At 34.3% G+C, this 55,820-nt stretch overlaps 2 protein-coding genes across 2 annotated transcripts; one reads left to right on the top strand and one right to left on the bottom strand.

The window, feature by feature from the left end:
- Nucleotides 1-11,979: 11,979 nt before the first annotated feature.
- LOC106662713 lies at nt 11,980-12,613 on the bottom strand. The gene is made up of 2 exons (XM_014386952.2): nt 12,474-12,613; nt 11,980-12,410 (listed from the first exon to the last, which is right to left on the bottom strand). The coding sequence occupies exons 1-2, from the start codon at nt 12,565-12,567 to the stop codon at nt 12,046-12,048; spliced, it is 459 nt and encodes a 152-aa protein (XP_014242438.1). The 5' UTR covers nt 12,568-12,613; the 3' UTR covers nt 11,980-12,045.
- A 1,442-nt stretch (nt 12,614-14,055) lies between these two features.
- On the top strand, nt 14,056-44,960 carry LOC106662881 (nose resistant to fluoxetine protein 6-like). The gene is made up of 13 exons (XM_014387316.2): nt 14,056-14,367; nt 19,672-19,838; nt 23,705-23,940; nt 25,422-25,507; nt 27,695-27,894; nt 27,959-28,128; nt 34,256-34,424; nt 37,042-37,235; nt 37,295-37,433; nt 37,490-37,679; nt 37,744-37,886; nt 37,943-38,060; nt 44,329-44,960. Exons 1-13 carry the CDS (start codon nt 14,100-14,102, stop codon nt 44,418-44,420), a joined length of 2,172 nt encoding a protein of 723 aa, XP_014242802.1. The 5' UTR covers nt 14,056-14,099; the 3' UTR covers nt 44,421-44,960.
- Nucleotides 44,961-55,820: the final 10,860 nt, after the last annotated feature.

The raw sequence follows: 55,820 nt of genomic DNA, 5'->3' as shown, positions 1-55,820 counted from the left end.
GAATTTCAACGGTGCTATTAGATTTTCAGAGAAATGTTTAGATTAAAAGATATCACGATTTTCCGACGCCAGGACGTGATATCTTTCAAAATCGATAAAAAGCGAAATTACTCTGAAATGGTTGAGAATCGGACCATGGACAATATGAACTTTTTTGTTCATTTTAGGGTGAAGAATCTACTGGAGAAGTTTGTAGCACGAGTAGCAATTCACCCTGTATATATATATATATATACTTTTTTTTTGGGGGGGGGATCAGCTGGTTTCCAGAGCCACTTGCAACATCATATAGTAATGTAAAACTTGTTCCAAATAACAATTAAAAACAAATAAATAAAGTAACACAATAATTACAACTATCATTTCATATAATCATAATCTTTTGTTTAGATTATTCAAGAAGTCCTCTCCTGCAGAGATCATTTCGCTAGAACAGGGGCGTATTATCTTAGAGTATCCTACCATATTTCCCATTAAGTTTTTTATAACACTTAGCATCTTTGTAGAGTGGGCACAACATGATTATATGTTCCAATGTTTCTATGCTACCACACGTGCACTTTTCGTCTCGTACCTGGTTTATCTTTTTTAAATAATATTTACACACACCGAGATTGGACTTAAGCCTCACCATCAACCTGCACGTCGCTTTTTTAAGATTGATCGTTGAAAACCAGGGTGTTGTCAAAATGGAGGAAACATTTTTTACATAGCAGCCCCTTACCACACTCACTGTATTAAGTCTGCCAACTATTCACGCCTCTCGCCTTGGCCATTGGATAACAGTCATGGTATGGTAATCTGATATTAAATAATGTTGGTTCTCTGGTTGTTTCTCTCGGTAAAGAACCCGCTTTTTCATTTCCATAAATTCCACAGTGAGCTGGAATCCAAAAAAGATGAGTTTTATTTCTTTATTTCGTCTCATTTCGACAATTATGTTCCCTAACCATCCCTTTTGCTGTTTATGTTTTATGCTTAAGCTGTTTGAAACCTGCGTTTAGGAATGTTTTGTTTATTTTTTAATTTTGCGTTCATGATAGAAATATAAGTTTATAACTTCCCCAACTGAATGTTTTTGTTAGAGAAAAACTGAAACCAAGCATGAGGGAAAATAATATCATTCGGGTCTTTATTCAAGCATGTCGTCAGGTATTTTCCCAAATTGGAAAACATTGTGACCAAATAGACGAATTTGTTGTTATTTTTCGATCATGTGAAAAAAGGCACTTATTGGACAATTGGGAAACAACACGATACATAGATCTCTGTTGAATTGGAAAGAAAAGAACTCCTTTATTATTTGACCCTTTCACAAATTTCAATCGAATCTTTTTACTTTACAGCTTTTAACTACAATTATATTCAACTCTTGAAAAGACCATCAAGAGACAGGGAGTAATATCAGAAGGAATAAGAGCATGTGACACGCCATAGCGGATCTGCCAAAGCGTCTTAGTGAAAGTCCATTAGTGGTGTGAATCTGTGACTCATGACATGAGCCCAATTTAATGAGAATAGATGTCAGAACGAATTAAATCTTATTCCACCTAAGAAATGGACTTTTTGCTTATGAAAAATTGTTAACTGTTGTCAAGATTTTCGTTTTTCTACAACCCGACGATCTCTCATTTTATCCGTCTTCCTCAGTCTCTCTATATTTTTTTAAATTTATTTATTCATTAGGCATTCTGCATAAAATCTCTACATGTATTTCGTCAACAAAAATAATACATATATTAAAATTGTAAATAAAACTGAATAATTATATATAAACATTTTCAATTGTTAACTTTAAGTCTCAATAATAAGTTAAAATAGATAAGTATTTTCGTGTTCATTAACAAATCTATAGGTATCAGTATAGTAATTGAAATAAAGGTTTTAATAAATCAGATCAAATACGATTTGCATTTAAAGTTTATTAAGGTGTAAAAATAATAATAATAATAGTTTCAGTTATAGTTATAATAGAGGCGTGTCATGCCTTGTCTCCATACAGAGAGCGTGTAGGCATGCCGCCGGATTTAAGAAGAGTCCTCGAGCATGGTAGCGAGTTTCAGAGTCTCCTTTTCCGCTTTTTATGGGAAATTGGGGTTTTTTATTGTATATAGTATGTCTTATGTGTTATGTGTCTTTATGTTTTGTCTGTGTGCATGTATTTATTAGCGTGAATGGCGAGGGGTGAGGGTGAATATAACGTCATCATCGCCCCTCGAACGATGAAAGCGAGTGTTCGGGGTCGATGGCGGAATATTTATAAAAGTACCCCATTGACCACAATCTAGTTTAGTTTAAGTGTAGGTCTGTGGAGGAATATCAAGTACTCCACCGACCAAACGGAATAAGTGTACTCTATGGATGTATTTAAGTGTATGAATGTATTTATTTGAATTAATGTTGTGTTTGAACGGGTATAGAATATAGAATATAGACTTAGTGGGGGGGGGCTGAAATGACCTAGATGTCGGAAGCCCCAGCAAAAAAAAAAAAAATAGTTTCAACTCAAAAAATGTTTACAAAACAAAACATATGCCTTAACATAAAATAACGGCATGGATAAAAACCGTCTGCCGGATTATTAAGGTCTATATATGCCACAAAGTTTTCAAATCTAAGCATTTCATCAGGCACCAAATGATTTTTATTAGTACACATACTATGGTGTCACCAAAAATCTCACAAATTCTGTCCTTTCGCATTCAAAAAGCACGTAGTCACAATTCTCTTCGGTAGTGTTGCCACACGGGTATACATTGTTGTGTATTATTTTAAACCTTTGAGGTTATAGTCTTTTCTTCCTACTTGGAAGTAGGCTATGAGGTTTTTTTAGAAGAGGTAGAAATATATTACCATTTCTAATGTCGCCGTGGTCGATTTTTTGTTAAACGGAATTACGGGGTGCTGTTCTGCATGGTGAAGGTTCTTCCTGAGATGCTTGTTTAGTTCTCATGGCTACTATTTCAATACCCGGAAACCATACGTGAGCTGTAATCCTACCAATTTAAATCATACGAAGTTCAGCTTTTGTACCTCAGTCCAAATTTGTCTTACTTCCTACACTGATGGCAGTTGTAGGTATCATTTTTTACACAATATAGTGCAATCTTACTAATCATTATAATAATGCATTTCTGTAAATGTTGTTCAACTTTATTATTTTATCTATTGCTTTATGCTATTGCAATATTGCTTTATTATTGATGTATTAATCTCCTAGTACTTTCATTCTGCCATAAATTGTCGTTGAAAATACACAAAGAAAGCACAGCCGACATGATTTTTCATATGGCTGCCAACAGTGTACTCTGCCGTACCCACGTCCTCAGTTTTTACATTATCTTCCCCCAAACATTACCCGCCCTTTGAAGGGGAAATTCCATTTATATTATCCTATGTCTATAAGGCACCGTCTTGCTATTTCCTCAGCTTTAAACATTTTCGTTATGTATTGTTTACATATATTTTTCTAATACGGAATTTTGACCCTTCTCATATAGAAGGTATTTGAAGGTTTTCAACGCTTTCAATTAATTAAGGTTTTTAGTTGAGATAAAAAAGTCAGTGTCACGAGCGGGATTCGAACCCACGACCTTCGGCTAGATACGCCGCTGCTCTACCACTTGAGCTATCGTGATCTCGATCCACTCGGACACTAACTTCCTATCTCAACCCCACCTTTTGAATTTTACCTCATTTTTGCCATTTTTCAAAATCCAAAAGGTGAGGTTGGGATGAGGAGTTGGTATCTGAGTGGATCGAAGTCAGGATAGCTAAAGTGGTACAGCAGCGGCGTATCTAGCCGAAGGTCGTGGGTTCGAATCCCGATTGTGACACTGACTTTTTTATCTCAACTAAAAACTTTAATTAATTGAAAGATGTTTATTTGTTTTTGAATATTCAGTTTTTTGTTCTTTATTCAATAATTGTTTTATTAGATTTCGGTAATAAACATTTTCTTTTTAAACGTCTTATTTTTAAAACCAAACCTATTTTTGGTATGCGAAATATATTTTTATCTCAACTAAAAACTTTAATTAATTGAAAGATATCAATTGGTCAAGCGGACCACGAAAACTAGTGAATTTAATTAGTGAAGTTTTCAACGTTGTTCTGTTTTAGACAGATTTTCTTAAATACACGGAAATTTTTATAAATATTTTGTCCTTTACGATTTTATCTAGATTTATAATCTATATAATATCGTTAACGAACCTTTCCCCAAATTTTTGTTCATAATCTCAAGTTAAAACAAAATATATATTTCATTTGTAGTGCTTAAGCAAAGGATACAGAGAAAACTGATGAACAAGATCCTCAAAAATGCTCAAATTGTTGAAAAACGAAAACAAGGTTGATTTTTTTAAACCACAGCGCATTCTCTTGCAGGATCTATAAACCTGACAACCCTTTCATTTTCAAGATAGCTAGGCAGACAGCTTTTTAAACATATCATAATCGTGTAAACCTTATTGAGAGTTTTCTTAATTTAAATAAATACACAGTGAATTTAGTTTACCACGGCCGATAAAACCTTTAAAATAATTATGATAACAGAGAAATTGCTTTCGAGACGTCAAAATAGAATAAGCAAAATTATAAATATGCCATCTCTTCTTTAGCAATACAAAAATAAAGTAACAATAAATATTTTACATTATATTGGTAATTTTTGATCGGCTGATTTTCTAACAGAGGAACTTTTTTGTAACGGTATTAATGCTTCCAACTTTTTCTTCAGCAGTTCGTCTTAAAGTAGTGAACGTATTGAGAATGAGAGAAGGAGACAGAGAGAGAGAGAGAGAGAGAGAGAGTGAGAGAGAGTGAGGGAGAGAGAAAAAAGTATAAACATAAATATACTGATGAACAAATTAACGATCCACTCAATTTATTTATTTTAAAATTAAGTCCATTATCTATCTACATAAGTTACAGGTAATTTGGAGCTATCGTAGTCAAAATAAACAGAAAATGATGCATTGTTTATTTCCTTTGTTTACTTTTTTATTGATTAATCCAATTTGCACAAAAAGTAGATTATGCCCTTTCATCCTTAAAGTTCGCTTTCAGTTAATGTTTTTCCTTCGTTGATTTCATTTGATATTATTATCATCCTTAATCTTTTTTCAATGGCTCTAGTCAGGTATTTGAGTGAGAATGACATTGAAGTTAGCAAACAGCTCAATGAAAATAGCCTCAGGACCGACTCCCGGTTTGTGGACCTCTTCTTACCACGACTCAGAAAATGACCAGACTTCGTTTCGCACGGGAACATATGCATTGGACATTGGAAGTTTGGGAACGAGTTCTCTTTACAGATGAGATGAGAGTTGGCCTCAAATCTTTAGATGGGCGTAATTTCATATGGAAAGGTCCTCCAGTAAAGCCCAATGCTGTATGGTTCCTCAGGTGGCACTCAACGGTGAGACATTGATGTCCTGGGGTGGCATTACATTGGGCGCCCGCACCGAGTTGGTTATTGTGCGAGGAACTAACTACGTAGAGGTACCTACAAGATATAATCGAAGAGCATGTAGCCCCATTTGCCCCTCCATCGATGAGAGATTTTTGCTAATGCTGGTCAATGTCAGGCCCTATAGAGCATGTATTGAGGATGACTAACTGAATGAGGTTGGAATTGAGTACTTCGTGTGGCCAGCTCGAAGTCATTCTTGAACCAAATCGAATACATTTGGTACCAACTTAACCGACGAGGACGACTGCGAAACCCAGACCCTAATACCCAAGAAGCCTTAAAAAAGGTTGCACTTGATGAATAGAAAAGAATTTCTCAGGCGTTTATCAGAAATCTTTTCCACCGAATGCAAATGGGTTTAACGTACGTGATTCGTGCCAGAAATGAAAATACTCGATATTAAGTGGGCCAAAAAAGATTTTTTTAAACATTTTTATTGGTTAAATTCACTAGTTTTCGCGGTCCGCTTGTCCAATTAATATCTTTCAATTTACGATCTCCGTGGCCATTTCATGTGTCACCGAGAATCAAATAGATTACACGACATTTGACATTTGAAAACTGGCAAAAAGGAGAGAAAATTCAAAAGGTGGGGTTGAGATAGGAAGTTAGTGTCCGAGTGGATCGAGGTCATGATAGCTCACGTGGTAGAGCAGCGGCGTATCTAGCCTAAGATCGTGGGTTCGAATCCCGCTCGTGACACTAATTTTTTTTATCTCAACTAAAAACTTTAATTAATTGAAAGATTCACTAATTTCGCGGTTCGCTTGACCAATTAATACATTAAAATTAATTAAGGTTTTTAGTTGAGATGAAAAAAAGTTAATGGCACGAGCGGGATTTGAATCCACGATCTTCGGCTAGATACGGATTTCATTTGTCGTCGAGAATCCAATCCGATTACACGACATTTGAAAAATGGCAAAAACGAGGGAAAACTCATAAGGTGGGGTTGGGATAGGAAGTTGATGTCCGAGTGGATCGAGGTCACGATAGCTCAATTGGTAGAGCAGCGGCGTATCTAGCCGAAGATCGTGAGTTCGAATCCAGCTCGTCCCATTAACTTTTTTTCATCTCAACTAAAAACCTTAATTAATTGTAATTGAAAGATGTTTATTTATTTATTTTTTTTATTTATTTATTTATTTTTTTTTTTTTTTGAATGTGCAGTTTTTTGTTCTTTATTCAATAATTGTTTTATGAGATTTCGGTAATAAACATTTTCTTTTTAAACGTCTTATTTTTACAACCAAACCTATTTTTGGTATCCGAAATATAAAAAAATTAAGTACAATAATATTTGAGGGTATTGCGTTTATATTGTCTACCAGAGTAGTTCATTAGTTTAATAATGGGTAGTGCCTGAAAAAGTAGAGGGTAGTGAAGGTGAGACAGTATATTTTATGACGGTAACCATAAGTTCAAATCATAATTTTTACTCTGTCATTTACTTTTTTATAGAAGCTATTAAGTATTCTTAATTTGATACTAAAGGGTAAATAAAATTCTCAATTGCTACAAAATTAAGGTACAAATAAAATATATATGTAATTTGCTCGTTACCCATAATTTAGGTCTGCCAATTTAAATTTTATTGACCAACTTCTGTTCGAGTGAACTTCATGCCTTAGTAATGGCATTAATTCCCAATGAAACATGAAATTTGGTTTGATTTGTCTTCGTGCACGCATCTATCTATCTTAAATGATATATTAGTATTCCTCAAAACTGGAATTTTAAAGTGTTTACTAAAATGAATTTTATGTTTTTTCCTTGTGAAAATTGTTAATGTTATTTCTCCAGGAACAAAGGTTTCTGTGATTTGGACGCTAGGGCGTGCCGATACTGTCGAAAACCGCTTTTTAATTGTCAAGCGATACCGAAAGCACACCAACTAAATGTAATTAGAGGGAGTGCAGATAGAATGGAGGTTAAGAAACTGGGGAATTGTTGGTAAGGTAAGAGCTATATGACTTTCTTTTTAAATATATCTCAAAACTGTGATTCCTTTCATAAGGAAGGAAATCACGTTACAATATTTTTTTACAAATTGATGCCAAATATTTCTTTGCTGCGTAGATTCGAGCCTAGGACTGCTAGCCTGGCAAATACGAGTCACTTAAATCTGTATTTTTTTTTAAATATGAAGCAATTTAGTAGTCACTTCCTTTTAATACTAATATTTTCAACTGATGGGCAAAAATAGTGACCACCTTTATATTTTTAATTATCTCTTAGATAATCTTTCATTGATTCTCTTTCAACTTTTGAAAGATTAGTGGTAAATAAAACTGATAAAATCTTCCATTTGTTTTAAAATTGGATTTTGTAAATAAATCTTCGAATCGTCAGTCTACTCGTTGTTGTTTTTTTCCTGTAAAGCTTCTTGCTAACATTTCCGTTGTTTAATTATTTGAAGTTGTATCATTTTTAAGTTGCAAATTTGTTTGGGTGGCGGTTTTAAGTGATACAGCTATAATCAAAATTGTTAAAATAGGAAAAAGCAAGCGTATGTGACCAGGGTGCTTAACATTCTCCGAACAACTGTCCGAAGGGTTTTTCATCGCTACCAATATACTGGAGGTTACTCAAGTAGGCATAAGTCAGATTGCCATTGTGTCATCTTAGAGGGATGGTGGCTTTATTGTTTCGAATGTACCCCGTAAGCGACATTCTACTGCTGTTGAGATCAAGCAATGACTTCAACAATGTTAATGTCTGTTAATGCACTGTAAGGCGAAGACTTTCAGAAACTGGATTACGTCGAGAAGGCCTATCACTGGTCAAGAACTTGTCACAAGGCACAGCTCGGTTAAGTTTCGGCAGAAATCACGTCAATTGGTCTGAGCAAGATTGGACTATCTCATTTTCGGATGAGTTAAGGTTTGTTTGAGGTCTTCTGATAGCCGAAAGATGGTTTGGAAAAGAACAAGATAACGATATATCCCTGCAACCTTTTCACTCTGGAGAAGCTATGGTGGTGGTGTAATGGTTTGGGCACGCAGCTCTATGGAAGTCGCCCAAACTTGATATTCATCGAGTGTCCCCTAACAGCTGCGCGATACACATTGAAGCTGTATTAAAAGAAGGTGTTCCTTATATACCACTAATTGACGATGGATTTATTTGTATGCATGAAGTTGGTGACTTGAACGGGCGTCAATTCAACGTTTGGAGTGGCCAGTCCAGACTTAAAACGCAACTATCAATTTGAGACGAGATGTCAAAAGGTCGCCCAGTGATGCCAGAGATTTTGCAGGAATTAAGAATGGCTCTGTTGGAGGAGTTTGAAAATATTCCATAACTCTACAATAAAATCGATGCCTCGTCTCATGCAAGAGGTGAACAAAGCAAGAGGAGGAAATACCCTGTACTGAATTGAATATTTCCTTCAATTTTTTCATTGCAGCATCTTTGGGAAAATTATTTTACTCAGTTGAATTTTTTTATTTAATTTTTTATATAGCTATATTTTATATTGTTCATTAAAAATATTCAGTAACCAATAAAAAATAAATATTGTAACAATTGCACGTATTTCCGTAAACAAACGAGGGTGGTCAATTTTTCTTCCCTCTCAGAGTAATTTAAAATCAATTCATACTTATCCCTCTCCTTGTGTTTTTACATTTGTTTATGCAGTTTAGTTATCTTTGGTTTTATGTGTTTCCATATATCAGCAGTTCTTATAAATATTTTATAAATTGAAATATAATATATAATAAATTGTTTCCGATTGTATTATTATTTTTTTACGAGGGTTCTCAACAGCAGAGGTTATATCAACCCTCGGGGTGCCGGTGTTTTAGGGCCGCTGGATTTGAACCCGGGACCTTTACTTTATAAAGATGAGCGCCGTGTCAACACCTAAACCGTTGCGGCCACCGACGCCCCTCTAGCTCTTATTATAATAGACATTCTTTGTTTATATTGAATTTTAGGTAAAACTAATTGAAAAGTTGAAACACGAAACAATCTAGCATAAGTGCCAAAACTTCAATGAATTGAATATAACACATTAGTAGTTAAAAGTTTACTCTATTAATTGCTGTGTATTTTACAAACACACTGAAAACATGTATTAACTGGCATAATCAAATCACTGGTGGTTTTTTAAATTTTAATTATTTTTTTAACGTTTTGAAGTTGAAGTTGAACAGAACAATCGAAGTACCATGAAAGCTTGGCGAACAGTCTAAGTAGGAACACTGTGTCATGGTCTTCTTAGTACTCTAAATAATTTTTTCTCTTGCCATCCCCAACATCCTATTTGCAAATTAAATCGTTATAAAAGCCGTTTCAGGTATATATTAAACTTTAGTTCATTTTCTTCATCATTTCGCCATTTGATACTTTCGAAGGAGAGGACATAACCAAAACACTCCCCGGGATAAAATGGTCCACAAACCTGGGGTTTGTGAATAGGTCCAAAAGGTTTATGCAGGACTCGTGAGCCGACCAGTTCCCGGACCTTTTAGGGATGGGGTACGGGCCTACCCTAGGCTTTTAACCCCTCGGGTCCTGGTCGCCCGCCCTGCGTAATATATATATATAGGTCATTTTCTTCTTCTTTGGCCATTTTGTTTTTAAATTGTGCGGCGAATGTCAGGGAAGATATATCAACACCCTTTATTCTTGTTACATTGTCCCACGAGACTAAATCGTTGTACACACTATTTATTTCGATTATTCCTTTTTAAGAATGTAGCAGGTGACACGAATTTGAGATACTTTAGTTTTGTGTAGTTTACTGGTGTTCAGAGGTGTTTGCCAACAGTTGCAAATTTTTGAAGTCAGCCTTCCGCAAACGTACTAAGATAGACGGCTGTTCATTGCGTTTCTCGTATCATTTTGCATACAGCATCCAGAATATTTTGTCTATATTTCTGAAGTGCTGGTCACAGGGTCAAGCACCTCTAAGAGCCATGCATGTCTCTCCAAACCTTCCTTAACTTTGTTCATGCTTATTGCTTCCAAATGTCATTATTTTCACGCGAATATAAAATTGTGGTCAATACACGACCACTTACTAAGAAACGCTGTTTCATCTTCTGCAGCAGTACAGAAAACATTACAAAAATCACTATAAAATGTGTGTCAAAAACATCTATTTTGACCACCACAGTTGTTATACCAAATAACATAATTTGGGAGCAATAAACATGAGCCAAAGTTACGGTAAGAAAAATTTGTTTATGGCATTTAGACGTTTGCCGACAAGCCTGGTTCTTAGACGTGCTCACCTTAGACTGTTTTAAGATTGCTGGTGATGGTACTTACAAGGTTTTTTTGTCAAAACCTTTTTTTTCTTTTTTTGGCACTTAGATGGTTTTGTTTTTCATTTTTGGAGAAAAAGTCAATAGTTTTTATTATAAACTTTATACAAATAAATAAATATTTTTGTAAATTTCAATCCAATGCACAAATCAGTGGCACTATATATTGAAAGTAAGTAGGCACCAAATTAGTGAAGTGTTTTTGGATATCGGTTTTCGTTAGTTTTAGGTGGTAGTACGAGAGTGGTGTTAGAGGGTCGATGGCTGGATATCAAATAACCACCATCTTACGTACAACAAAATATCGGGTTGTCCGGAAAATAATGCAGGATTTTAAGTTTTCATTAAAAAAAATCTATATAAAATATTCTGTTTACGTTTACAGGATTACTCATTTGTATGNTTTGATTAAAGAACATTGCTTTAAAGTAACTAGTTTCTTTTTTTTTGTTTAATACCAAAATCCTGCATTATTTTCCGGACAACCCAATACTAGTTTTGGCAAAATTCAACTCATCAAGAAAAATAAACTTGCTTATATTTAAACAAATAAAGATATAATATTTTGTGTGGTATTCCTTCGACGTAACGAATAAGAGCATCATTTTTGTTAATGACGTGTGAAATTTACAAGGAAAATCGACAGCTGTAGGTGGAACACCCTGCAAAAGTCAATATGTACCAGGATAATGGACTAGACATTTTCTCGACAACCCTCACATCGAATTACAACCCCCTTCCAATAGGCTATAATCCAGTTACTAAAATCGAATTAATCAATCTTAGCTGTGCTACACTTCCTTAATTTTGATAATCCATTTTAGTACTCGATCGCAGTATTAATGGCGACAGTATAGATAATGTGTATGTTATGAACATATTCCTGTTGTTTATTCTGCAAATAAAGCTTTTTATGGGAAGGGGGCGTAAAAGCATTTCAATATATTTTTCATTGAATAGTAGGACAAATCTGTTTTTCAGTGCAATTTCCAAATATGCTCAGATCAGTGGGCTGCGAATTACCATAATTAAGAATTATTTATAGATTTGGGACTCATTATTTTTATTGATGTACAGAGGTTATAAAGTTTAATTATATACAATATACAGATTTATTAAAAATCACTAACGATGTAGTAACCTACCTTAAAAACTTTAAAGGTTTTTTTCCCCGCTCGAACAGGAAAAATATCATCTCATGTTCGTATATTAAAGCTTTTATAAAGATTATTGCAAATATACATTTATGATAGAGTTGTTCATTTGGCTTTCAGAAGGTTTTTCTAACTTTGATCAATCCACAATAAAGTCAAAATTTGTGGAATAAATAGAAACATTGTGCTGTTTTATCATGTCGACAACTCGTTTTAATTTTTCCGGCGAGGGTGTCGATCCGAGAGCCCTGGCCAACTCTTGCGGGTCTGAAAGTTTCCCCGTGTCGTACTTCATCGCGGAGTTTCCCGACGTTCGTTTCTGCCCGTGGAATTTACGATTCTGGCCTATTTCGTCGTTTTCCTCCAGGTTTTCGCTTTCCTGGACGAGAGAATCTTCGGAATCCCCTTCGAAAACTTCGGCCTCGGCTGCTCCCATGTGACTCAGGGCTTTTAACAGCATCATCACCTCGTCCGGAGTTGCCGGTTTCTTGTCGGTTTTCACCTCTGTAACAACAAAAAATGTTGAGGATGAACGAATTATTATCATTGATGGATTTATCTACGAACCTTTTCCGATAAAACTCCCTACGAGAAAGGGAGGGTCTACGGCCAATATGGAAGGTAAAAACACTAAACACAGTACCAATTTAAAAGCTACCATTGCAAAATTAAAAGATTTCACGTTTAATTGATCATATGTTATCAAAGAATATAAGAATTTACCAAAAATTACTCTTCTAGCTATTGCTTTACAAACTGTGATACGTCAACTGTAAAATCTTCTGTTTAATGTTGTAAAAGTTATTAAATATTTGTGGGCTGTATATCGTAAAATGTCTGGCTTATTGTATTAACTTCCAAAGTGAAATAAATGAAATCCTAACATAAAACCACTCGACCGCGTAAACATGAACTATTAAAGTGCAAAAAATAATACTTTTTTTTGTTTTACAAACTGATACCTCTTTTGACGATTGTAACTTTTTTTCTAAGACGTTGAACACTTGATATCAGTTTAGTCATCCAAGTCAACTTGGGTTTTTCGCGGTGGTGTATCACTTAAATTGGATTCTAGTTTGTATAATTTTACTTAAGGTTACCAACTCGATGGGGAAAATGTATGAGTTCTGGAAGAGTGGGAATAGCGCTTGAAAGCGCTGTTTGTTTTGAAAAATTAGCGCAATGAGGGCGTTAACAATCTGAAGATGAAGGTGAGAAGGAAGAATCCAACTTCATTTCTAAATGACTCCAAAACCACTTCCGTTAACTGGTGCATGGAGCTCAAGTTGTCCTTCAGTACAGGTTGTAATTGAAAATTCGGGTGAAATGTGTAGTTGCGTGTAGGTTTATGTTGACATACCGTTTCAGAAGGGTCGTCCATGCCTGAGGATATTTTACCTCCATTCGCGGTATTAAAGAAATCGCCAGTAATTTTTGGTCCTCCGGGCCGGATCCATAGGACATTATGCCTAAAGGTCGTAAATTCAGATAACTCAGTGAATGTCACAGGGATGATCTGGAAGCAGAGCTGAAAGAACAAGCTGCAGGTATTATGCTTACATTTTCACATCTTTGAATGAAATATCGTTGGTGCAGGTAAAACTGATGAGCAGTGTAGCGGAAAAGATTAATAAAAATATTCTTTATTCGTGTTTTTTTACAAACCGATATCTACAGCCTTAATTGTAACCACGATTGATCAATTTTCTGAAAGTCATTGAACATTTGACAGTAGTTTTATCAACCCTGATCATCCTGGGATCGTCTGGTTCAGGCCATTAACCATGTTTCAATATTTAGTCAACTTTATTCGACATCCATTTTGTTAGGAGAAGAAAAAGTTCACTAATTTTGTTAATCAAAAAGAATATTGCTCTAAGAAAATTAAGTTGATGAAAGTATTATACATATACTGATTTGTAAATGATAAGTCTGATTCAGAAAAAAATATTGGTTACCTTTATGCAACCAGCATAAAAATTTGCCATGACATCAGGATTTTTGAATAAAGCTTGTACAAAGAAAATGTTTAAACACAAATAATTGCACACAAAAAATTATCGATTCATTTAAAACTCGAATACACATCTATACTTGAGTTTTTTATTTATCGCTTGGCGATAAGATAATAAATCCTTCCACTTGATCAAAACCCTTTGATCATTTTTCTGAGTGAGGCGTCAGTGCGTCAACATGTCGCGTTTGGCCGTTTTGGTGCTCGCCGGCTGTTTTTTGGCCGTGGCGTTCGCCGATGACACCGGCCTCACTCAGCACAAGAAGGCCAGGGATAACAAAAGCGTCCTTACCAGCATTCCAGGATTCATCAAATGGCTCTACGAAAAAGTGATAGAAGCTTTGCAAAATATGTCGGACACGACTGACATCGAAGTCTGGACCTGCGTCTTGGGGATAAAAGCGTACGTAAAAGGGCTAAGGAAAGGGCAAATTTGGGCTTTGTCCAGTAAGTATAAATCACTCGAAAAATATATATATTTTTTTTTAATTAAAAACGATGATCTTTCGTTCATAATGTATTTTCAAACTGTCCTTAGGGGCTTTATTTAATAATATTTTGAAAATTTGTTATGAAAATAAAAACATTTAGGGTTATGTGATCCATACACTTTTTTCTTAAATAATCCAAATATCAAAAGAATAAAATAAAAATATATATCCTATCTCTAGTTTTTTAGCATAATAAATTCACATCTATCACAGGATAAACAAAGTTTTCCAAAGCAATGTTGGTTGTTTGCATAGAACGGTAAATTTATTATTTTCAACAGTAAAAAACAATACAACATAAAACCTGGTTTCATGATTTGGTTTTGGCACCCGAGCTAGCTGTTACTGCTCAAGAGGATTATTCTTCGGACTTACTCATACGTCATCTAATCTGGCCAGTTTTTCCGAGTCATTGAACCTATCCATACTGTCTTTCTCAGGGTAGCGTTTTGACCCCCACACTATATCAGGCGTACACTGCTCAACTGCTGAAACCACAACCCTTTTGCAGAAGATAAAGCCATCGTTTCAAAGAAACTCTGTGCCTGTCGTTTCCACTCGAACCGCCAACAGCACCGCACATACTGGTGCCCTTTGTATGAAAAGAGAAGAGTAAAATCCATCCACTTATATAGAAAAAATTTGAAGATGAATCTCCACAACCGAAACGTAAGACGTTATGACTCCTTTAAATAATAAACGCTCTGGCTTATTTCAAAAAAGAAAAATACTACTTTAAAATACCCTACTGAAGCCAATCGTCTTACGACTTAAATTGGAGTCAAAATGCATTCAGCTAGGATTTCAATATCTGTCGGATGCCTAATCATAAGAAAAATCCTTGAAATTGATTCTTAAAGCAACACAACCCATGTAAATATTCTTTTTGTCCACAATTTAAACTGCTCCCGTTACCGTAAATTTCATAAAACCACAATAACAACCATAAATCATCATCAAGAAACACTCATCTAAAAGAATCCCATAAATTCTCATTGATTTTTGATCTCCTTCCTCCTAAATGTCCCATCCAGTGACAGTGATTGTAACAGTTACGAAAGTTTTATATAAACAGTTATAATGTACTGCAAATTTTAAAATATAAAATACCGTATCAAAAATTTTCAAGGCGTGTATTGACGACTTTATGTTATTTTCATAAAATTCAAACTTTCAAATATCATTTTTGGGCAATAAAAAGCTAATAAAATTTAAGCATTTTTCACAGTCACTTAATTTCAAGTACATTTTGTTTAAACTTTAACCTCTGATATAATTTTTATCCATTTCAATTTGCAATAAATCTTATAGTTTGAACTTTATTGTTAGACATTTATTTTTAAATTGCGAAATTTTTATGTTACAATTTATGTACTGTTTTAAATATTGTTTTCGTTATGGATTTCCACAGATGCTATTAAGATGCCAGCACATTTCATTTTCGAGATCTCATATTAATGAGAATTTTAATTATTTTAACTTCCTTAATCTCATATAAGAAATTTCAAGGTTATTACAAAATTATCTTCCTTTCAACAACATAGAAACATCCCAATGTCCTACTACATTTCTTTTTTTTTTTAAATCGCACATATATCACATTAATATTTATAGTATTATTTTATTATTTATTTTGTAGGTTGTTGATCAAATACTGCAACATGAAATTTTATTTATGAACATAAGTTTCGACCTCTTGACATGAGTCGTCTTCAGTGTTAATTACATTTGCCTCTTCAGTGAATTCCCCAACAATATGTGTAGGATAGACAAATGTAATTAACATTGAAGAGAACTCATATCATGAGGTCAAAAAGTTCTGCTTTATAACTAAATTCCACGCTTCAGCATTTTTTCAGTAGACTACAATACAAGTAATAAAATTATAAAACAAACTTTTAAAAAAAATTATTGTGTTATTGTATTATTCTGAGACAGCGAAACCTCTTATGTCGTTCAAAAGTTTCACATAAAATCATTAAGTTTCATGTTATTATGTGTTTGATATTTTTAACTTGTAACATATGTTTAATCCAGTTTAACCTAGTATTTGAGGTACATAATATATTATGTTAATTGATTTATTATCATCTAGAACTGTATATATATTATATACAACCAGCAGTTTCGATTTCTATACTAAAACGTCAAAACAACATAAAACAAAAATCAAATGGTATTTTATTTTATGACTGCTCATTAACAAATGTTACTGTTAAACTAGTTAATGTTTTTTTTATAATGTGTAATAAATTAAATTTGTTTTATTATACTATTCCTTTAAAAGATTGATCGTCATTTCGAAAAAAGGTGATAGGTCAATATTTTTCTTTTAACATTCTAGGATTTTTGATTATTACACTTATTCATTAGTTGTTAGTATAAAAGTAAAACCATATCTGCTTTGATAGTTTTGTTAAAAAATATACTTAAATGAAAATTTAAACGACCAAATTTTTTTTTTTTTTTTTTTTTTTTTTTTTTTTTTTTTTTTTTTTTTTTTTTTTTTTTAACAGTGTATAAATAATATCTGATTAACGTAATCATTACAATGGCCTTCCAGTGGTCAGGCACTTGTAAAATCCTGCCTGATAAGATTAAGCCAACAAGGCAGTATAAACTTGTTTCTTTTGTAAATAATCAATGGACAAAAAAATTACAATAAATACCTTCGAAAGACATTTCAATAGAATATTTTTTGAAAGGATTTATTTTCATAAATTATTGTCGAATAACAATTGAAATGGAATTAAAAGACCAGCAATGTTTTTTTCTATTCCGTGGACACTGATAAAATATTTGACTAAAGTGTAATCAATTTATTAGACCATTTATAATCTTCTTAATACAGGAAATATTCTTCAACTTTTCTGAGAAAACTAATTTAATTAAGTAGCAGACCTGAAAATAAATGGTGCTGCTAATTTTCATTAAATAATTTAAATTCTTTTCGTGGAACAATAATTGTTCCAAGCAATTATTGCTTTTTAAAATTTTATATCTGCTCTGTCATAACCAAAATACCATAATGAAAATAATATTAAACAGATGTACAATATTCATTCCCCATTAAACAAGAAAGAGAACTGTAATTCAATTCATATAGATATACAAGAACTAATCAAATTATAATAGTATGTATAGTATAAAAATGAATAATTAAACAAAGGATAATACAATTGTATAAGACAATATGTTTTAATGGAAGGAAAATGGAAAATATATTTTTTGCAGTTAACTGCTAGTAGCAGAAACTCATGTATTTATTGATACAGTCAGATTTTAAAAATTGTAAAAGATCCTTAGTTTCTGTCGTTTTTGAGTATTTTAATAATAATTAATACTAAAGAATTCAATTTTTTTCTCGACATATAGCTGTAAAATCAATTAATATCTGTGCAAAAGAAATTTCCTTGCCGTTAGATGTACATTCACACGGATTTGTTATACAGTGGCTAGGTTCTGAGAATTTTATGTTTTAAAATTGAACTTTCATTTCGCATCTATCATTAACCGATGCCTACAAGGTTAAATTAATTGATAAGGGTGGACTTTAAAGTGACAGGTCGAAGCATATTGAAGACGATAATAGCGAACCTCCAAACACGGTAGGGCTACAATACGGATTATCTTCAAATATATCGTCTGTGAACCCATTTAGTTTCGTTTCTTTAAGAAGTTAAATTCCCTATTTCTCCTAATTGTGTTATAGATCAATAGTTCAATGATAAATTTTAAATATCCATTTGTTAAAAATGAATCGTTAGCACTGCTATTGTTCTCGATAAAAACTATGATCGGCTAACTCGATCGGTAGCATAAACTATGAAACTATGAAATAGAAACCGCCAAAAAATATGCATGGAAGAATTGTACAAACGTAACTGAATTTGTTAAATTATTATTGGGAATTTTATTACACAGTTTTTGGGGCAATAAGACAACGAAAAAGAAACGGTAGGCAGCTAGAAAAGTAGATAAAACGTAGGTATTTAGAAATATATAGATAGACAAGATACATAGAAAGAAATATTCACGAAAATTCAAAATAAATAAACCAAGAAAACTGGCTGCATTATACATGTTTACATATACATAAAATTGAGTGTTATAGTTAGATACTTTTATAGCCAGAGATACAGAATGAGATAGGTAAATTTAAGAGAGAAAGTAAGAGAAAGAAAGAGAGATAGAGAGAGAGTGAAACAACAAAGAGTGTAAGAGAGAAACAGAGTAAGAAAAATGCAGAGTTAAACATAGTGAGGGAGAGAGAGAGAGAGAGAGAGAGAGAGAGAAAGTTTGAGAGAGAGGGAAAGAGAAAGTTCGAGAGAGAGGGAAAGAAAAAAGAGTGAGACACACAAAAAAGAGAGTGAGAGAGAAGCAAAGTAAGAGAAATGCAGATTTAAACATAGTGAGGGAGAGAGAGAGAAAAAGAGTGAAACACACAAAAAAGAGAGTGAGAGAGATGCAAAATAAGAGAAATGCAGATTTAAACATAGTGAGGGAGGGAGAGAGAGAAAAAAGAGTGAAACACGCAAAAAAGAGAGAGACAGAAGCAAAGTAAGAGAAATGCAGAGTTAAACATAGTGAGTAAATGCAGAGAAAGAGAAAATGAGAGAGAGAGAGAGAGAGAGAGAGATCTTTGTATAAGTATAATACATAAATGTAAAAATATGTTCTTTCATCCATGGTAATAATACGGACAAGATTTAGTAACTATTGTAGTAGGCCATCCTGCAAAATTTTGTAACTAACATTTACAAAATTTTAAGTCCATGAGCATGGATTTTAATTCGCCAGCTTAATTACCAAATAATTAAAATAATACTGTAATAGTACAATAATAAAATTTTTTGGAAATTTAATGTGCTTAACAAGATTTGTGGTTTGAACAAGAAGATCAGAAAAGTTCGTGTAGGGTCCAGTTACATTAAGTTTGCACTGCCAATTTTTCAATAAAAGTCAATCAAAAATATATAAATATAATTTAATTCCATCTTCACTTAGGAACTGTTTCGTCCAACGTCAGTCCTGTAATATTTTTTTTCTAGTTCGACTACCTTGTACATTACTTACAAATTACTTTACAACGAAATTCATTCAATTAAAAATTAAATTTATAAAAACGTATTGACACCCGAGTCCTGTATTATTTAGATCAAACTGTTGTTTCTTGATGTTATTTCTTTAGAAAATATAACTTGGATGTAAACAATTGGTTAACAGCAATTTAATTTTGTTTTTAATCCAATTTTTCCAGTGGTCGACGCTTCAGCCAAACTCCAGTCTGGCTTCCTGGTAGGAAACTTCGCCGACCTGGGCCAATTTGACCAATGCGTCGATATCGAACCTGAAGAGTACTCTTTAAAGGGGATGCACTGCCTTACGGATTTGAAAATCACACTACCGGCAAACTTCACCATTGATGTAAAGTCAAACAATCCATTTCAACTAAAAAACTAATTTATTAATTTTCTCATTTTGTCTGTGTGCATCTAGGTATGGTTGGAATTTGTAAAACTGAAAAAATCGCATTTTCCTTATAAAACGTTAGAACTTTAAACAAAATCAACGCAAAAACCAGACGAATTTAGCACAAGTGCATATGGTGACTAGTGATTGATGATTAAATCTTTATCTTTGAACTTTTCGACCAAACAACACTTAATCTATCATGTATTGACTGTTTAAATTGATTATATCTTTCCCGTTTTTTCAAAATGAACAACCCTTATCTATGGAGTGGTACCATATTCTGTTGAAAATTTGTCAGTATCCAAGCCTTAGAAAACAAAAATTTTATTATATAAAATATTAATTAACAATATTCTGCAGAAACAGTTATGCAATGCAGTAAGAAAGTTACTCCAGTTAATTGTAGACTTAATTTGCCAGTTCTACTAACTAATTAGCTAGCGTTGCTGTAAAGGTGTTTGCTGACAAAGATAATTAATAATCGCTGCAGGACATATTTATTAATGTCTAATTGCCACAAATGTTCTCGAGGCAAAAATGTTACCAAATCATTTCACAAAGAACATAATATGTAAAAATAACATAAATTATTTTAAACTAAGTTCAAATCGATATAAAAGGTGAAATAATGTAGATAGACAGTATTCGTAGCATCTTTTATATTTAGTTTGATTTATCATAACAATTTTTTGAATAACTTAACTACATTTGCTACAATTATTATTGTTAGTTTGGATTTATAAAATGTTAGATGTTTAGAGCCTATTTTGATCAAAGGAATGAATAAGATGTATTGAAAGAGCGAGGTCCAATATAGTTCCTCTCCCGAAAACCTATTTCCTTGAATGCGGTCTGTGGAACCTGGTCTTGGAAGAAAACAAAGCTTTTTCCTGCTTTGTATTCATAGGATTCCATTTCGACAAATCCTTCAAATTTTAACATGGAGGACTTTATATTTCTTGTTTTCCTTAATAATTCCGTAAAGTCGTTTGGTTCTGTGGGGATAGTCTCACTGATACTGCCCCAGAGACATCATCTGCCAATTTAAATGTCGACATCAACGAATTGTGAATTTCTATTTACGAAAATACATATTAGTAATAAACTTCATATTTAGATCTGATAATATCATATCCACATTTTGTCCAAAATGGTCAGATACGTATTAGCTAAAAATAGTATAGATTGTGAAATTCCATCTTGATGTTTCTGAGGAGATGATGTGTAAGTGTATCAAATAATAATAAATTAAAATGTAGCTTAGCAATTTCTAGTCATTCTGGTCAGATTACAAAAACAGCAAAGATAGGAAGACCAAAAGGATTAGAATCGATCAAGCTACAAATGATATTTTGATCGTTTCTGTTGACGTATTCTAGGAGTTGGACTTGTCGGTTAGTCGCTTCTGGTCATTTTGGTCTCACTGGCCAAAATAGTGAGAAATATTACTTTTTGGGCATAATATCACAAAATCTATCAGCATTTTAAAAAAGAATCGTTTTTCTATACTTTTATTTATTTTTTGATTTATTTACACCAATTTATTCAAAAATATCTTTATTTTCAAGTTTTATTTTTTTAAATTACCTTAATTGATTAATTATTAAATTATATATATATATAAAAAATGTTGTTATGTATTTGTAAAGAGATACGTATTTTTTGCTTTTTTTTATTATCGATTCTCTCGTTTCCTTGCATATCCAGATATAAATTCTTTCTTGAGATTGGAAGAGTTTTCTTTTTTCATTATTATCTTTTCAAGATTTTTTAAGAATGTTCTACAAATATATCCCATATTATAAGTGTACATAAATAATCTTCATATGAACCTCTGCATAACATTTTATTTTATTTTACTTGTCCTGCCCTTCCCTGCTTTGTATTCATAGGATTCCATTTCGACAAATCCTTCAAATTTAACATTGAGGACTTTATATTTCTTTCATTTATTAATAATTGAGTAAAGTCATTTGGTTCTGTGGGGATAGTCTCACTGATATCGCCCAGAGACATATCTGCCAATTTAAGTGTCGACGTCCACGAATTGTGAATTTCTATTTACGAAAATACATATTAGTAATAAATTTCATATTTTTTGTGCCCCTCGCGAAAATTATAATTCTCAGCCAATTAGGTTTTAGATTCATTCCTCGCTGAAATAAATACACTATGGATGTTGTTTCGAGCTGTTTTATGGTAGTAATAGCGGTTTACTTACTATTTCAAAAACAAGGTCAGAAAACGTGTTTTTTCTTGGTTCTTTAGCTGGTTAACCCACGACCTTTTTTACTGTGCGTTCAGTTTTCTACAAGATCTTGAATTTTTGACCCATGATTTGGGGTGACCACGCCGTATATATATATACCATAAAGGTATAAATTGTGATATATTTTGTTGAACTCAGCTCAGAGAATTTATACGACTTGTAGCCTAAGCTACAACTAATTGTTTCTGGTTATTTTGTGGTCTGTCCGACCAAAATAGCACATACTAGAGTGCAAAACGATAAAAAAAAAGACCTATGTGCAAATATATGAATTGTCAGATTTTTTTCTATTGAGCGAAGATGGACCTGTCACCTTCATATCCGTTGATTTTAGCCTGATCCAGAAACAGCGAGTATGAGGTGAAGACATGAATGTACCTTGGTAGTTTTCGTTCATTTTGGACAGCTGGACAACTATAAATAGTAGAAATTTTGAGATTTCTTCTTGAGATTTATAGAGGTAAAAACTGTAGGTTTTTCATTTCCGATAATATTGACCTGACCAACCAAAACTTTAATGATGGCAAAATTAAAACTATCCAACGAAGCTATATGTTATAGAAATTGTGCGATTCCTTTTTGAAGTTTGAGGGTAGATGAATCTTCAGCTTGGTCATTTTCGATCTTTTTGCCTGCCAATTTTTAATGTTTTTGACTAATACTGGACTATCTAAAAATAGTACAAATTGTGAGATGTACCTTAAGATCATAGGATAGATCGAACTTTACGTAAGTCGTTTCCTAAAATTTTGATCTGGCCGATTAAAAAAGGAAAGATATAAAGATCGTTTCGATCAAGCTATAAATTATGTAAACTATTAGATTTTTTTGGAAGTCGGGCGAAGATAAACAAACCTACAACGTGTTGCTTCTGGTTATTTTGGTCTGGTAACAAAACAGGGAATATAGGAAGATCAAAACGATCGAAACTACCTATTACAAATGGCTAGAGTAATGAAATTTCTCCTAGTGGTCTGTGGGGACATGAACCTCTTGCTTGAACGTTTCCGTTCATTTTAGTCTTTCTGGCCAAGAAGCCTCCAGCTACAGGAGACGAATAAAATAAAAAACGATCGAGCTACAAGGGGTATAAATTGTAAGCTTTCTTTGAGGTTTGTGCTGAGGGAGCCTAGTCGAGACGGGTCATTTTGGTGTGGCAGTCGAAAACAGTATTCTCGCTGACTGACTAAACTCCAAAGTTCATATACCTACAAACCTCCAAAAGAAAGTTTACAATTTATTAATTTTTTATAGGTCTCTTGTACTCTCTATTTTGGCCAGAAACTGGTACAAATGACAGAAATAATGTTTATAGATTTTTTGGGAGATGAACCTATTGCTTGGTCATATTCAACCATCTTTCTGCCTATTCTCACTTTCTTAGACAGCTACGAATCTGATATGTATTCGTAGAGATGAATGAAACAGTGTGTTTGTCGTTTCAGGTAATTCTGGTCTAACAAACAACAAAATAAAAACACTTAGACCAAAATGTTAGGAAACGACCAAACTGCAAATGGTTTAAATGTTATACTAAATCTTTTTGTAGATAGACGGATTAACCGTGCCCATAAGCGCTCTGCTCGGTTCGAACACGCTCACATTGACCATGGGGCAATGTTTTCCGTCTTCGTGTGAACCGTGGATTTTAGAACGTTCTTTCAACACCATCCTCCAAGGAGCGAACATGTTGATGACCGGGACGAAAATGGAAGTGGCCATTGATCCAAACGATTGCCACCTGAAGGAAAGAGGAAACTACTCCACAACAGAATGGGTTGTTATGTAAGTGAGAAATGTTTCCTGTTGGTCATAATATCACAAAATCTATCGGCATTTTAAAAAAGAGTCGTTTTTCTGTACTTTTATCTATTTATTTTTTTTACACCAATTTAGCTCAAGAATCTCTTAATTTTCAAGTGTTGTTTTTTTAAATTACCTATAATATATGCATATATTACCGCATCTCACGATCTCCGAATAACCACCGACTAACAGTCACTAATATAAATTCTTTCCTAAGATTTGAAGATGTTTGTTTTTTGTGATTATTATTTTTTTAAGAATGTTCTACAAATATATCCCATATTATTTGTGTACATAAGTAATCTTCATATGAGAAATCCTCTGCATTTTATTTTATTTTATTTCATTCAAAGGTTTACAACTAAAAACATGCACTGAACAACAAAAATATTCGAAAATTATTATTGTTATTATATTCAGTTTTTCATTTGAGTTAATAAAGAAAATAGTCAAATTTACAAACAAAAATAAAAATTGCGCTAGGTGTTCGAGGTACATGAATTTTGGAAAGGAAAAAACAGATATTAAATTAAAGCCACGTCGGTCGTGACAGCACCTCTTTATTTAAAAATTTCCTCAACGTTATGAGATTTCGGATGATCCGAGCCACTTTAAAAATAATAATAAACTTCTAGCTACGTGAAAATGCCACTGAAAATTACGCAATACTGGAATGACAACAATTTCATGAACAAAAATGTGGGCGGATGTTATTATTAACGATAAAATTGGAACGTCTCACGTTATTAATCACAGCTCCTTATCTGCCATTGAGATAATTTACCTTTTGGTAAATAATATTTGAGGAGTGAAATGGATAACAAAGAGAAACTTTTGTGATTACGAATGACCTAAATTTTCCCCCAAATTTTCACTAAATCAAGCTATTTAAGACATTAATTTTGGCATAGTAACTTTAATATATTTATATAAAAGAAGCTAGATAAATTAGTAACATTCCTTATTAACAACAATACATTACATTTGTTAATCCTAAAATCTGGTTTTAAAAAATTATAAACTGTCAGCAAAAAATATAGAAATTTCGTTTTTTTTTAAACTATAAATTATATTTATATTGGAATACAGAGAAACCCTTACAATCAAAAAGTTAATTAAAAATCCTTATGTTTCAAAGAACTTTAATAAACATCCTTGAAGAAATCAAAGAACTTACTTTTTAAAGTATAATTTATAATTCTTTTTTAGAAAAGTATAATTTTTAAGAGTTGTTTCGACAATAAATTCTGTGTAATTGTGCAATTAACCAACCACAGACAAACATTGGACATTGTCACACAAAAAGTTTAAAAACAACTTATACATTTGTAACTGGATAATCTCTTACGACTTCTCTTAACGCCAAAGCTGGACCTCACAAAATACATACTTTGTTATTTTTAAGACGATGAAAGCTTTTTAATAATTTTCGAGTAATTGTTTCTTTTGTCTTGTTTTAGGATATTCATTTTATTTTTCGTTTTCATAACTTCGATATGCACGACAGCAGATTTCTTCAGCCTAAAGAACAGGATCAAGAACAGGCGTAGGTATCTATCTGCAATAGTTTAAAACGTTAATTATTTTAATTTGTTTAAGTAACAATCATTGTTTAGAAGTGTAACCTATTCAAATTTAATTTTAATACACAAATATATTTTTGTTATTCACTCATACATAAAAAAGTAGTACACTTGTATTTAATCGTTTATTCACCATAATAACTAGGTATCAAGATTAATAGTTGATTTAAAACACAACATTAAAAACTTGTTAATTCGCCTCTGTACACAACAATAGGAGTATTCACGAACTTTGTGTTTACTCTGTTAGGTCCTGTTATATCGAGAAAAATGATGACGTAGACTTGCAAGAATCGGCTAGTTAACATTGCTCGATCTAACAGGCCAGGGCCATTGTTGTTTGTTAGGTCGAAAATGTAGTCACATTGCTATCCGTTAGGGCGTAGGTAACCAACATGGCAGCCATGAATTTAACAGCTGCTTTTTGTTTACACGTATTTTTATTCTTAAATAAGCGTTAATTAAATCAGGCCAATACAACTCTTTTGTCAATTTCTGACCTGTCCTTATACTTTCATTCATAATAGATACATCCCTTATCCTATCAAGTTGTAGACTGTTAGACGTTAGGATACAAAGTCGTATGTCGGCACGAATTGAAGTTTCTTAGAAACATCGTGAATATCCCTAATGTGTGTAATCCTTATGAACTCTTTAGATTAAAAATAAAATAAAAACATTTCAATTTTATCCTTTCTTGAGCCAACTTGTCAAGTGGTAATTAACTTGTATTTTAAATTGTTTTCTTTGATGAAACAATAAATTTGAGTAATTTCTTTCTTAATAGAGTGATTTTAAGTCTAGGCAGATGCTTTGGACAACGAAGGCCCATTGCATAGCCCAAATCCTGGTGTACCGCGCTCCACCACCCACGATGGTTTTCAGAGATTTAGAGCCGCCACCGGAAGTTTCGATCGAAGAGAAGAAGGTAGTGGTCGACCGTGATGCACTACTGCCATAGACCATTACTATGGAGCCGTCCTATAACGGCTTCTTTGATAATAGGTAATCAACACCCCAACGTTCCGTACTGTAAGGGTGAGGTCTAAAACAGACACCAAGGGCTTCGTGAGAATAGCCTAGTCTTTAGACGTCTCGCATCCGGTTCTATGCTATTGGAGAAGCATCGAGTAGAAAGGCGACTATTCGCAAATCGCCATCTCGCTTGGACACATGAACAATGGGGCTGTTCTCTTCGGACAAAAGTGCGGGTTTAGTCTGTGGCAATCAGAAGGCCGGGACCGTGTGTGGAGAAGAGTGGATAACGCTTTGCTTCATATGCCCTGAGTCAGGTCCCGTACCGAAATGTTTATCATAAAAAATGGATCTTTGCCAGCATTGAGGTACATTGATCCAACTCTTCTGGAAGCAGAAGTCCCATTCTCTCCATTTATTGAGACAAATTCGTTTTAATGCATGATAATGCTCGACCGCATAATGCTCATTGTAGCTCACATAAAAATAAATACATAACATTACAGTTTATGAAAATCAAATTCACAAAATTCATTGACAGACATAAAAGGCGATAACAGTATATTAAAAACATTTTTTAAACGTGTTAAATGACTAGTACTTGAAAGTTTTGCGCGAAAATTTGCAGTTTTAACATTTAGTAATTTGTACAATTTTCTGACTGTTCTAGTGGAATTTATAATTTTAAAGCGAATTAATATATAATTTTAATTATAATATAAAATTATATATATGGAATATATTATTTAAAGCGTAAGTAGAATATTTATTTACAGTGTCAAATTTATCTCTAAATAAATACTTCCTATCACATAATAAGGCTAATTCTACCTAATGAGTATCAAGAACAAGCGTTCGAAATATTTTATTATATATTTTTTAAATTATTCTCAATTAAAATTCTACGGGCTATGATGGGATTCGAACCCAGAACCGCTGGCGTGCCTGAAACGAGTTGATTCCCTAACCACTCGCCCTCCGCAGTTCACAATACATACCTACATATTTTTATGGTGATATAATTTTTTAAAATAGAAATCTTCCTTTCTTTATTCTTTCAAAAATATAGTTAAAATTTCTTTATACGATTTACTTGTAGTTTTGGTTTGGAAAAGAAACTACATAGTGATAAACAAGAAATATATAATAATTCTATTCCTGTTTTTTTACTTTAGAACCGTATCCTGGTGAGCACATGATACTCGCTTTTTCTGCCTATACCAACCTGAACAAGTTGATATCAACGAAAACCTCCCCAGACTCCATAACTTGCATCAACGGTCTCAAGGCGCTTTCCATTAGCTGGGTCGTCCTTGGGCATAAGTATCGTTACCTAATGAATCAGCCAATTACAAATCTAGTTTCTATCCCAAAAGTAATTGTTTGATTCATGTTGACAAAAGTTCGCGTGATTTTTTTTTTTGACAAATCATTTGCAGGAAATCAAAAATTGGACCAAAATGTTCATACTCAGCGCACCTTTGTCTGTCGACACGTTCTTCATGATTTCCGGCCTGCTGAACATGTACGCCTTTTGCACTATAAGGGCAAAGAAAAGGAAATACACAATATTGGACGTTATCATTTCCTATGTTCATCGATTTATCAGGTAAATTGAATTTGTACAATTAGTATGTTATTGCGAATTTAAAAAGTTCGCTTAATGTAGTTCTGTTGTTACATATGTTACTACGTTTAAAAGCTATAATGCAGTTTGCGTACATTTTTTAGGAACTATTAAAAAGCATAATTATAAAAGTGTTCTAACGATTAATATCTAACTTGATTTCTTTAAACAATTTTAACTGCTATTATTGCTTTTATGTGATCGGTATTAGGCAACCTGTGGTCGGTCCAACGCAACAGCATCTCGTCATACTTAGACGCCATACCGTAAGTGCAACATCATATTCCTATCATATCCTACCGTCGGACCTTGTCAAAGATGTATGACATGTCGTTTTAACATTATCAAAAGGATGTTATGTAGTGGCATGGGGTAATACCTGGCATATCTGGTCGGGACTGGACTGTTTAGTGGGTCTAGTTTTACAAGCATGCCACTATTGTCTCAGAAGTTTCTTATTTTTTACGTAACGTCGGAGCGTGATATAGGACTTCATCACTTGTCTTTTTTCAATATTCTGACATGTCTGGACGTTGTAGATCTTGGGATGTTTAGAAAGGACTGTACTGTAAAGTAGTTTTAACTGGATAAGCTACCATCATTGACGTTTCTTCTTTTTTTATTATTAATACTAACCATTAGTATGTAGACTGTCGCAAGAATATTCATAACTTTTTCTGTACAGACACTTACATAGAGGTTTGGCTACCGAGCTTCAATGTATCATGTGAATTAAATCATCCAAACGGTTCGTTTTTTAATAAATGGCCGTGTGATAGTCTAGAATGGAAATTTTTGAAGGAGAGGACATCACCAAATCACTCCCCGAGATTAAAAGGTCCAAAATCTTGGGGTTTGAGAACAGGACCTAGAGGTTTATGCAGGATACGGGAGCCGACCCAGTCACGGACCTTTTAGGGATGGGGTACGAGTCTACCCTATTTAACCCCTCGGGTCTTGGTCACCCACCCTGCATAATATTATATATATATAATNTATATATATAATAAATGGCCAGAAAAACTGAAAGCCCCGAAAATAACACCTATCCATTTTCTCAACTGCGCCTCTTTAGTGGTACTGCACCTGCACATATTTGGAAAGAATAGTAGATGTAGATTCAGGGGAATTGGTATTTGTATATTTCTACAAAGGTTACGTTATACGTCCCATAACCCTTTCTCGTTCGAAGAAATGTGGCAGTACAGACTGGTAATAAGTGCTTTGGGGCTCTTCACAGAGTATGCATGAACCGTATTGGTTCATGCCAGTCTTTCCCAAGTGCCCATTCAATCCGCAGTGCCCTGACAAGAATCCAGTTAGTATGTGGAGTCTCCTTCTTCATTTGATGCGTTCTGTATATTCTTTCCAAATCATGCAAGGAGGTTTGTTGATAATTTGTGCCTAGAGAGTCATATAATATGGAACTCAGAACTTCAAAACCGGATCTGTTCAAGACCTGTCAGCAGTGTAACATCCTTTCCTCGCAACGGCCTCCCATTCTTTTAATTAGTTTTAATTCTTGAAAAGAGTAATTGCGCTATCAACCTGTTAAGTTTGGTTTTAAATAAAGCATTATGCTTGAACTGATGATATTGTCATTTAGTATGTATGTTTAATGCTTGAATTGCTGCCTGACTATTTCCTAGCTGTGTCTTTGTTTTTATATACTCTTATCAAATTGAAATGAGTACAAAACTCAATTGCGTGAATTTTGGTTTGAAAGAAACTGGTATCCAAGCCCATAGGGTCAGAATACTTGGTTTTGGGGCCAAATCCCCTGCCCCCTTACCTTCTTGCGTCCTAGATCCATCGCTGAAACAACAGAGAGTATTTTTTCCGATCCGATACACTTTTTCCCTTTCCTTACTCCTTGTTGGTACTTAGGTTTGTCTGCAAGTTTTGTTTAAATACAAATGTCCTGTTCATGGACTCCTACGATTTTCATGTCTTTCCATTTCAATTTTAATCGCTTTATATATTCTTCTTTATCCATTATAAGAATAATTTTCTATGCTCCCCTTGTTATCATTTCGAGGAGAAGTATGTGTTTTTATATTTTTCCCTACTAGCTTTTAGGCATATTCTCATCACTCCAGTGGTACAAATCAATTCGTGCATTATATTTTTGTGGGTTCTGTTTTTTTGTAAATTGTTTGACTTTATTGGTCCAGGAAATCGTGCCATATGTTATGATCGGTCTGCCCATCATGATGTACATCCAGAGCGGAATATCTACGCAACAACCCCAGTTTTAACTACTATCCTCGTGTACACCAATGCACGTGCTTCTTTCAATAACAAACGTCGCAGTATTGAGTACATCTACTATGCGTCGATGTCCTTTCGACCATCTACTGTCGTATGTTGGGTGTTGTGTCACGATAGTGAGTTGCAATAGCCATCATCGTTGCCAGTTGGACTCACTTGTGATGAGTTGAACGTCAACAATAACTCTCAACACGACACGCAAAAATAGCACAATTACACAGAAAACAAACACTTTGAGCCCTGAAGATGATCTCAATAAAGATCGAAATGTTGGCACGATAAAGAAAATGTTTTTCTGAAACCTACATCACACCAGACCGCATCTCACGATTTCTGAATAATCGTCAACAATAACTATCACACAGTGTTCATTTCCAAGCCAACCAAACAATTCCATCCTAAATGAAATCCTGCATAAATAAATAAACTAATTTTTACAAAAATACGGACAACTGGGTCAGGATTAAAAAATCGTATTGTAGGAGTAACTTGGGGGATAATGAGAAAAAATTTACCCTGGCACAGGATTAACAAGGCCAGCACAGATTTGTTTATTCATTACATTTCACTTTAATTCCATTCCCTCCAATAAATTACAGTTGTAAAACTTAAAAGAAAAAATAACAAAATAAACAATTTCTAGCGGTCATTTAAATTATTTGTTTAAATCAAAATATCAATTTATTTATTTATTTTTTTTTAGATATTTATTTATTTTATTTATTGCTATCTGTACATAATATACATTGAGCAAATAGTTAGTTATAAACTAATCTGACAGACCTGTCAGACCAGGAGGCAGTGGGGAGAGAAACCAACTTTTATTTAATTGGGGGGGGAGTAAAAGTTCATTTGGTGGGTTAGATAGAAGGTCACGAGGCCATCGTCGTTTTAAACGGCGTGGAGGATTGTAAGGGTGAGATGTTGAGGAAAGAGTTAGGGCTAGTCAGTTAGGATGGAGGGAGAGTTTAGAGTGAAAAGTGAAGAAGCGTGTATGGGTAAGATCTTTCACGAAAGGGATTTTAAGATCTTTATGGATCGTTTGATTTGTGACGTAGAAGGGAGCATTGAGGACACGGCGGAGAACTTTAGATTGAAAAGACTGAATTCGTTGGATATTGGATGAGTTGATACAGCTCGACTCTGTAGGTCCAAATAGGTCTGATGAGTGTTTTGTAAACGGTTAGTTTGTTATGTACGCTTAGTTTTGATTTTTGTCCAAGAAGGTGTCTGAGTAGTCCATATCATTTGTTAAGTTCTTGCCGTTTTAATCGTGTATGTGGGTTCCAAGTAAGTCTACTATCTAAGTAAAGCTCAAGGTAGCGGACTTGGTTCGATGGTGGTATTATTTTGTTGTAAATGTGCACTGGTGGTCAGGTTTATCGTTTGAGCGTAAATGTAACGTGTTGGCTTTTTTGTTCGTTTAACCTGATCCGCCACAGATTGCACCAGTTGGTAATAAGGTTCAGGTGTTGTTGGAGTGCTTCTGTTGCTAGGATAGGATTGGAGTGTGTTGATAAGATTGCGGTGTCGTCCGCGTAGGCTGTGATTTGTGTGTTTGGATGTGTGGGTATGTCAGCAGTGTAGATGGTGTAGAGGATTGGGCCTAGGATACTTCCTTGTGGAACGCCAGCTTTGATTGGTGTGATAGGTGAAAACTCGGTGCCGATTCTTACTTTAAACCATCGATCTGAGAGGAAGGATTTCACGATAAGGTAGTAGGCCTGAGGGAGGATACATTTTAACTTATAGAGGAGGCCGGGGAGCCATACTCGGTCAAATGCTTCCGTGAAGTCCAGAAATACGGCTGAGCAGTATTGTTTGTTTTCTAGAGCCGAAGATATCGTGTCGACTACTCTGAAGCACTGCTGAACAGTAGAATGGAGAGGTCGAAACCCAAATTGATGGTTAGGGATTACGTTTTCAGAGTCAAATATAGGCATTAATCTTTTAAGGAGGATACGTTCAAAGATTTTGGATAAAATAGGAAGGAGGCTTATTGGTCTATGGGGCACTGGGGGTTTGTGTGGTTTTGGTACTGGAGTTATTAAAGATAGTTTCCACTGGATAGGGAAATAGGTTGTGCGAAATATTGCATTGTAAATAGAGGTAATGTACACTATTGCTTTTTTGGGTAGATTTCGGAGGATTTTAGGGGTAATTAGATCATGGCCTGGGAATTGTCTTTCGGACAGGCGGAGAATCTGGTACATTACATCTGCGGGGTGGATGGGCTTAGGAGGTAGAGGGAGAGGGAGAGGAGAGTGAAGGAATTCTCCTCAATTGTAATCTAAAAAATTATAAAAGACAAGTAGCACTTTTTCGCAGAAAGTTTAATATTTATTATATTTTATAGACGAAGACACAAAAACACAATTTCATAAAAATAATAATTATTATTTTAAATGGATCGATTTCGGGGTGCTGCCCGCTTCGCATATTCAACTATTTTAAATTAAAAACCAAACAAAAAACCAATTAAATATTTAAAAAACCAATATGGTAACAATTAATAAACCTAACTTAATTGTCCAGTTTCACGGAACACTAAAGGTTACAATTTACAGCTTGACTGTGTTTGATGTGTATTTCAATTTCTCTTTCAGGGGGTTTAGGCGTTGACACGGCGCTCATCACTGAAAGGTCCCGAGTTCGAATTCGCATTCTTATATCCTTTTTAGATGCCCGGGCTGAATTTCTTTTGAACTACTGACGCTATCAAGAAAAAAAGTGTTTAATATTTTTAGCCTAGTTTCAAATGTTTATCTTTTTTGGATACCGTGTATAATTTTTCTCCAAAAAAAGTAAAATTATACTAAAAAATATTAAACACGTGTATTTTTAATTTTTATTGTATTTCATTTTTTGATAGCCTCTTTAGTTCAGGAGAAATTCAGCCAGGCCATCTAAAAATGATACCCTGTATATTTCAAAAAATACAGAAAAAATATTAAACAAAAATTGATTATAACCAAATGCCTTTATTGTAATCGGATATTTTATTAAAAAACTAATTCAAAAGGTGCATAAATAAAAAATGACAAATCCAATATTTAAATATTTATGAAAACTTTTAAAAATATATTAAACAATAATATTGCATTGTTATTTTAAAAAACTAACTAAAAAAATACCTAAATAAAATAAAAATTCCAATAGTTTAAATTTTGGTGCAAACTCTTAAATAATATTATAAATTATTATTATAATATTAATACCTTTAAAAAATTCCTCATATAAAATAAAAATGATAATTAAATAAATTAAAAATTTCTAAAAATGCATATTATAAAAAATAGTATAAATACACCAAAAGTTAGATTTCTAAATAAAAAAAGCGTTTAACATAATCGCGCATAAAAAAACAATAGGCAACATTCTTCTATCATGGCCATGCTGCTTGTCGGCAATTAAGCTTTCCTTTTTAAATATTATTTAATAAAATAATATAAAATTTTATATAAAACCCTTAAATTATAGAGGCGAAATGGTCGTATATCTTTTAAAAGAAAGTATGCATCATGAAAAGTTTAAATATTTTATTAAAATAATAAAATAAAAGGAAAAGTGTTTTTATTTAAAAAACCGTAAAACTGTAAATATAAAAAAGGCACTGTATATAAAAAATCCATGTTACATAATAAAAATCATAAATATTTTTAGGAAATTGTGTTTTTTGGTTGTCTCCGGTTGTGGAATGTAATAAATAATAAGAAAAAAATAAATTTAATAAAACCACCTACTAAAGAAAAATAAAACCTCGATAATTATCAATTTAGGATAGCTAGGATAAAGCTTTGACTTTTGACCATAATGTTTACTTTTCCTTTTTTTTCAGATTGACACCATCATACGCAATGATGATCGCCATCACTGCAACTTGGCTGTATCGAACCGGCAATGGGCCCGTGTGGGACCGCGTCGTCGGGATTTCAAGCGAACAATGCAGAACCGACTGGTGGTACAACATCGCTTATTTGAACAACTATATTAATCCAAATTCGTACGTAAGTGAAAATTTTGGGTAGGAATTTTGAATAAAAAGCCTATCGGAAAATGCCTTATGAGCTTTGCTTTTTAATTACAATTAACTTAATTATATGACAAAAAGTTAAAATCAATTAAAAATTTGTGGTGTTTAATGACCGTTAGCCAATGATTATTTGGAGATCGTGAGATGCGCTCTGGTGTGACCTAGTCTTTAGAAAAACATTTTCTTTATCGTGCCAACGTTACGATCTTTATTGAGATCATCTTCAGGATCTGGAATATATAAACATTGTTTAAATTTTAGAAATACATGTAGGATGTGGAAAAAATGAATTTATACAATGCTAGAATTTTTAAATTCAATCAAAGTATTTGTACTTACTCAAAGTGTTTGTTTTCTGTGTATTGATGGAATTTTAAAATTCTAGCATTGAATAAATTCATTTTTTTTTCCACATCCTACATGTATTTCTAAAATTTAAACAATGTTTATTAATCCGAGGCCCTGAAGTTGATCTCAATAAAGATCGAAACGTTAGCAGATAAAGAAAATGTTTTTCTAAAACCTACGTCACACCAGACCGCATCTGACGTTCTCCAAATAATCAATTAAAAAGATGATGAAGATGATTCTTGCAATGAAATAATTTAATATATTTTTATTACCGTCCTAGTCTATTGGTAGTTTTAACCTTATTCGATAGTTATAACAGAAAAGTGAATTCCACACGATTTTGCCTTTAAGCAAAAATGCACTTGGTAAAATCTTAAAAAGTTGATTATGTTGACAGTGTTGATGATGATGAGAAAAGTAGTAAGAAGAGGTGATATTGTATTCCAAAGAACTACAGCCATTTGGCCCATTGTACTTTCTCCTGTTCCTATTCAGTTCAATTGACTTGATAGGTTTCTTAAGAGGTAGCATTGCTGCATCTCCTATTCCCGGTCTACTTGGTACCTAAGGCTAGGTCTCCATAGAGTAGTTGCCTCGCATTCGAAGATAATATTCTTCATGACCTACAAGTGGGGGGTCATCGGTGAATATATATATATATATATATATATATATATATATATATATATATATATATATATATATATATATATATACCAATGTAATGTAAGTGTTTTCTGACCCTATCATTCCATTGAGTTTTGGCCTTAACCATGACTGACACCTCTAGATTTATCCCATTTCTCCTTTTGCTTTGTGTAGACCCATTCTGAAATAAATCTTAGCTTGATGAACTTGCAATTCGCCATCTCTTACTATATTCCAAGACTTGTATTTTATCTATATTCTGCATAAAAAACAATCCTCCCAACTAAACCGTCTATCGACTCCATACTGCAAAAAATTCGGCGTCTTAGGTTTTTGTTGTGTCTATTGGGCAGCGTCAGAAACAAACTTTGTATTTGTTCACTTTTCTTCCAAACCCTTCATCATACTGAAACTATATTTTTTATTATGTAGAACAATCATAAGCAAATCATAGCAAGCGATGCTTTCAAAACGCGTCTATGAGCAGTGTATATATTTTTTGATTTTTTAATTTTAAAAAAAAGGTGTCACATTTTGGCACCATTTTAGGTTGTTACCAAAACGTAACGATTTACTTTTTTAAACTTAGGTATTCGTAGTGTAGTAAGAAAAATGAAACAAGAACTTTGGCTCTAATAGACAAATTAGTTTTTAAGGTAACGTTACCAAAAAACGGTAACTTGGCTCCTAAAAAATTAAATGGCTTGAAAATTTGCTCAAATAAGGTACGATATTCTGTTTTATGCTTAAACAGAAAGTACAGATTCTTCTTTTAAAAAAACTGTAATCAAAATTAATTGGAATAACCGTGATGATGCTTGCGTTTAAAAAAAGTGCTATTTCAGAATTTACTCAAGACCGTAAAAAAACTTTTATGGTAATTTCTTTCATCCCTGGATACAAAAGCCAGCCGGAAGCTGATAGTGCTATTCCAGGGAGGGTCTTTTAATCCCCTGACCTGTAAGGTCACCACCAACATAAACATTCTAAAAATATGTTTATGTTTATTGAAGATTAAAAACTATTAAGCGACTTATGGGCTTTTAATTCAAGTGTTGGACAATCGTTTTGTAATTTATAACTAGTGTATGTTTTTTTTTTAATGTTATTTGATAAAACTGTTCATTGATGTGTGTGATTTTTTATTCATTTTAATGGCCTTAATAATTTTAAATATATTTCAATTAATTAATCTTTATGGTATTGGTTGAGATAAAAAAAATCAGTGTCACGAGCGGGATTCGAACCCACGACCTTCGGCTAAATACGCCGCGGCTCTACTATTTAAGCTATCCTAATTTTGATCCACTCGGACACCACCTCCCTCCTACCTTACCTTTTATACCTCGTACCTCCCATCTCAACCCACCTTTTGAATTTTGGCAAAAAGGAAGGAAAATTCAAAAGGTGGGTTGAGATGGGAGGTACGAGGTATTGGGGATGGGGTACGAGTCTACCCAGGCATTTAACCCCTCGGGTCTTGGTGGCCCACCCTGCATAATATATACATAAAGATTAATTAATTGAAAGAGTTTATTTGTGTCAATCGGAACACGAAATCTAATGGATTTAAATATATTTTTTCATTCCAGTGTATGATGCAGTCTTGGTATTTAGCTGCAGATATGCAGATGTACTGGCTTTCACCTTTCGTACTCTACCCACTTTGGAGGTGGCCATGGTTTGGATACGTCGAAATAGTCATACTTGTCATAGCTTCAATAGCCTCGCCTTTCTCCATCTCTTATTTTGAGGAGATAGTCGCTCCAATTCCGATTTCCACTAAGTAATTCTACATTTCTTTTCCCAGGCGCGAATGTTAATTTAATTTTCAATTTTCAACAGTGCGACAGTCCAGAACTTTGTCATGTCCGAGATTTACCTGCCCACACACACAAAAACTGTATCGTACGTAATTGGTATTCTCACAGGATATCTTCTATACGAGATGAAACAAAAGAAGATCCAATTTAAAATGAATTTGGTACGATTTCTTATCATATGTATAATTTAATGTAATAATAATCAGGAAAATTTCAGCTAGGTGGGTCTGTATTGTGGCTGCTTACGATCGCCTCGATGCTTTACGCGGTTTACGGAGGATACCAGATAATCCAACTGGACCATCCTTACAACAAAATCGAATCTGCCTTTTACATCGGTTTCTACAGGTTTTTCTGGGCGATAGGGCTGATGTGGATCATAATCGCTTGCGTTAACAACTATGCCGGTAAGAACATGACCGACAAGACCTAAATAAATGACAGTGTTAATTTTTTCGTTCAAACTTTTAGGTCCGATAAATGCCTTTCTTTCTTGGAATGTTTTCGCCCCGATAGGACGGCTGACGTACTGCATTTACTTGACTCACGTCGCCGTTATCCTGTACGGAATCGGTTCTATCAGGTCGCCGAATTACTACACAGACTACGCACAGGTAACGAACATAGTGATGTACGGTTTAGCGGTTGTTACAGTTAATTTGTTCAACAGATTCATGGATTCTTTGGAGATATGTTCATAGTAATAATCTGCTCAACGGCTCTATCTCTTTTGCTTGAATCTCCTCTAGTGACATTCGAAAAAATTATCTTTGGCGGAGCGCGAACAGGTAATTAATTATGACCAAAATTATATAAAAATATTATAATAAATAGTCGTTACTGATCACTTTGATCTGCCTAATTCATTGGATAATTAAAATGACCAAACTCGAAATCAGTTCCCTGTAAGGGTCGCTCGACCTGAGAGACATTGAGGTTTTTTCTGCCGCGCCGTGGCCTTATCTGACGTTTGTTTATTCGCATTCCTGATCTGGAGAAAATTGTGCTATTATCGTAAGTTCACAAGTAGAAAAACGTATCAATTCCTTAGGATGAAAACGAGTTTCTTCCCCACTAACCCTTCCAACGGGCTGGACCGTCTGATCAGCGTCCAAACCTCCCGACGTACACGCGACGATAGAATGGGCCGGGTCCTTCCATCACCCCCGAGTGCAGAGGCCTTCCAACTAAGAACTTCCGAACAACACGCTTTCATTTTAAGTGGCATGATTCAAAGTACTCTCTTCTAGTCTAGGCAATCAACTAATACAAATCCAAACCCAGTAGCATAACCTATGGTTTTGGAAAATGCTTGTACCAGTAGTTGAATCTGTCATTGTCCGTCTCCCGATTTTCAGACAGGAGCTGGTTTACTGATCCATCTGAGACTGATAGTCCACCCTGTGTGGGTCCACTGACGATTTCATGCGCCAGTATACACAGACATCTTGAGCTTTAAAAAGTTGATCACGCTATCCGGGCTACAATATTATTTTTGCTTTTAACCTCCCCCTCTGTAACCATTGGTTGGGACAGTAAAGTAATCATAGAACGCAAACAACTGAGAAGGTATTGCCCGTGAAATGAAGCTCACCTTTTCAGGTTGCGCTCCATACCACGGGTTATTCCTATTTACCCTCTTATCGTGATCGTATCCCTTATTCTTTTAGGAAAGAGGGTATCGCCCATGACTGGCTTCAAGTCGCCCCTTTCCTTAAAGACGAATGGTTCCGACGATTCGCAAGCCCCTTTCGGGTTGTGCCCACTCCATAGCTGAAAGAGCCATGAGCTCCAGGCTACTACCACTCGCTACTCTTTACCGGATAAACTGGTGTGTTGCCTACTTTAGTTCGGTCCCCCGAAGCAAACGGCTGCGCAGGAGAGGTTATGTAAATGGACCATACCAATTCAATTCACCTTTCTTCTCCCTCGGCCGACGGCCATTAATGGGATGCAGTAAGAAGTATCTACGCATTTTCTCATGCTGTACACTTCCTGCTTTCGTCCGATACACCATGTGCGAGGGGGCTACAGTGATCTAATACACCGTGCGTGAACCGCCTGAATTTACGACCAATTTCGGTTTCATCATCCAGCAGACCACACAAAGGCATACGTCATGTGTTGAAATATTTGGTATACTATCTATAATTATACGTACATGTATATTAGTTTAATTAAAGTTATACGAACAGATATTTCAAAATTATATTTGTTATCTATGACAATTAACAACAAAGTGCCTAAATATAATTAACGTTTTCACATCTAATTCTTTTCAAAAACATATTTATGTTTAGTATAGATAATTGTCATTACTAGAGACTAAGTGTTACCATTATTGTTCTTTAAATTATCGGACGATCGTATTAGCTAATAAAACTAACAATAAGACTTCTCCTATGAATGTAAAAGTAAAAACTTTTTAAATTAAGTACACGACTTCTGGTATATTAATAAATGATTTATTATTAAGTTTTGTCAGAAGATTAGAAAGGGACGGAAACTATCGGGTTACTATTGGGTTGTCCGGAAAATAATGCAGGATTTTGGTATTAAACAAAAAAAAAGAAACTAGTTACTTTAAAGCAATGTTCTTTAATCAAAATACAACGTGTTGGTAACTTATTAATTCCGTCTGAGTAGAATTCAGAATTTTTAGAATTGATAAAGTCAATAAATGCATTTTCCAGTTCCGTTTGATTTTTGAATATTATGTGTTGTAAGTAGTGGTCCAGGTGTCTAAAAAAATGGTAGTCAGTAGGCGAGAGGTCCGGAGAGTAGGGTGGGTGAGGCAAAGTTTCATAGCCAAGCTCCAATAATTTTTGTGACGTTACACGTGACACATGTGGTCGAGCGTTGTCATGCAACAAAATGGGCCCTTTCCGATTGACCAAAGAGGGCTTCATTACTGCCAATTTCTGATGCATGGTATTAATTTGGTTACAGTATGATTCAGCATTGATGGTTTCGCCAGGATTTAAGAAGCTGTAGTGTATTAAACCAAATGAAGCCCACCATACCGTAACCATTACCTTTTTTTGATGAGTTGGGGGCTTTGGAGCTTCTCCTTTGTCGAGCCACTGTCCAGAACGTCTAGTGTTATCGTAGAGAATCCACTTTTCGTCACATGTAACAATTCTGGCCAGAAATGGGTCATTTTTGTTTCGACAAAGAAGTGATGCACAAACATCAAAGCGCTGATTTTTTGGCGATCGTTTAATGAGTGTGGAACCCAATTTTCGAGTTTTTTCACTTTTCCAATCGCCTTGAGGTGGTCAGCGACGGTCGTTTTACTGACTTTGAGTTGCTCTGCAAGTTCTGGAACAGTTGTTTTGGGGTTTTCTTCCACCACTGATCGCAGAACATCATCATTAAGAGAGGAAGGCCTTCCACGACCTTCTTCATCTTCAAGGCTGAAATCTCCCTCCCGAAATTTTTTAAACCACCTTTGCACAGTGCACTCATTAACACAACCCTCGCCCCAGACTTGGTTAATGTTTCTAGCCGTTTGGGCTCCGCTTCGGCCGAGTTTAAACTCGTAAAAGAAAATCGTACGAAATTCTCGCTTTGACATTATAAGGATGACTGAATTATTTCCAAGTAGCGGAATGCTACAGAGGTAAACAAACAATATCATTTGGAAGAGGATTAATAAGTGTTGACATTCATACAAATGAGTAATCCTGTAAACGTAAACAGAATATTTTATATAGATTTTTTTTAATGAAAACTTAAAATCCTGCATTATTTTCCGGACAACCCAATACTAGTTTAGCACTACGCAATAAATTACTGCTAATTGAGATCAAATTGAACAAAGAGTTAATTTAATTTAATTACAAACAATGAGGGTCGTAGGGATTGATTTACTTTATGACTGCAAAGTATTTTAAAATTTTGTTAAAATGCGTTGTATTTAACATTTGAGTGGTAAAATATTTTGGAAATTTACAAAACCTCTACGTCTTTCTCTAGACGGAAGAAACTACAATTAATAATACTGTAACTGAAAAAAAAACTATATTTAAAACATTTAAATAAAGATGACTTTGATTTGTTTATAAACTAACTATAGCCCTTATAAATTCTCCTAAAGCTGTAATCAAATGTTTACTCAATGCATTATGCATGTCACAATTAGCTTGAGGGTCTATTCCCGAATCTGTTGTCCTTTTTTTACCATTTAACAAAATTAAGGTATATAGCCCTGAACAATTCCTCTAGAGTACCTATACAGCCGACTTTAATTGTTAATTTACAATTATTTTTAGTTAATTATGGCTATGTTATGTTTGTGGTTTTTATGACAATAATGCAAAAATATTTTTTACGACTTGTTTTTGTTGTTTATAATTATATTAAAGAAAGGAAGTCTAAACATATATTTTACTAGATATTTGTACAGCATTTTCATGCTTTTCGGCATCCAATAGTGTTTTCAGAAAACAAATCAGAGATTAAATTTTTTTTAAATATTGATGTTATCTTTCATAGCTTGGAAGAGGCGAATATAAAAAGTATTAACTGAATGGTCATTTTCACGAAATTTTTGTTAACTAAACTGTTTGGCGACCATTCATAAACTTGCATATGGAATTGGATGCAAAAAAGTGCACAAATGAAGAGAGCGTGTAATATCAATAATCTATTATATTTCGTAGTCCAATTGGCCAAATAACTTTTTTCAATTAATTAATCTTTATGTGAGGTATTGGTTCAAATGAAAAAGTTATTGTCACGAGGGGAATTCAAACCCACGACCTTCGGCTCAATACTCCGCTACTCTAACCACTTGAACAATGATGACAAGCAAGTGGTTAGAGTAGCGGCGTATTGAGCCGAAGGTCGTAGGTTCGAATCCCGCTCGTGACATTCACATTTTCATTTCAGCCAATACCTTACATAAAGATTAATTAATATCAATAACTTCACTAGTTTCGTGGTCTGCTTGACCAATTAATATCTTACAATTAATTAAGGTTTTCAGTTCAGTTAAAAAAGTCAACGGCACGAGCGGGATTCGAACCCACTATCTTCGGCTTGATACACCGCTGCTCTACCACTTGAGCTATCGTGACCTCGATCCACTCGGACACCAACCTCCCACCTCAACCACACCTTTTGAATTTTCCCTCCTTTTTGCCATTTTTCAAATGTCGTGAAATCAATTTGATTCTCGGCGACAAATGAAATGGCCACGGAGAGCTTTAGTGAAGTATACTTCATTTTAAACTTATTAAATTCATTAGTTTTGTGGTCTGCTTGACCGATTATTATCTTACAATTAATTAAGGTTTTCAGTTGAGATCAAAAAGTCAATGGCACGAGCGGGATATCAATAACGTTCGTCTTGCATTCTCTAATGAGAGACAACATTAAAATGAAAGAATAAAAGACAAAGAATAAAAAATAATTCAGGCTTTCCTGCATCGAGGATTGTTTTCAAAACAATTTACCAAGGATTAATCTTTTTTAAATTATTAAATTGGCTTTCATTGCTCCTGAAAAACAAGTATCAACATTTTCTTAAGGAGCAACAGGCCATTTGCGTATTTTATTTCTTTTCGTTTTCTATTCGAACTCATTTTGAATTTTTTAAGGATACGGAAAAAAACAAATTTAAAACTTAATTGAAGAAATAAAATTGATAAAACAACTATAAATTTACACAAAATTATACAATTATTTACAAAATATAAATAAAATTACAAATAAATATATAGAGTCGTAAGTATACAAATTCATTTCATATTGATTATAATGATTATTTGCAGATCGTAAGATGCGGACTGGTGTGACGTAGGTTTAGAAAAACATTTTCTTTTCTTAAAATGTTTTTCTATCATTGTATAATTCATTTTTTCACATCCTACATGTTGTATATTTTAAACAATGTTTATAAATCCCAGGAAGATGAAATCAATAAAGATCGAAACGTTGGCACGTTCATAATAAATAAATAAATAATTAATAAAGAAAATGTGCGGTGATTAGTGACCGTTTATCGATAATTATTCAGAAATCGTGAGATGCGGTCTGGTGTGATGTAGGTTTCAGACAAACATTTTCTTTATCGTGCCAACGTTTCGATCTTTATTGAGATCATCTTCAGGGCTCAAAGTATATGTCTTCTGTGTAATTGAGCTATTCTTGCGTGTCGTGTAGAGAGTGCTCAACGTAAGAAAGGCACAATTACCCAGAAGACAAACACTTTGAGTCCTGAAGATGATCTCAATAAAGATCGAAACGTTGACACGATAAAGAAAATGTTTGTCTGAAACCTACATCACACCAGACCGCATCTCACGATTTCTGAATAATAAAGAAAATGTTTTTCTAAACATACGTCACACCAGACTGCAACTCATGATCTCCAAATAATCGTTAATTAACGGTCACTAAATACCACATAATGATTATAATAAATATTAAAAAAGCTTCAGAGTACAATATGATCGTTCATCAATAGGTTTCTCGCACGTATTACAACCTAAAACCTCCTTTTAGCTGTAGTACTTTATTTATAAGATTTTTGTCTGGTAAACAGTTTTTTAGATATTTTATAAGTCGTCCACCCACAAGAAAAAATTGAAAAAATGCTCAATTTAAAATGAAAATTAAAGGAAAACTGAGCTCTAGTGACAATTTATCGAGAAATCAATAGTTAGTTATTTTGAACAGTCTATACCATCAAAAAGAGCTTAAGACATAATACTATTGAAACGTCATACCGACAAAATTGCCGCGAAAATTAAGCCTTTTTTTGTGCTTTTGCCTATACTGAAAAATCAAATTTTAATGCGTAAAGGTACACTTTCTTTGGAATGCTATGATCCAATTTTTATAATTAATATTTAGAATCATTAAGCAGATGGGTTAGAAGTGTTATGTCTAACGAATTTTAAATATGATGTATAGTTTATGGAAAAGAATTAAAGTTCGAAAAAATTGATAATTTTTTTCCAATTTAGAAATTGTTGTCAATTTAAACCTTTATACCTACATTAGGCAAATGTTGTTTTTCTTGCAAATTAAATTTTGTTTTGTTTACAGGAAATCGTGCCAGGTCCAGAAAGACAGATGTAGAAGCTACTGGCAGCGCAGGGGCGACTGGCATACACGGAGGCGAAAGACTTAATTACTAATTAATTCCATGAACTGCCATTTTAAATTATTCAAACTAGTTTTAAATTATTTACAATACTCTTTAAATAAATTATATACGATTGTGTGTGTATATATACACAACGATAAGTTGTGTCAAAACAAGTATTTATAGTTCGAATTTGTTTATTCAAACCAATTTTTAATTTGAAAAAGGATTTCAAGATGTACAGAGGGACGGGACAATTGTGACGATACAAGCGGGCTAACGGGGAATTCGCCCTAAGGGATGTTGTTAATCGAAGCGAGAATATCGATATTTCTACTTGAAATGACTCGTATAAAACAGGGTCGGCTGTCCGTCAGTTAAAACGATATAATTTGAAAAGGCGTCGACGAACACTGCTGTACACGTGGTGATCTCACAGTCTGTAATTTGTCTCCCATGTGCACTTCGCTGGGGTGTAAGGGGGTTTTTCAACGGTTGTCACTACCGATGATCCAGTACCCGGTAAATGGGGCCCATCTGGGCAATATTTCAAGACTATAAATAAAATATTCAATGCCTTTTTGTTTTCTAACTTTTAACTACCTAATTATTTTGAACACGCTTCCTTTCCATGCTTCCAAAACAGAAACCAGCCTCCAAATAGAACTAACTATAACGATAAGAACAATATTAAATTTAAAAAGTTACAGCCTTACTGTTGGTTATTTTTTATTCATTTTTATTACATCCGGCGCGGTAAAACATAACCCTTGATAGGGCAATATTATTTTCCAAAGAAATTTTTTAATGATTTAAATAACGAAAAAATAGTTTTCGTTAGCTGTTAGTTTAAAAAAAATTTTTGATGCCAGTGCCCAATCAGTTGCACTTGTTCAAGCAGTTGAAAAATTGACTACATTGAAAGTGTAGATTTTAATTAGCATTAATATATTCAAATAAATAACACTGTGTGTTTCTTAGAAGCCTATTGGTCCATAAATTTGTTGAAGTCGTGAGGAGCGGTCAAGAATGAGACAGTTTAGAAAAAGACCTTTTTCATTTTTTTGCCGACGTTTCGACCTTTATTCGGATCATCTTCAGGGCATAAAGTGTAGTGCTATTCTTGTGGTGACATATTGGTAAGTGTTGTAATTACTATTAATTTTATAAGTAGGGGGCGTCGGTGGCCGCAACCGTTTACGCGTTGACACGCCGCTCGTCACTGTAAGGTAAAGGTCCCGGGTTCAAATACAGCGGCCCTTCATTCGAACTCGACATACTTACAAATGGGTTGTTGTTTTGTTTTGTTGTTTTTTTTCAAAAATACCGGCACCCCGAGGGTTGATATAACCTCTGCTGTTGCGAACCCTCGTAAAAAAAATTTAAAAAAAAATTTATAAGTAGATAACATTGTTAATAAATAAATAAAATGATACAATAAACATTATTTATTTAATTATTATGCAAAGTATGGTTGAGTACAAAAATTATTGTCACGAGCGGGACTCGAACCCACGATCCGGATGAGTACCTCGGATGTGGTTGGTTCGAGTCCTCCTCGTGGCACTACTTTTTAAACTTAACTATGTAGATGCATTTAGTCGGGGTGTATAGTATATTGCGTCCTTAAAGAGCTGTTGTCAGTGTTCGGACATTTTCTACGGTTATAGTACATCCAAAAACACTTTCTCCTGCAGGGGAATGTGGCACCTCAGTCTGTTATTAGGTGAGTTGGGGTTTCCTATGCTTCTTTCCAGAATCTGCACATGCCACGTTCTGTTATACCAATCTTCCTCAGGTGCCCATTCAGTCTGCAGTGTCCTGTTAAGATTCGCAGTTTTGTCTGCTTCCTCTGATGCATATTATTGTTTCTTCCCTTTAAAAATTGTCAAAAAGGTTCTTGGATTGTTTATTACCAATGAGTGAATTTCACTCTTTTCTCATTTTCGTTTTGTCCGTTTTTCTAAGGAATACATCGATAGTGTGAAACACTAGCCACAGAAGGCCACAGGTCGTATTGGCTTCTTTCCTTGTAAGGGCGTCCGATTTCTCATTGCCGTCTACTCCCATGTGCCCTGGGACCCAGCAGAGGGTGACTGTTTTGCATACCTAATCTGTTTAGTTTTGTTTTGAAGTTCAGCGCCATTTTTGAACTAATGATGTTATGATAGCCGCTTGGCTATCTGACATGATAACTACATCCTTGTCTTTATACCCTTTGTACAGATTGAACTGGGTACAGCTCTCAATTGCATGGACTTCAAATCTGGAAGGTACTGGTGTATTTTCCCATCTTTTCTGAGTATTTGGTTCCAGGTCCGAATACTCCAACCCCGTACGTTGTGTTCCAAATCCATCAGTGTACCAGCAGATGGTACCATTCTCAACAGAGGGGTTTTTTCCTCTTTACCATTATTTATTTGTACTTACGTTTGTTAGACATTTCGTTTGAACTCGGACACCCCGTGTATTTCGTCTCGTGGAGCCATGAGTATCGGATATTCTTTCGTTACAATATTGCTATTACCCATTTTAGTTGTAATCCAGTTGGAGGTTCCCTTTGATGATGCTCATAATAGTTTCCTGTGCTGTCCTCATTATCATTTGGTTGATGGGGGATAATCTCAATATTTTATTCTATACCAGCTCTGCGACATGTTCTCTTCGATTCCGTTAGACAAACGCATGCGAGTCTATATTTTCCTGAGTTCTCTCTGTTTTATGCTTTGCCCTACTTTATCGGCCCAGGGTATTGCGCGAACTCAATCATTTTCTTTTCTTTCATACTACGTTTAAACGAGCATTTTAGGTCGACCAGAGCATACAATTTTTTTTCAAATAATGTTTCTTTAAAAACTCAAATTCTATAACATGTAGCAAAGGATATGCTTATTTTAAATCTAATAACCGCAAGAATTAAGTTTTAGAATTTTGCAAGTGTATTCGTTTAATTTTGTCAGTTTTTTTTATTAATAAAGAAAACAGACAGATAAAAGCATGGAATTATTTAAACAAATACACATAAAATGAGTATTTATGGAAAGAGATTAATATATATTGTTATTAGATTTATAAAATTTTTGTTCATATTTACATATTTTTGTAGATGGTTTGTACTATATCAGGTACTTCGTTTGTTTCAAAAAAAGAAAGAAAAATTTATATCTATCATTATTATTTTTATTTATTTATATTTTTCGTAGCTAATATTGTTTTCTGTAAAAATTCTCTTCATGCAATAGTTTTTTTTTTAAATATCTTTACAGAAATGGAGACTCGAAAAGTTTTCGGCATATTCTACTTTTTTCACAAAACGTGAAAATGCGGAGTTATATATATATTGTCATTAGATTTATAAAAATTTTGTTCGTATTTAGATATTTTTGTAGATGGTTTGTATTATGTCAGGTATGTTCGTTTGTTTCAAAAAAAAGAAAGAAAAATTTATATCTATCATTATTATTTTTATTTATTTATGTTTTTTGATAGCTAATATTTGTTTTCTGAAAAAATTCTCTTCATGCAATAGGTTTTTTTTAATATCTTTACAAAAATGGAGACTCGAAAATTTTTCGGCAGAAAAAGTTGGGCGTGTACGGGAAGGTCGTGCTAACAGAGCACCAGCGCCAAAAAAGTATTCGTTCAATTTATATACCTGAATTCCACGTTGTGGACGTCCTCTTGAAGCCAGCAAGTTTAAGCCAATGAAATTAAAATTAGGACACTAGTTGAACCAATCCTGTACATAACAATAAGGAAAATCGCAACTGGATTTGTCAAAGTGAACAGTCCATGATCACCTGAAACTACTTGGTTTGTTGAACTGGATAAATCAGTTCCATGGGAGAATGGGTCTTCCCATAAATTGGAGTTGCATCCACATCTCCCATTGGGTTTTTAAATGACACGAAAATTAATCTCATAACTGGCGTTGAAAAATGGAGTTTAAGACATAAACTTGCTCGATAAAACACATCAAAACCCGACTTCCATGTTTGGTGGGTCCGACGAGGAATTCATTGTTTATTTTCACTGTTCATGTCATACAATATACAAAGTGGGGTATCTCATGAATATAAGCATGACCATTTTTCTGTTAGTATTATTCTGTTACAAGTTGTCAGAAAGTAACAATTTTATTTTAAGGAAGTGGCCAGTCATCCAGTACGACCCTTGGTAAATACTTTATTAAGATGCATTTGAGACGTCGCCCCTCTGGAATCCACTGTAACGAGGATCGATCTTTCATTATCGAGAAGTAGAATGGGGGACTTTTCCGTCCTCAAAAGGTTTTCTACTTATCTGCGGATGACTCACCTCCTCCGGAGGAAATCTCAGCCGAGATAGCGACGACATCCATGGGGACGACATGGAGTACACTTCCATTAGTGAAAATCGAAAGATTACAACTTCGACTCCCTTCTTGATAAATGCGCATTTAATAGAAAGCCCCTTTGGCTAATTTTTTTGGGTGTTAACGGAAAATTATTTTGTACGAGAGACCAAAATTTAAACATTAAAAAAAATATACACAAACAGGCGTAATTTGGTGGTGCCCTATAGTCAATGTTTTGTGGTAAGACGCTTTTAGTTAATTTCATCAATCTTCCGTGATAGTTTTGTGTTTATTTTGTTTTCTGCTAAAAAAATAAAGAAGGTCCAACTTCTCGTTCCTTAATAAACTCGTTAGAGGAAGAAAAAATTAAGATCCTTAACAAATTGCAGGTCATCGCATCGTAGATATCAAAAAGAAATCTTTTACAACGAATCAATACATTTATTACAGCATAAATATATTCGTTGTATATTAACCAGTTTGTCTAAAACCCATCTGAGGAAAACGTCAAAGCTCAAAGTGACCTCTTCTTCTTCTGATGATGGCATAGTTCCTTTAAGAATACGGTTAGGCAGACAAATAAAATCAGAACAATTTGTTTGTAAACAAACCCACGATAGAAGACAAAATGCCGAAATGAGTTTGACCGACCAAAAAAAAAAGAAAACTACCAATGTGATGTATCAGAACTTCATTGCTTGGAGATAACTAGATTTAGAAGAGATTTTCCTACAGCACACGAGGCACGGGCTATAAAAAGTAAGAGCGAACGTTCCTGCCTTTATTTAAAATGGACGACGAGGTCTCTAGAATTAAACTCCTCGGATTATCCCGCTTAGGAAATTTTGTACTTCGAAGTCTGAGGCATGCCAATCTGAAAGAACTCCAGAGGGTACCTTGGGGGTGAAACAGAGAATTTTCCAATGGAAAAGGTTCGTACTCATCTAGAGGAATTTGAGTATTAATATCATGATTCTCTCAATAATCTGCGTTTTTTCAGAATATTTTTCCAGTAATACCCAAACAAGGTTAGGCAAGTCTGTGAAGAAACTCTTTTATTCTGACATACAGTGTGTTAATGGAGGTCGAATCTTCAGTTTAGCCACCCTGCAGTCTTTAAAAAAAACATTCAGTGAATTAAGATATATTATAATTTCAAAAATATAATTATATCGTTCCTTATATAGGTCAGTTTATTTTACTTCTCTGTGGGGGAAAATAGCTTTTAAAAAACATTAAATCCTGCAAAATATCATAATTTAATTGCTATGTTGACATTTATCGGTGATAATATAATAATGAAGAAACGCTTTTGACTAAAGACAATAATGACATAAAGGAAGACAAATAAAGAAAGAACGAATTACTAAACTTGCCCCAAGGAAGCAAACTAAATTCGAAAAAGCCTTTTGTGTGACAAACCAAAGGAGGAAATCTAACAATGAGCTGATATCCGAATTTATTTTGTTATATTTCAGGTCTCGGGGAGAAGTTTTGGCCTGTTAAAAACCCCTCGGAAAACTTGAGAAGTTAAACATGAAGAAAAGTCATATTGTAAAGAACGTATATAACATATTACACGACTAGATGGCATCTAGAGATGGATGTGTAATGCAAAAACACTTTTGATGCTGACGTACAGTGAGATAATAGAGGACGATTAAAAAAAAGAACTTCTCATTCTAAAAAAGACACCCACTTAATAAAATGGTGAAACCAAAGTGCAATGCTAATCATCACGAAGATCTCAAGATGAAAGCAAACAATGAGCTGATATATAAATGTTTTTGGTTATAGGCAGGCGCTGGGGAGGAAAATTTGACATAAAAATCATATTTCAAAATATGGTTAATACGTTTAGGTGGCATCCCACAATGCAGAAACACTTTTGATCCTGTCAAGTTGACTGATTACAACTGATTAGATTTAATTTCTGAGAATCGTAAAAAAGGACCACAAAACATATCACAACAGAGATATTTCACGGCCAAAGTGGGAGAATGTTGCTCAAGAAATAATACTAGCAATTTAATCATATTTGGTTAGTGGTCATAATTGAATATATTAATTATTCTAATAAATATTTCCTTTTATTTAATAATAATAATATTGAACTTAAGAAAGGAAAAAAGACAATTTTGATTTCAAAGCATTTAAGGACATGGATCTTGGATCCGTCTGCAAGAGGTCGTTGATTAAACAATCAGAAACGAAAAAATACACAATAAATAAGATAAAAGTCATAGCCTAAGCAATAAAATGAAAAAAAAGGAGAAATAACAACTGTTAAAATGCGAAAGAGAGAATAGAAAAACAGGTTATACAATACAAATCAAAAATTAAACTCCTTAATGAACTCATATCTGTAGTTCCTCTTAGCGTAACGAATTAAGGGACGCGAATTTGAACCACTCAAAAACGTAACAGGTCAACCCTGGGGAGAGTGAAACTTCCGAGATGCAATAACCAAATCTCACCCAGGGATTAGCACTCCCCCAAGAAATGGGATACAGTTTCAATAGAGCGCGAATTACACAACGAACAGATTCCGAATTCCCCTCTGATCCAAACAGCCGATTTTAGGTGCAATACCCCACTTCTTAGCTTAAATAGCCATCGCAACTCATAGAGACAAAGACCGTCAAAATTATCTTCGTGTAGGTCGAATAATGCAGGAGAAATTTGTACCTCCTTGTAAAATGTGAGATGCGTAGATGCTTGGACACGTGACCGGCATTCTTCTTATTGTTGTTCAATAAGAATTGAAAAATAATTATGCCAGCCACAGAGGTTGTCTAAAGATATGAGGAAGGGCAAGTTGTACTTTTCAAACAAATATTTCCAGTGTGCGAACCATTAAATATTAGCCTTTATGACCGCCAACGATGTAATTTTTGTGTATCTAGTACCGGGAGACATCAGAACTTTCACAATATAAGAGTAGTGAAGCTTAAGTGTATTCACCAAAATTAAATCCATGTTGGTCTCTAAATATAATATATAGTTTGGTGTACCAGATGGCAATGTGAACAACTTCTTACAAAAAACGTTACTTTTTTTCTATTGTTTCGAACCTCTGTTATCCCCACATTTGACAGCCATAGCACAGAATTGCACGACTTATCCCCTTAAAAATATTAAACTTGGCTTTAATAGGGATAGTTTCTTTGAGTAGGAAGGCTGACCATGTGTTATTTAGACCTAATTTAGCCACTGACGCTTTCCAAAAGAAGTCCTTCGTCCAAGAGAGTCTCGGGGTAAATATGACTCCTAAATATTTGTGATCTCGATGAGATTGCCCCTGAAAACAAGCGATCCAGAGAACTCAACCTACCCCATCTCGTAAACACCATGATTTTGAACTTCCCTAAATTAACTGGGAGATTCCACTGTTCACAGTAATGTTCAAATAGTTTGATATTTCTTTTTAAGCCAGTTGCACTGTCCGACATGATAACTGTATCGTCAATAAATTAATTGTCGTATTACCTATACGTATTCCACATTCCAGGACATTTGGGAGGTCATGTAAAAAGAGAGCGAATAAGATTGGGCTCAACTGGCAACCATGACGCACACCACAATGCACTTTAAAAAACTCTGAAATACCCTCCTTACCACGCACATCTTTTTATTTAAGGTTTTTGGTTGAGACGAAAAATTAGTGTCACGAGCGGGATTCGAACCCAAGACCTTCGCCTCAATACGCCGCCGCTCTTACCATTTGAGCTATCGTAACTTCGATCCCCTCGGACACATCTCATCTCAATCTACAACCGTTCGAATTTTTCAAATTTCATTTCAATTGGTATGGTCAATTATGACCGCTAAACATACATGGATTAATATGCATTCTTTTAAGGGACTAAAAGAGATTGAAACTCTCCCTTCTCATCTCTTGTGGAAAATAAGTTCTGAATTAGTTTAGTTAGAAGTTCCGCATAGTTTCGCTATTCAGGATGATCACATCGATTTAAACTCAAATCCCATGACATTTCTCATTTAAAACTAAGCATTTAAACAACAGACAAATTTTCATAGCTTCTCTTTATCTAAAATTAATTCGTATCAAATCTGGGACACCGTGGTCGCGCAGTTTAGTATCATTAAGATATTACAGTTCTTACAAAACTCCTTAAAACTTTTTTACCGCGATAACTGGCGAATTAACAGAACCGAAACTACAGACGTATTTCGAATTGTTCATTATTATGGCCGGTTTCGCAGGGGGGTCCGCAAGATCCCGCTGATGAAGATTATTACATGTCAGCCACTGAACAAAGCCTAACACCCCACAAAACTGTTCATCAGTCAAATCAGCGATGTCCAAAGTGCAGACAAATTTTTAATCGTTCTACCAAAACGAGAAAGATATGTGGGTCCGCACGGTCTCGCTGTTGAAGTTTCATTAATTTGATGTCTGCCGGTAGATTTCGGTCTAACTGCACCTGAAAATTATCATTTATTGCGAATTCTTGTCAAATCAGCAATTTCTAAACTTTATTTTTAAGTTAAATAAGTTCTTTAGTTTTTTCAAAATCTAAACATTCTCTGTTTTCTAACCACCTATCAACAATAGCTTAATCAACGCACTTTCAAGAAATAAAACTCATTAAGTTCGTACATTTTGCTGAGAGGCAGACACGTACTGACTATCAAAAACGCTCACAGTCTAAACACCTTGTTCTGACGAGGATTTCGGACGTACTCGTCAGAACAAAATTTCGTCAAATTTCGTCAGAATTCGCATCCATATTAAACGTAGCCTAAACCGTTGCGGCCACCGACGCCCGTTTTATTTAGCGATGAAGTGAAAAAAATAATTTCCATTTTATTTATGTTATTGCATTTTTTCACCTACATGAAATTGCATGCAATAGATTTCTTTAGATATATTTTTCAGATATCACAAGATTCTGAAGAGACAATTTTTCAATAAAATAATGTGATATTTTGTATTATGAAACTGCCTTCATTTCTCTTCGAATGATTCAACGGATTGGACAGTATTCGGATGTATAAATTTATATGGCTAATGAACGTTTTTTAACCATATCAATTTTTCGGTCTATTCACAATTATGAAATGTTGAAGAAGCAACTTAAAAAAAATGTTTATTTTTAATTCCTAGTTTGTTTAAACATAAAATAAATCGCTGGCAAAAGTTCAAATATTCAGACCACCCAAGAAAACTTTACAATTTATCCAATCCAATTCATTTTTCCCCCTTTCTGCTTGCGACAATTTACAATAGAAAAGAAGTTCAATTTTCAAGTTTATAAGTTGTCAAGACAATTAGCGTCCCTCTTCGCGACAGCCTTAAAATATGCCGAATAAAAAAAAAGAAGAAGAAGCTCGTAATGTAAAAGACAAAATTAGCCCCAACTTTTTAAGAAATCGCGTTGTGGGAAAAATAAAACACTCAGCCCTCGAAAGATGGTAAAAGTTCAAATCTCTTACTTTCAACTCCCGAGCTCGTTACAATTCGTCGTCTTGTTTTAAAACGATGCGAAAATTGGCTTAACTTCTTCTCGTCCCTTTGTTTTTAAATCCCCAGACGTCCTGATTTTCTTCCTCCCTCCCGATGCAATTTCTTATCTTTGTATTATATTTGCTTCCCCTCCGTCCTCATCGCACACCTCATTATATCCAAAGGGAGTTATATTTCAAAGGTTATTACGGCACACGTTTCCTCTTCTCGGCAAGGAAGGAAAAATCGTTTGTTATTTAAGCATCAGCCGCCTCAGCCTGAAACATTATTGAAAACTCAATAAAGGGTTTATTTAACGAATACCAGAGAATTATAGACTTCAAGGATTGTTCTTTAATAATTATGTTTTTGTAAAATTGCAGTGTGCTTTTGCAGACCCGGGGAGATTTGATGAAAACGGTCCGTCTAGATTTACCAATTCTGACAAGTCAATATCTCAGAGATGATGAAATTACCGCAGCTAGCTTTAAGAGATTGGAAGGGCGAATCCCCTGGGTTGTTTCGATGGCACATATCTATGATTGCAGACAGCCCTTTGTAACTGCCCTTACGCACGTCGGGCCATCCGTCAAAGTTGTCGGAATGTGACAAGTCGTGAACTCGCCTGCTCGGATTTAATCGTGAAAACGAATTTCTCGTACACCCTTTTGTATTGACCCGGAGGGAAAAAAAGCCCCGTAAGCGACTTTAAGCCCGATTGTCATCTAATCTTCCAGGGGGCCCAGGAGGAAGAAATTTAATGTACCGCCTTTCCCCCAAAGCACTTGAGGATTGGTGAGTGCAGTGAAACGCGATCCAACCCAACAACCCCCTCTGATATTTTCACGTTCTTGAAAGGTTTCGTAATTGGGGTCCGAGTTTTTAAAAAACCGTGAGGGCAGGAAGAGAAATCCTAATTAGCCAGCCGAACTAACGTAAACTTCTTAATTAAGTCCAATCCGTCCGATTGGAAAGGATTGTCGTTCAATCAACAAAATCCCACCGTTTTATTTGAAGAAGTAACTCATAAAAACCGATCTCAAAACAATAAACTATTTTTTAAAAGCGCCTAAAAGACCATCACGTCAAATGAGATGGTTGAGCAACTTAAGTCATAAAGAAGACATGATACTCAGCTTTTCAAGCAAGATACATCTATGAGGGGTAGCATTTTACAGTTTTTTAACACCCCTGTAATGTTTTTTCTACTATTATTCATTACCATCTTATACATGCAGGCTCAATATTCGGATTCGATGTTTCATCGACACTGGCTCGAGACACTAACTTCTTTATCTCAACCAAAACCTTAATTAAAGATTAATTAATTGAAAAGAATTTATTTGGTCAATCGGACCACGAAACCTAATAGATATAATAAGCAAAATGAAGTATACTTCACTAAAGCTCTCCGTGGCCATTTCGTTGTTCGCCGAGAATCGAATCCTTATTACACGACATTTGAAAAATGGCCAAAAGGAGGGAAAATTTAAAAGGTGGAAATGTGTGGTAATTAGTGACCGTTAATCGATATTTATTTAGAAATCGTGAGATGCGGTCTGGTGTGATGTAGTTTTCAGAAAAACATTTTCTTTATCGTGCCAACGTTTCGATCTTTATTGAGATCATCTTCAGGGCTCAAAGTG

The sequence above is a fragment of the Cimex lectularius genome, unplaced genomic scaffold (assembly GCF_000648675.2).
Source record: "Cimex lectularius strain Harlan isolate CLEC.00 unplaced genomic scaffold, Clec_2.1 scaffold66, whole genome shotgun sequence".
Taxonomy (NCBI): domain Eukaryota; kingdom Metazoa; phylum Arthropoda; class Insecta; order Hemiptera; family Cimicidae; genus Cimex; species Cimex lectularius.
This window is presented reverse-complemented; position numbering and strand designations above follow the sequence as displayed.

Excerpts from the sequence above, each read along its gene's own strand:
- LOC106662881 (XM_014387316.2), top strand. The coding sequence starts at position 14,100 with ATGTCGCGTTTGGCCGTTTTGGTGCTCGCCGGCTGTTTTTTGGCCGTG. Across the intron at positions 19,839-23,704 it reads CGGCAAACTTCACCATTGAT|ATAGACGGATTAACCGTGCC; the intron begins GTAAAGTCAAAC and ends ATCTTTTTGTAG. Across the intron at positions 38,061-44,328 it reads CTTTGGCGGAGCGCGAACAG|GAAATCGTGCCAGGTCCAGA; the intron begins GTAATTAATTAT and ends TTTTGTTTACAG.
- LOC106662713 (XM_014386952.2), bottom strand. The coding sequence starts at position 12,567 with ATGGTAGCTTTTAAATTGGTACTGTGTTTAGTGTTTTTACCTTCCATA. Across the intron at positions 12,411-12,473 it reads AGGGAGTTTTATCGGAAAAG|AGGTGAAAACCGACAAGAAA; the intron begins GTTCGTAGATAA and ends TTGTTGTTACAG.